The sequence below is a fragment of the Anser anser genome, assembly GCF_964211835.1.
Source record: "Anser anser genome assembly, chromosome: 12".
In the NCBI taxonomy this organism is placed as follows: Eukaryota; Metazoa; Chordata; class Aves; order Anseriformes; family Anatidae; genus Anser; species Anser anser.
The window spans coordinates 387,071-459,159 of record NC_139733.1 but is presented as its reverse complement, the minus strand read 5'-3'; the positions used below and the strand labels follow the sequence as shown (position 1 = coordinate 459,159).

The 72,089-nt window shown below is 54.1% G+C and overlaps 1 long non-coding RNA gene across 1 annotated transcript; it reads left to right on the top strand.

Annotated features, from left to right (window-relative positions):
• Nucleotides 1-31,841: 31,841 nt before the first annotated feature.
• Nucleotides 31,842-64,512, top strand: LOC310880201. Its single transcript, XR_014571527.1, has 2 exons — nt 31,842-31,969; nt 64,411-64,512. It is a non-coding gene; the product is annotated as an uncharacterized lncRNA (long non-coding RNA).
• Nucleotides 64,513-72,089: the final 7,577 nt, after the last annotated feature.

The following is a 72,089-nucleotide window of genomic DNA, read 5'->3' as shown; positions in this document are numbered from 1 at the left end:
AGTCCAGAGAGTGCACTGGCAGCACTGGGGATGCAGTGCAGTGAGTCCAGAGAGTGCACTGGCAATACTGGGGATGCAGTGCAGTGAGTCCAGAGAGTGCACTGGCACCACTGGGGCTGCAGTGCAGTGAGTCCAGAGAGTGCACTGGCACCACTGGGGATGCACTACAGTGAGTCCAGAGAGTGCTCTGGCACCACTGGGGATGCACTGCAGTGAGTCCAGAGAGTGCACTGGCACCACTGAGAATGCCCTTCAGTGAGTCCAGAGAGTGCACTGGCACCACTGGGGATGCAGTGCAGTGAGTCCAGAGAGTGCACTGGCACCACTGGGGATGCAGTGCAGTGAGTCCAGAGAGTGCACTGGCACCAGAGGGAATGCACTGCAGTGAGTCCAGTGAGTACACTGGCACCACTGGGTATGCAGTGCAGTGAGTGCAGAGAGTGCACTGGCACAACTGGGGATGCAGTGCAGTGAGTCCAGAGAGTGCAGTGACACCACTGGGGATGCAGTGCAGTGAGTCCAGAGAGTGCACAGGCAGCACTGGGGATGCAGTGCAGTGAGTCCAGAGAGTGCACTGGCACCACTGGGGATGCAGTGCAGTGAGTCCAGAGAGTGCACTGGCACCACTGGGGATGCAGTGCAGTGAGTCCAGTGAGTGTACTGGCACCACTGGGGATGCACTGCAGTGAGTCCAGAGAGTGCACTGGCACCACTGAGAATGCCCTTCAGTGAGTCCAGAGAGTGCACTGGCACCACTGGGGATGCAGTGCAGTGAGTCCAGAGAGTGCACTGGCACCACTGGGGATGCAGTGCAGTGAGTCCAGAGAGTGCACTGGTACCACTTGGGATGCAGTGCAGTGAGTCCAGTGAGTGCACTGGCACCACTGGGGATGCAGTGCAGTGAGTCCAGAGAGTGCATTGGCACCACTGGGGATGCAGTGCAGTGAGTCCAGAGAGTGCACTGGCACCACTGGGGATGCACTGCAGTGAGTCCAGAGAGTGCACTGGCACCAGAGGGAATGCACTGCAGTGAGTCCAGTGAGTGCACTGGCACCACTGGGTATGCAGTGCAGTGAGTGCAGAGAGTGCACTGGCACAACTGGGGATGCAGTGCAGTGAGTCCAGAGAGTGCAGTGACACCACTGGGGATGCAGTGCAGTGTGTCCAGAGAGTGCACAGGCAGCACTGGGGATGCAGTGCAGTGAGTCCAGAGAGAGCACTGGCACCACTGGGGATGCACTGCAGTGAGTCCAGAGAGTGCACTGGCACCACTGGGGATGCACTGCAGTGAGTCCAGAGAGTGCACTAGCACCACTGGGGATGCAGTGCAGTGAATCCAGAGAGTACACTGGCACCACTAGGGATGCAGTGCAGTGAGTCAAGAGAGTGCACTGGCACCACTGGGGATGCACTGCAGTGAGCCCAGAGAGTGCACTGGCACCACTGGGGATGCGGTGCCGGGAGTCCAGAGAGTGCACTGGCACCACTGGGGATGCACTTCAGTCAGTCCAGAGAGTGCACTGACACCACTGGGGATGCAGTGCAGTGAGTCCAGAGAGTGCACTGGCACCACTGGGGATGCACTGCAGTGAGTCCAGAGAGTGCTCTGGCACCACTGGGGATGCAGTGCAGTGAGTCCAGAGAGTGCACTGGCACCACTGGGGATGCAGTGCAGTGAGTCCAGAGAGTGCACTGGCACCACTGGTGATGCACTGCAGTTACTCCAGAGAGTGCACTGGCACCACTGGGGATGCGGTGCGGTGAGTCCAGAGAGTGCACTGGCACCACTGGGGATGCAGTGCAGTCAGTCCAGTGAGTGTACTGGCACCACTGGGGATGCACTGCAGTGAGTCCAGAGAGTACACTGGCACCACTGAGAATGCCCTTCAGTGAGTCCAGAGAGTGCACTGGCACCACTGGGGATGCCCTGCAGTGAGTCCACAGAGTGCACTAGCACCACTGGGGATGCAGTGCAGTGACTCCAGAGAGTGCACTGGCACCACTGGGGATGCACTTCAGTGAGTCCAGAGAGTGCACTGGCACCACTGGGGATGCAGTGCAGTGAGTCCAGAGAGTGCACTGGCAGCACTGGGGATGCAGTGCAGTGAGTCCAGAGAGTGCACTGGCACCACTGGGGATGCACTGCAGTGAGTCCACAGAGTGCACTGGTACCACTGGGGATGTAGTGCAGTGAGTCCAGAGAGTGCACTGGCACCACTGGGGATGCACTGCAGTGAGTCCAGAGAGTGCACTGGCACCACTGGGGATGCAGTGCAGTGAGTCCAGAGAGTGCACTGGCACCACTGGGGATGCACTGCAGTGAGTCCAGAGAGTGCACTGGCAGCACTGGGGATGCAGTGCAGTGAGTGCAGAGAGTGCACTGGCACCACTGGGGATGCACTGCAGTGAGTCCAGAGAGCGCACTGGCACCACTGGGGATGCACTGCAGTGAGTCCACAGAGTGCACTGGCACCACTGAGAATGCACTTCAGTGAGTCCAGAGAGTGCACTGGTACCACTTTGATGCACTGCAGTGAGTCCAGAGAGTGCACTAGCACCACTGGGGATGCAGTGCAGTGAATCCAGAGAGTGCACTGGCACCACTGGGGATGCAGTGCAGTGAGTCAAGAGAGTGCACTGGCACCACTGGGGATGCACTGCAGTGAGCCCAGAGAGTGCACTGGCACCACTGGGGATGCGGTGCCGGGAGTCCAGAGAGTGCACTGGCACCACTGGGGATGCAGTGCAGTGAGTCCAGAGAGTGCACTGGCACCACTGGACATGCAGTGCAGTGAGTCCAGAGAGTGCAGTGGCACCACTGGGGATGCACTGCAGTCACTCCAGAGAGTGCTCTGGCACCACTGGACATGCAGTGCAGTGAGTCCAGAGAGTGCACTGGCACCACTGGCGATGCAGTGCAGTGAGTCCAGAGAGTGCACTGGCACCACTGGTGATGCACTGCAGTTACTCCAGAGAGTGCACTGGCACCACTGGGGATGCGGTGCGGTGAGTCCAGAGAGTGCACTGGCACCACTGGGGATGCAGTGCAGTCAGTCCAGTGAGTGCACTGGCACCACTGGGGAAACACTGCAGTGAGTCCAGAGAGTGCACTGGCACCACTGAGAATGCCCTTCAGTGAGTCCAGAGAGATCACTGGCACCACGGGAGATGCACTTCAGTGAGTGCAGAGACTGCACTGGCACCACTGGGGATGCAGTGCAGTGAGTCCAGTGAGTGTACTGGCACCACTGCGGATGCACTGCAGTGAGTCCAGAGAGTGCATTGGCACCACTGGGGATGCACTGCAGTGAGTCCAGAGAGTGCACTTGCACCACTGGGGCTGCAGTGCAGTGAGTCCAGAGAGTGCACTGACACCACTGGGGATGCAGTGCAGTGAGTCCAGAGAGTGCACTGGCACCAATGGGGATGCACAGCAGTGAGTCCACAGAGTGCACTGGCACCACTGGGGATGCAGTGCAGTGAGTCCAGAGAGTGCACTGGCACCACTGGGGATGCAGTACAGTGAGTCCAGAGAGTGCACTGGCACCACTGGGGATGCAGTGCAGTGAGTCCAGAGAGTGCATTGGCACCACTGGGGATGCAGTGCAGTGAGTCCAGAGAGTGCACTGGCACCACTGGGGATGCAGTGCAGTGAGTCCAGAGAGTGCACTGGCACCACTGGGGATGCAGTGCAGTGAGTCCAGAGAGTGCACTGGCACCACTGGGGATGCAGTGCAGTGAGTCCAGAGAGTTCACTGGCACCACTGGGGATGCACTGCAGTTACTCCAGAGAGTGCACTGGCACCACTGGGGATGCAGTGCAGTGAGCCGAGAGAGTGCACTGGCACCACTGGAGATGCAGTACAGTGAGTCCAGTGAATGCACTGGCAACACTGGGGATGCAGTGCAGTGAGCCCAGAGAGTGCACTGGCACCACTGGTGATGCAGTATAGTGAGTCCAGTGAGTGCACTGGCACCACTGGGGATGCAGTGAAGTGAGTCCAGAGAGTGCACTGGCACCACTGGGGATGCACTGCAGTGAGTCCAGAGAGTGCACTGGCACCACAGATGATGCAGTGCAGTGAGTCCAGTGAGTGCACTGGCACCACTAGGGATGTAGTGCAGTGACTCGAGAGAGTGCACTGGCACCACTGGGGATGCAGTGCAGTGACTCCAGAGAGTGCACTGGCACCACTTGGGATGCAGTGCAGTGAGTCCAGAGAGTGCACTGGCACCACTGGGGATGCACTGCAGTTAGTCCAGAGAGTGCATTGGCACCACTGGGGATGCAGTGCAGTGAGTCCAGAGAGTGCACTGGCACCACTGGGGATGCACTGCAGTGAGTCCGCAGAGTGCACTGGTACCACTGGGGATGCAGTGCAGTGAGTCCACAGAGTGCACTGGCACCACTGAGAATGCACTTCAGTGAGTCCAGAGAGTGCACTGGTACCACTGGGGATGCACTGCAGTGAGTCCAGAGAGTGCACTAGCACCACTGGGGATGCAGTGCAGTGAGTCCAGAGATCGCACTGGCACCACTGGGGATGCACTGCAGTGAGTCCAGAGAGCGCACTGGCACCACTGGGGATGCACTGCAGTGAGTCCAGAGAGCGCACTGGCACCACTGGGGATGCACTGCAGTGAGTCCAGAGAGCGCACTGGCACCACTGGGGATGCACTGCAGTGAGTCCACAGAGTGCACTGGCACCACTGAGAATGCACTTCAGTGAGTCCAGAGAGTGCACTGGTACCACTGGGGATGCACTGCAGTGAGTCCAGAGAGTGCACTAGCACCACTGGGGATGCAGTGCAGTGAATCCAGTGAGTGCACTGGCACCACTGGGGATGCAGTGCAGTGAGTCCAGAGAGTGCACTAGCACCACTGGGGATGCACTGCAGTGAGTCCAGAGAGTGCTCTGGCACCACTGGGGATGCAGTGCAGTGAGTCCAGAGAGTGCACTGGAACCACTGGGGATGCAGTGCAGTGAGTCCAGAGAGTGCACTGGCACCACTGGTGATGCACTGCAGTTACTCCAGAGAGTGCACTGGCACCACTGGGGATGCGGTGCAGTGAGTCCAGAGAGTGCACTGGCACCACTGGGGATGCAGTACAGTGAGTCCAGAGAGTGCTCTGGCACCACTGGGGATGCACTGCAGTGAGTCCAGAGAGTGCACTGGCACCACTGAGAATGCCCTTCAGTGAGTCCAGAGAGTGCACTGGCACCACTGGGGATGCCCTGCAGTGAGTCCACAGAGTGCACTAGCACCACTGGGGATGCAGTGCAGTGAGTCCAGAGAGTGCACTGGCACCACTGGGGATGCAGTTCAGTGAGTCCAGAGAGTGCACTGGCACCACTGGGGATGCAGTGCAGTGAGTCCAGAGAGTGCACTGGCAGCACTGGGGATGCAGTGCAGTGAGTCCAGAGAGTGCACTGGCACCACTGGGGATGCACTGCAGTGAGTCCACAGAGTGCACTGGTACCACTGGGGATGTAGTGCAGTGAGTCCAGAGAGTGCACTGGCACCATTGGGGATGCACTGCAGTGAGTCCAGAGAGTGCACTGGCACCACTGGGGATGCAGTGCAGTGAGTCCAGAGAGTGCACTGGCACCACTGGGGATGCACTGCAGTGAGTCCAGAGAGTGCACTGGCAGCACTGGGGATGCACTGCAGTGAGTCCAGAGAGTGCACTGGCACCACTGGGGATGCACTGCAGTGAGTCCAGAGAGCGCACTGGCACCACTGGGGATGCACTGCAGTGAGTCCACAGAGTGCACTGGCACCACTGAGAATGCACTTCAGTGAGTCCAGAGAGTGCACTGGTACCACTGGGGATGCACTGCAGTGAGTCCAGAGAGTGCACTAGCACCACTGGGGATGCAGTGCAGTGAATCCAGTGAGTGCACTGGCACCACTGGACATGCAGTGCAGTGAGTCCAGAGAGTGCAGTGGCACCACTGGGGATGCACTGCAGTGAGCCCAGAGAGTGCACTGGCACCACTGGGGATGCGGTGCCGGGAGTCCAGAGAGTGCACTGGCACCACTGGGGATGCAGTGCAGTGAGTCCAGAGAGTGCACTGGCACCACTGGGGATGCAGTGCAGTGAGTCCAGAGAGTGCACTGGCACCACTGGGGATGCACTGCAGTGAGTCCAGAGAGTGCTCTGGCACCACTGGGGATGCAGTGCAGTGAGTCCAGAGAGTGCACTGGCACCACTGGGGATGCAGTGCAGTGAGTCCAGAGAGTGCACTGGCACCACTGGTGATGCACTGCAGTTACTCCAGAGAGTGCACTGGCACCACTGGGGATGCGGTGCGGTGAGTCCAGAGAGTGCACTGGCACCACTGGGGATGCAGTGCAGTCAGTCCAGTGAGTGCACTGGCACCACTGGGGATGCAGTGCAGTGAGTCCAGAGAGTGCACTGGCACCACTGAGAATGCCCTTCAGTGAGTCCAGAGAGTGCACTGGCACCACTGGGGATGCACTGCAGTGAGTCCACAGAGTGCACTAGCACCACTGGGGATGCAGTGCAGTGAGTCCAGAGAGTGCACTGGCACCAGTGGGGATGCATTTCAGTGAGTCCAGAGAGTGCACTGGCAGCACAGAGGATGCAGTGCAGTGAGTCCAGAGAGTGCACTGGCACCACTGGGGATGCACTGCAGTGAGTCCACAGAGTGCACTAGCACCACTGGAGATGCAGTACAGTGAGTCCAGAGAGTGCACTGGCACCACTGGGGATGCAGTGCAGTGAGTCCAGAGAGTGCACTGGCAGCACAGAGGATGCAGTGCAGTGAGTCCAGAGAGTGCACTGGCACCACTGGGGATGCAGTGCAGTGAGTCCAGAGAGTGCACTGGCACCACTGGGGATGCAGTGCAGTGAGTCCAGAGAGTGCACTGGCACCACTGGGGATGCACTTCAATGAGTCCAGGGAGTGCACTGGCACCACTGGTGATGCACTGCAGTGAGTCCAGAGAGTGCACTGGCACCACTGGGGATGCACTGCAGTGAGTCCAGAGAGTGCACTGGCACCACTGGGGATGCAGTGCAGTGAGTCCAGAGAGTGCACTGGCACCAGAGGGAATGCTTTTCAGTGAGTCCAGTGAGTGCACTGGCACCACTGGGGATGCAGTGCAGTGAGTGCAGAGAGTGCACTGGCACCACTGGACATGCAGTGCAGTGAGTCCAGAGAGTGCAGTGGCACCACTGGGGATGCAGTGCAGTGAGTCCAGAGAGTGCACTGGCAGCACTGGGGATGCAGTGCAGTGAGTCCAGAGAGTGCACTGGCAATACTGGGGATGCAGTGCAGTGAGTCCAGAGAGTGCCCTGGCACCACTGGGGCTGCAGTGCAGTGAGTCCAGAGAGTGCACTGGCACCACTGGGGATGCAGTGCAGTGAGTCCAGAGAGTGCTCTGGCACCACTGGGGATGCCCTTCAGTGAGTCCAGAGAGTGCACTGGCACCACTGGGGATGCAGTGCAGTGAGTCCAGAGAGTGCACTGGCACCACTGGGGATGCAGTGCAGTGAGTCCAGAGAGTGCACTGGCACCAGAGGGAATGCACTGCAGTGAGTCCAGTGAGTGCAGTGGCACCACTGGGTATGCAGTGCAGTGAGTGGAGAGAGTGCAGTGGCACAACTGGGGATGCAGTGCAGTGAGTCCAGAGAGTGCAGTGACACCACTGGGGATGCAGTGCAGTGAGTCCAGAGAGTGCAGTGGCACCACTGGGGATGCAGTGCAGTGAGTCCAGAGAGTGCACTGGCACCACTGGGGATGCACTGCAGTGAGTCCACAGAGTGCACTAGCACCACTGGGGATGCAGTGCAGTGACTCTAGAGAGTGCACTGGCACCACTGGGGATGCACTGCAGTGAGTCCAGAGAGTGCACTAGCACCACTGGGGATGCAGTGCAGTGAATCCAGAGAGTACACTGGCACCACTAGGGATGCAGTGCAGTGAGTCAAGAGAGTGCACTGGCACCACTGGGGATGCACTGCAGTGAGCCCAGAGAGTGCACTGGCACCACTGGGGATGCGGTGCCGGGAGTCCAGAGAGTGCACTGGCACCACTGGGGATGCAGTGCAGTGAGTCCAGAGAGTGCACTGGCACCACTGGGGATGCAGTGCAGTGAGTCCAGAGAGTGCACTGGCACCACTGGGGATGCACTGCAGTGAGTCCAGAGAGTGCTCTGGCACCACTGGGGATGCAGTGCAGTGAGTCCAGAGAGTGCACTGGCACCACTGGGGATGCAGTGCAGTGAGTCCAGAGAGTGCACTGGCACCACTGGTGATGCACTGCAGTTACTCCAGAGAGTGCACTGGCACCACTGGGGATGCGGTGCGGTGAGTCCAGAGAGTGCACTGGCACCACTGGGGATGCAGTGCAGTCAGTCCAGTGAGTGTACTGGCACCACTGGGGATGCACTGCAGTGAGTCCAGAGAGTGCACTGGCACCACTGAGAATGCCCTTCAGTGAGTCCAGAGAGTGCACTGGCACCACTGGGGATGCCCTGCAGTGAGTCCACAGAGTGCACTAGCACCACTGGGGATGCAGTGCAGTGACTCCAGAGAGTGCACTGGCACCACTGGGGATGCACTTCAGTGAGTCCAGAGAGTGCACTGGCACCACTGGGGATGCAGTGCAGTGAGTCCAGAGAGTGCACTGGTAGCACTGGGGATGCAGTGCAGTGAGTCCAGAGAGTGCACTGGCACCACTGGGGATGCACTGCAGTGAGTCCACAGAGTGCACTGGTACCACTGGGGATGTAGTGCAGTGAGTCCAGAGAGTGCACTGGCACCACTGGGGATGCATTGCAGTGAGTCCAGAGAGTGCACTGGCACCACTGGGGATGCAGTGCAGTGAGTCCAGAGAGTGCACTGGCACCACTGGGGATGCACTGCAGTGAGTCCAGAGAGTGCACTGGCAGCACTGGGGATGCAGTGCAGTGAGTCCAGAGACTTCACTGGCACCACTGGGGATGCACTGCAGTGAGTCCAGAGAGCGCACTGGCACCACTGGGGATGCACTGCAGTGAGTCCACAGAGTGCACTGGCACCACTGGCGATGCAGTGCAGTGAGTCCAGAGAGTGCACTGGTACCACTGGGGATGCACTGCAGTGAGTCCAGAGAGTGCACTAGCACCACTGGGGATGCAGTGCAGTGAATCCAGTGAGTGCACTGGCACCACTGGGGATGCAGTGCAGTGAGTCAAGAGAGTGCACTGGCACCACTGGGGATGCACTGCAGTGAGCCCAGAGAGTGCACTGGCACCACTGGGGATGCGGTGCTGGGAGTCCAGAGAGTGCACTGGCACCACTGGGGATGCAGTGCAGTGAGTCCAGAGAGTGCACTGGCACCACTGGGGATGCAGTGCAGTGAGTCCAGAGAGTGCACTGGCACCACTGGGGATGCACTGCAGTGAGTCCAGAGAGTGCTCTGGCACCACTGGGGATGCAGTGCAGTGAGTCCAGAGAGTGCACTGGCACCACTGGCGATGCAGTGCAGTGAGTCCAGAGAGTGCACTGGCACCACTGGTGATGCAGTGCAGTTACTCCAGAGAGTGCACTGGCACCACTGGGGATGCGGTGCGGTGAGTCCAGAGAGTGCACTGGCACCACTGGGGATGCAGTGCAGTCAGTCCAGTGAGTGCACTGGCACCACTGGGGAAACACTGCAGTGAGTCCAGAGAGTGCACTGGCACCACTGAGAATGCCCTTCAGTGAGTCCAGAGAGTGCACTGGCACCACTGGGGATGCGGTGCGGTGAGTCCACAGAGTGCACTAGCACCACTGGGGATGCAGTGCAGTGAGTCCAGGGAGTGCACTGGCACCACTGGGGATGCACTTCAGTGAGTCCAGAGAGTGCACGCGCTCCACTGGGGATGCAGTACAGTGAGTCCAGAGAGTGCACTGGCAGCACAGAGGATGCAGTGCAGTGAGTCCAGAGAGTGCTCTGGCACCACTGGGGATGCAGTGCAGTGAGTCCAGAGAGTGCACTGGCACCACTGGGGATGCACTGCAGTGAGTCCACAGAGTGCACTGGTACCACTGGGGATGTAGTGCAGTGAGTCCAGAGAGTGCACTGGCACCACTGGGGATGCATTGCAGTGAGTCCAGAGAGTGCACTGGCACCACTGGGGATGCAGTGCAGTGAGTCCAGAGAGTGCACTGGCACCACTGGGGATGCACTGCAGTGAGTCCAGAGAGTGCACTGGCAGCACTGGGGATGCAGTGCAGTGAGTCCAGAGACTTCACTGGCACCACTGGGGATGCACTGCAGTGAGTCCAGAGAGCGCACTGGCACCACTGGGGATGCACTGCAGTGAGTCCACAGAGTGCACTGGCACCACTGGCGATGCAGTGCAGTGAGTCCAGAGAGTGCACTGGTACCACTGGGGATGCACTGCAGTGAGTCCAGAGAGTGCACTAGCACCACTGGGGATGCAGTGCAGTGAATCCAGTGAGTGCACTGGCACCACTGGGGATGCAGTGCAGTGAGTCAAGAGAGTGCACTGGCACCACTGGGGATGCACTGCAGTGAGCCCAGAGAGTGCACTGGCACCACTGGGGATGCGGTGCTGGGAGTCCAGAGAGTGCACTGGCACCACTGGGGATGCAGTGCAGTGAGTCCAGAGAGTGCACTGGCACCACTGGGGATGCAGTGCAGTGAGTCCAGAGAGTGCACTGGCACCACTGGGGATGCACTGCAGTGAGTCCAGAGAGTGCTCTGGCACCACTGGGGATGCAGTGCAGTGAGTCCAGAGAGTGCACTGGCACCACTGGCGATGCAGTGCAGTGAGTCCAGAGAGTGCACTGGCACCACTGGTGATGCACTGCAGTTACTCCAGAGAGTGCACTGGCACCACTGGGGATGCGGTGCGGTGAGTCCAGAGAGTGCACTGGCACCACTGGGGATGCAGTGCAGTCCGTCCAGTGAGTGCACTGGCACCACTGGGGAAACACTGCAGTGAGTCCAGAGAGTGCACTGGCACCACTGAGAATGCCCTTCAGTGAGTGCAGAGAGTGCACTGGCACCACTGGGGATGCACTGCAGTGAGTCCACAGAGTGCACTAGCACCACTGGGGATGCAGTGCAGTGAGTCCAGGGAGTGCACTGGCACCACTGGGGATGCACTTCAGTGAGTCCAGAGAGTGCACGCGCTCCACTGGGGATGCAGTACAGTGAGTCCAGAGAGTGCACTGGCAGCACAGAGGATGCAGTGCAGTGAGTCCAGAGAGTGCTCTGGCACCACTGGGGATGCAGTGCAGTGAGTCCAGAGAGTGCACTGGCACCACTGGGGATGCAGTGCAGTGAGTCCAGAGAGTGCACTGGCACCACTGGGGATGCAGTGCAGTGAGTCCAGAGAGTGCACTGGCACCACTGGGGATGCAGTGCAGTGAGTCCAGAGAGTGCACTGGCACCACTGGACATGCAGTGCAGTGAGTCCAGAGAGTGCAGTGGCACCACTGGGGATGCAGTGCAGTGAGTCCAGAGAGTGCACTGGCAGCACTGGGGATGCAGTGCAGTGAGTCCAGAGAGTGCACTGGCACCACTGGGGATGCACTGCAGTGAGTCCACAGAGTGCACTAGCACCACTGGGGATGCAGTGCAGTGACTCCAGAGAGTGCACTGGCACCACTGGGGATGCACTGCAGTGAGTCCAGAGAGTGCACTAGCACCACTGGGGATGCAGTTCAGTGAATCCAGAGAGTACACTGGCACCACTAGGGATGCAGTGCAGTGAGTCAAGAGAGTGCACTGGCACCACTGGGGATGCACTGCAGTGAGCCCAGAGAGTGCACTGGCACCACTGGGGATGCGGTGCCGGGAGTCCAGAGAGTGCACTGGCACCACTGGGGATGCAGTGCAGTGAGTCCAGAGAGTGCACTGGCACCACTGGGGATGCAGTGCAGTGAGTCCAGAGAGTGCACTGGCACCACTGGGGATGCACTGCAGTGAGTCCAGAGAGTGCTCTGGCACCACTGGGGATGCAGTGCAGTGAGTCCAGAGAGTGCACTGGCACCACTGGGGATGCAGTGCAGTGAGTCCACAGAGTGCACTGGCACCACTGGTGATGCACTGCAGTTACTCCAGAGAGTGCACTGGCACCACTGGGGATGCGGTGCGGTGAGTCCAGAGAGTGCACTGGCACCACTGGGGATGCAGTGCAGTCAGTCCAGTGAGTGTACTGGCACCACTGGGGATGCACTGCAGTGAGTCCAGAGAGTGCACTGGCACCACTGAGAATGCCCTTCAGTGAGTCCAGAGAGTGCACTGGCACCACTGGGGATGCCCTGCAGTGAGTCCACAGAGTGCACTAGCACCACTGGGGATGCAGTGCAGTGACTCCAGAGAGTGCACTGGCACCACTGGGGATGCACTTCAGTGAGTCCAGAGAGTGCACTGGCACCACTGGGGATGCACTGCAGTGAGTCCAGAGAGCGCACTGGCACCACTGGGGATGCACTGCAGTGAGTCCAGAGAGTGCACTTGCACCACTGGGGATGCAGTGCAGTGAGTCCAGAGAGTGCACTGGCACCACAGGGGATGCACTGCAGTGAGTCCAGAGAGTGCACTGGCACCACTGGGGATGCAGTGCAGTGAGTCCAGAGAGTGCACTGGCAGCACTGGGGATGCAGTGCAGTGAGTCCAGAGAGTGCACTGGCACCACTGGGGATGCACTGCAGTGAGTCCAGAGAGCGCACTGGCACCACTGGGGATGCACTGCAGTGAGTCCACAGAGTGCGCTGGAACCACTGAGAATGCAGTTCAGTGAGTCCAGAGAGTGCACTGGCACCACTGGGGATGCACTGCAGTGAGTCCAGAGAGTGCACTAGCACCACTGGGGAATGCAGTGCAGTGAGTCCAGTGAGTACACTGGCACCACTGGGGATGCAGTGCAGTGAGTCAAGAGAGTGCACTGGCACCACTGGGGATGCACTGCACTGAGCCCAGAGAGTGCACTGGCACCACTGGGGATGCGGTGCCGGGAGTCCAGAGAGTGTTTTGGCACCACTGGGGATGCACTGCAGTTACTCCAGAGAGTGCACTGGCAACACAGGGGATGCAGTACAGTGAGTCCAGAGAGTGCACTGGCACCACTGGGGATGCACTGCAGTGAGTCCAGAGAGTGCACTGGCACCACTCAGGGTGCAGTGCGGTGAGTCCAGAGAATACACTGGCACCAATGGGGATGCAGTGCAGTGAGTCCAGAGAGCGCACTGGCTCCACTGGGGATGCAGTGCAGTCAGTCCTGTGAGTGTACTGGCACCACTGGGGATGCAGTGCAGTGAGTCCAGAGAGTGCACTGGCACCACTGAGAATGCACTTCAGTGAGTCCAGAGAGTGCACTGGCACCACTGGGGATGCAGTGCAGTGAGTCCAGAGAGTGCACTGGCACCAACGGGGATGCATTGCAGTGATTCCAGAGAGTGCACTGGCTCCACTGGGGATGCAGTGCAGTCAGTCCTGTGAGTGTACTGACACCACTGGGGATGCAGTGCAGTGAGTCCACAGAGTGCACTGGCACCACTGGGGATGCAGTGCAGTGAGTCCAGAGAGTGCACTGGCACCACTGGGGATGCAGTGTAGTGAGTGCAGAGAGTGCACTGTGAACACTGGGGATGCAGTGCAGTGAGTCCAGAGAGTGCACTGGCACCACTGGGGATGCAGTGCAGTGAGTCCAGAGTGTGCACTGGCACCACTGGGGATGCACCTCAGTGAGTCCAGAGAGTGCACTGGCACCACTGGGGATGCACTGCAGTGAGTCCAGAGAATGCACTGGCACCACTGGGGATGCACTGCAGTGAGTCCAGAGAGTGCACTGGCACCACTGGGGATGCAGTGCAGTGAGTCCAGAGAGTGCACTGGCACCAGAGGGAATGCACTGCAGTGAGTCCAGTGAGTGCACTGGCACCACTGTGGATGCACTTCAGTGAGTCCAGAGAGTGCACTGGCACCACTGGGGATGCAGTGCAGTGAGTCCAGAGAGTGCACTGGCACCACTGGGGATGCACTGCAGTGAGTCCAGAGAGTGCACTGGCACCACTGGGGATGCAGTGCAGTGAGTCCAGAGAGTGCACTGTCACCACTGGGGATGCAGTACAGTGAGTCCACAGAGTGCACTGGTACCTGTGGGGATGCAGTACAGTGAGTCCAGAGAGTGCAGTGGCACCACTGGGCATGCAGTGCAGTGAGTCCAGAGAGTGCACTGGCACCACTGGGGATGCACTTCAGTGACTCCAGAGAGTGCACTGGCACCACTGGGGATGCAGTGCAGTGAGTCCAAAGACTTCACTGGCAAAACTGGAGATGCAGTGCAGTGAGTCCAGAGAGTGCACTGGCACCACTGGGGATGCACTGCAGTGAGTCCAGAGAGTGCACTGACACCACTGGGGATGCAGTGCAGTGAGTCCACAGAGTGCACTGGCACCACTGGGGATGCAGTGCAGTGAGTCCAGAGAGTGCACTGGCACCACTGGGGATGCAGTGTAGTGAGTGCAGAGAGTGCACTGTGAACACTGGGGATGCACTGCAGTGAGTCCAGAGAGTGCACTGGCACCACTGGGGATGCAGTGCAGTGAGTCCAGAGTGTGCACTGGCACCACTGGGGATGCACTGCAGTGAGTCCAGAGATTGCACTGGCACCACTGGGGATGCACCTCAGTGAGTCCAGAGAGTGCACTGGCACCACTGGTGATGCACTGCAGTGAGTCCAGAGAATGCACTGGCACCACTGGGGATGCAGTGCAGTGAGTCCAGAGAGTGCACTGGCACCACTGGGGATGCAGTGCAGTGAGTCCAGAGAGTGCACTGGCACCAGAGGGAATGCACTGCAGTGAGTCCAGTGAGTGCACTGGCACCACTGTGGATGCACTGCAGTGAGTCCAGAGAGTGCACTGGCACCACAGGGGATGCAGTGCAGTGAGTCCAGAGAGTGCACTGGCAGCACTGGGGATGCAGTGCAGTGAGTCCAGAGAGTGCACTGGCACCACTGGGGATGCAGTGCAGTGAGTCCAGAGAGTGCACTGTCACCACTGGGAATGCAGTACAGTGAGTCCACAGAGTGCACTGGTACCAGTGGAGATGCAGTACAGTGAGTCCAGAGAGTGCAGTGGCACCACTGGGCATGCAGCGCAGTGAGTCCAGAGAGTGCACTGGCACCACTGGGGATGCACTTCAGTGACTCCAGAGAGTGCACTGGAACCACTGGGGATGCAGTGCAGTGAGTCCAAAGACTTCACTGGCAAAACTGGAGATGCAGTGCAGTGAGTCCAGAGAGTGCACTGGCACCACTGGGGATGCAGTGCAGTGAGTCCAGAGATTGCACTGGCACCACTGGGGATGCAGTGCAGTGAGTCCAGAGATTGCACTGGCACCACTGGGGATGCACTGCAGGGAGTCCAGAGAGTGCACTGGCACCACTGGTGATGCAGTACAGTGAGTCCAGAGAGTGCACTGGCACCACTGGGGATGCACTGCAGTGAGTCCAGAGAGTGCACTGGCACCACTGGGGATGCACTACAGTGAGTCCAGAGATTGCACTGGCACCACTGGGGATGCAGTCCAGTGAGTCCAGTGAGTGCACTGGCACCACTGGGGATGCAGTGCAGTGACTGCAGAGAGTACACTGGCACCACCGGGGATTCACTGCAGTGAGTCCAGAGAGTGCACTGGCACCACTGGGGATGCAGTGCAGTGAGTCCAGTGAGTGCACTGGCACCACTGGGGATGCAGTGCTGTGACTCCAGAGAGCGCACTGGCACCACTGGGGATGCAGTGCAGTCAGTCCAGTGAGTGCACTGGCACCACTGGGGGTGCAGTACAGTGAGTCCAGAGAGTGCACTGACACCACTGGGGATGCAGTGCAGTGAGTCCAGAGACTGCACTGGCACCACTGGGAATGCAGTGCAGTGAGACCAGAGAGTGCACTGGCACCACTGGGGATGCACTGCAGTGAGTCCAGAGAGGGCACTGGCACCACTGGGGATGCACTTGAGTGACTCCACAGAGTGCACTGGCAACACTGGGGATGCAGTGCAGTGAGTCCAAAGACTTCACTGGCACCACTGGGGATGCAGTGCAGTGAGTCCAGAGAGTGCACTGGCACCACTGGGGATGCAGTGAAGTGAGTGCATAGAGTGCACTGGCACCACTGGGGATGCACTGCAGTGAGTCCAGAGAGTGCACTGGCACCACTGGGGATGCACTACAGTGAGTCCAGAGAGTGCACTGGCACCACTGGGGATGCAGTGCAGTGAGTCCAGAGAGTGCACTGGCACCACTGGGGATGCAGTGCAGTGAGTCCAGTGAGTGTACTGGCACCACTGGGGATGCACTTCAGTGAGCCCAGAGAGTGCACTGGCACCACTGAGAATGCACTTCAGTGAGTCCAGAGAGTGCACTGGCACCACTGGGGATGCAGTGCAGTGAGTCCAGAGAGTGCACTGGCACCACTGGTGATGCAGTACAGTGAGTCCAGTGAGTGCACTGGTACCACTGGGCCTGCAGTGCAGTGAGTCCAGAGAGTGCACTGGCACCACTGGGGATGCAGTGAAGTGAGTCCAGAGAGTGCACTGGCACCACCAATGATGCAGTACAGTGAGTCCAGTGAGTGCACTGGCACTACTGGGGATGTAGTGCAGTGACTCGAGAGAGTGCACTAGCACCACTGGGGATGCAATGCAGTGAGTCCAGAGAGTGCACTGGCACCACTGGGGATGCAGTGCAGTGAGTCCAGAGAGTGCACTGGCAGCAGTGGGGATGCAGTGCAGTGAGTCCAGAGAGTGCACTGGCACCACTGGGGATGCAGTGCAGTGAGTCCAGAGACTTCACTGGCACCACTGGGAATGCAGTGCAGTGAGTGCAGAGAGTGCACTGGCACCACTGGGGATGCAGTGCAGTGAGTCCAGAGAGTGCACTGGCACCACTGGGGATGCAGTGCAGTGAGTCCAGAGAGTGCACTGGCACCACTGGGGATGCAGTGCAGTGAGTCCAGAGAGTGCACTGGCACCAGAGGGAATGCACTGCAGTGAGTCCAGAGAGTGCACTGGCACCACTGGGTATGCAGTGCAGTGAGTGCAGAGAGTGCACTGGCACAACTGGGGATGCAGTGCAGTGAGTCACAGAGAGTGCAGTGACACCACTGGGGATGCAGTGCAGTGAGTCCAGAGAGTGCACTGGCACCACTGGGGATGCAGTGCAGTGAGTCCAGAGAGTGCACTGGCACCACTGGGGATGCACTGCAGTGAGTCCACAGAGTGCACTAGCACCACTGGGGATGCAGTGCAGTGAGTCCAGAGAGTGCACTGGCACCACTGGGGATGCACTGCAGTCAGTCCAGAGAGTGCACTAGCACCACTGGGGATGCAGTGCAGTGAATCCAGAGAGTACACTGGCACCACTAGGGATGCAGTGCAGTGAGTCAAGAGAGTGCACTGGCACCACTGGGGATGCACTGCAGTGAGTCCAGAGAGTGCACTGGCACCACTGGCGATGCGGTGCCGGGAGTCCAGAGAGTGCACTGGCACCACTGGGGATGCAGTTCAGTGAGTCCAGAGAGTGCACTGGCACCACTGGGGATGCAGTGCAGTGAGTCCAGAGAGTGCACTGGCACCACTGGGGATGCACTGCAGTGAGTCCAGAGAGTGCTCTGGCACCACTGGGGATGCAGTGCAGTGAGTCCAGAGAGTGCACTGGCACCACTGGTGATGCACTGCAGTTACTCCAGAGAGTGCACTGGCACCACTGGGGATGCGGTGCGGTGAGTCCAGAGAGTGCACTGGCACCACTGAGAATGCCCTTCAGTGAGTCCAGAGAGTGCACTGGCACCACTGGGGATGCCCTGCAGTGAGTCCACAGAGTGCACTAGCACCACTGGGGATGCAGTGCAGTGACTCCAGAGAGTGCACTGGCACCACTGGGGATGCACTTCAGTGAGTCCAGAGAGTGCACTGGCACCACTGGGGATGCAGTGCAGTGAGTCCAGAGAGTGCACTGGCACAACTGGGGATGCAGTGCAGTGACTCCAGAGAGTGCACTGGCACCACTGGGGATGCACTGCAGTGAGTCCACAGAGTGCACTGGTACCACTGGGGATGTAGTGCAGTGAGTCCAGAGAGTGCACTGGCAGCACTGGGGATGCACTGCAGTGAGTCCAGAGAGCGCACTGGCACCACTGGGGATGCACTGCAGTGAGTCCACAGAGTGCACTGGCACCACTGAGAATGCACTTCAGTGAGTCCAGAGAGTGCACTGGTACCACTGGGGATGCACTGCAGTGAGTTCAGAGAGTGCACTAGCACCACTGGGGATGCAGTGCAGTGAATCCAGTGAGTGCACTGGCACCACTGGGGATGCAGTGCAGTGAGTCAAGAGAGTGCACTGGCACCACTGGGGATGCACTGCAGTGAGCCCAGAGAGTGCACTGGCACCACTGGGGATGCGGTGCCGGGAGTCCAGAGAGTGCACTGGCACCACTGGGGATGCAGTGCAGTGAGTCCAGAGAGTGCACTGGCACCACTGGGGATGCAGTGCAGTGAGTCCAGAGAGTGCACTGGCACCACTGGGGATGCACTGCAGTGAGTCCAGAGAGTGCTCTGGCACCACTGGGGATGCAGTGCAGTGAGTCCAGAGAGTGCACTGGCACCACTGGCGATGCAGTGCAGTGAGTGCAGAGAGTGCACTGGCACCACTGGTGATGCACTGCAGTTACTCCAGAGAGTGCACTGGCACCACTGGGGATGCGGTGCGGTGAGTCCAGAGAGTGCACTGGCACCACTGGGGATGCAGTGCAGTGAGTCCAGAGAGTGTACTGGCACCACTGGGGAAACACTGCAGTGAGTTTAGAGAGTGCACTGGCACCACTGAGAATGCCCTTCAGTGAGTCCAGAGAGTGCACTGGCACCACTGGGGATGCACTGCAGTGAGTCCACAGAGTGCACTAGCACCACTGGGGATGCAGTGCAGTGAGTCCAGAGAGTGCACTGGCACCACTGGGGATGCACTTCAGTGAGTCCAGAGAGTGCACGCGCTCCACTGGGGATGCAGTACAGTGAGTCCAGAGAGTGCACTGGCACCACTGGGGATGCAGTGCAGTGAGTCCAGAGAGTGCACTGGCAGCACAGAGGATGCAGTGCAGTGAGTCCAGAGAGTGCACTGGCACCACTGGGGATGCAGTGCAGTGAGTCCAGAGAGTGCACTGGCACCACTGGGGATGCAGTGCAGTGAGTCCAGAGAGTGCACTGGCACCACTGGGGATGCACTTCAGTGAGTCCAGAGAGTGCACTGGCACCACTGGTGATGCACTGCAGTGAGTCCAGAGAGTGCACTGGCACCACTGGGGATGCACTGCAGTGAGTCCAGAGAGTGCACTGGCACCACTGGGGATGCAGTGCAGTGAGTCCAGAGAGTGCACTGGCACCAGAGGGAATGCTTTTCAGTGAGTCCAGTGAGTGCACTGGCACCACTGGGGATGCAGTGTAGTGAGTGCAGAGAGTGCACTGGCACCACTGGACATGCAGTGCAGTGAGTCCAGAGAGTGCAGTGGCACCACTGGGGATGCAGTGCAGTGAGTCCAGTGAGTGCACTGGCACCACTGGGGATGCAGTGCTGTGACTCCAGAGAGCGCACTGGCACCACTGGGGATGCAGTGCAGTCAGTCCAGTGAGTGCACTGGCACCACTGGGGGTGCAGTACAGTGAGTCCAGAGAGTGCACTGACACCACTGGGGATGCACTGCAGTGAGTCCAGACAGTGCACTGGCACCACTGGGGATGCAGTGCAGTGAGTCCAGAGACTGCACAGGCACCACTGGGAATGCAGTGCAGTGAGACCAGAGAGTGCCCTGGCACCACTGGGGATGCACTGCAGTGAGTCCAGAGAGTGCACTGGCACCACTGGGGATGCACTTGTGTGACTCCACAGAGTGCACTGGCAACACTGGGGATGCAGTGCAGTGAGTCCAAAGACTTCACTGGCACCACTGGGGATGCAGTGGAGTGAGTCCAGAGAGTGCACTGGCACCACTGGGGATGCAGTGAAGTGAGTGCAGAGAGTGCACTGGCACCACTGGGGATGCACTGCAGTGAGTCCAGAGAGTGCACTGGCACCACTGGGGATGCACTACAGTGAGTCCAGAGAGTGCACTGGCACCACTGGGGATGCAGTGCAGTGAGTCCAGAGAGTGCACTGGCACCACTGGGGATGCAGTGCAGTGAGTCCAGTGAGTGTACTGGCACCACTGGGGATGCACTTCAGTGAGCCCAGAGAGTGCACTGGCACCACTGAGAATGCACTTCAGTGAGTCCAGAGAGTGCACTGGCACCACTGGGGATGCAGTGCAGTGAGTCCAGAGAGTGCACTGGCACCACTGGTGATGCAGTACAGTGAGTCCAGTGAGTGCACTGGTACCACTGGGCCTGCAGTGCAGTGAGTCCAGAGAGTGCACTGGCACCACTGGGGATGCAGTGAAGTGAGTCCAGAGAGTGCACTGGCACCACCAATGATGCAGTACAGTGAGTCCAGTGAGTGCACTGGCACTACTGGGGATGTAGTGCAGTGACTCGAGAGAGTGCACTGGCACCACTGGGGATGCAATGCAGTGAGTCCAGAGAGTGCACTGGCACCACTGGGGATGCAGTGCAGTGAGTCCAGAGAGTGCACTGGCAGCAGTGGGGATGCAGTGCAGTGAGTCCAGAGAGTGCACTGGCACCACTGGGGATGCAGTGCAGTGAGTCCAGAGACTTCACTGGCACCACTGGGAATGCAGTGCAGTGAGTGCAGAGAGTGCACTGGCACCACTGGGGATGCAGTGCAGTGAGTCCAGAGAGTGCTCTGGCACCACTGGGGATGCAGTGCAGTGAGTCCAGAGAGTGCACTGGCACCACTGGGGATGCAGTGCAGTGAGTCCAGAGAGTGCACTGGCACCACTGGTGATGCACTGCAGTTACTCCAGAGAGTGCACTGGCACCACTGGGGATGCGGTGCGGTGAGTCCAGAGAGTGCACTGGCACCACTGGGGATGCAGTGCAGTCAGTCCAGTGAGTGTACTGGCACCACTGGGGATGCACTGCAGTGAGTCCAGAGAGTGCACTGGCACCACTGAGAATGCCCTTCAGTGAGTCCAGAGAGTGCACTGGCACCACTGGGGATGCCCTGCAGTGAGTCCACAGAGTGCACTAGCACCACTGGGGATGCAGTGCAGTGACTCCAGAGAGTGCACTGGCACCACTGGGGATGCACTTCAGTGAGTCCAGAGAGTGCACTGGCACCACTGGGGATGCAGTGCAGTGAGTCTAGAGAGTGCACTGGCAGCACTGGGGATGCAGTGCAGTGAGTCCAGAGAGTGCACTGGCACCACTGGGGATGCACTGCAGTGAGTCCACAGAGTGCACTGGTACCACTGGGGATGTAGTGCAGTGAGTCCAGAGAGTGCACTGGCACCACTGGGGATGCACTGCAGTGAGTCCAGAGAGTGCACTGGCACCACTGGGGATGCAGTGCAGTGAGTCCAGAGAGTGCACTGGCACCACTGGGGATGCACTGCAGTGAGTCCAGAGAGTGCACTGGCAGCACTGGGGATGCAGTGCAGTGAGTCCAGAGAGTGCACTGGCACCACTGGGGATGCACTGCAGTGAGTCCAGAGAGCGCACTGGCACCACTGGGGATGCACTGCAGTGAGTCCACAGAGTGCACTGGCACCACTGAGAATGCACTTCAGTGAGTCCAGAGAGTGCACTGGTACCACTGGGGATGCACTGCAGTGAGTCCAGAGAGTGCACTAGCACCACTGGGGATGCAGTGCAGTGAATCCAGTGAGTGCACTGGCACCACTGGGGATGCAGTGCAGTGAGTCAAGAGAGTGCACTGGCACCACTGGGGATGCACTGCAGTGAGCCCAGAGAGTGCACTGGCACCACTGGGGATGCGGTGCCGAGAGTCCAGAGAGTGCACTGGCACCACTGGGGATGCAGTGCAGTGAGTCCAGAGAGTGCACTGGCACCACTGGGGATGCAGTGCAGTGAGTCCAGAGAGTGCACTGGCACCACTGGGGATGCACTGCAGTGAGTCCAGAGAGTGCTCTGGCACCACTGGGGATGCAGTGCAGTGAGTCCAGAGAGTGCACTGGCACCACTGGCGATGCAGTGCAGTGAGTCCAGAGAGTGCACTGGCACCACTGGTGATGCACTGCAGTTACTCCAGAGAGTGCACTGGCACCACTGGGGATGCAGTGCAGTCAGTCCAGTGAGTGCACTGGCACCACTGGGGAAACACTGCAGTGAGTCCAGAGAGTGCACTGGCACCACTGAGAATGCCCTTCAGTGAGTCCAGAGAGTGCACTGGCACCACTGGGGATGCACTGCAGTGAGTCCACAGAGTGCACTAGCACCACTGGGGATGCAGTGCAGTGAGTCCAGAGAGTGCACTGGCACCACTGGGGATGCACTTCAGTGAGTCCAGAGAGTGCACGCGCTCCACTGGGGATGCAGTACAGTGAGTCCAGAGAGTGCACTGGCACCACTGGGGATGCAGTGCAGTGAGTCCAGAGAGTGCACTGGCAGCACAGAGGATGCAGTGCAGTGAGTCCAGAGAGTGCTCTGGCACCACTGGGGATGCAGTGCAGTGAGTCCAGAGAGTGCACTGGCACCACTGGGGATGCAGTGCAGTGAGTCCAGAGAGTGCACTGGCACCACTGGGGATGCACTTCAGTGAGTCCAGAGAGTGCACTGGCACCACTGGTGATGCACTGCAGTGAGTCCAGAGAGTGCACTGGCACCACTGGACATGCAGTGCAGTGAGTCCAGAGATTGCACTGGCACCACTGGGGATGCAGTGCAGTGAGTCCAGAGAGTGCACTGGCACCAGAGGGAATGCTTTTCAGTGAGTCCAGTGAGTGCACTGGCACCACTGGGGATGCAGTGCAGTGAGTGCAGAGAGTGCACTGGCACCACTGGACATGCAGTGCAGTGAGTCCAGAGAGTGCAGTGGCACCACTGGGGATGCAGTGCAGTGAGTCCAGTGAGTGCACTGGCACAACTGGGGATGCAGTGCTGTGACTCCAGAGAGCGCACTGGCACCACTGGGGATGCAGTGCAGTCAGTCCAGTGAGTGCACTGGCACCACTGGGGGTGCAGTACAGTGAGTCCAGAGAGTGCACTGACACCACTGGGGATGCACTGCAGTGAGTCCAGACAGTGCACTGGCACCACTGGGGATGCAGTGCAGTGAGTCCAGAGACTGCACTGGCACCACTGGGAATGCAGTGCAGTGAGACCAGAGAGTGCACTGGCACCACTGGGGATGCAGTGCAGTGAGTGCAGAGAGTGCACTGGCACCACTGGGGATGCACTTGAGTGACTCCACAGAGTGCACTGGCAACACTGGGGATGCAGTGCAGTGAGTCCAAAGACTTCACTTGCACCACTGGGGATGCAGTGCAGTGAGTCCAGAGAGTGCACTGGCACCACTGGGGATGCAGTGAAGTGAGTGCAGAGAGTGCACTGGCACCACTGGGGATGCACTACAGTGAGTCCAGAGAGTGCACTGGCACCACTGGGGATGCACTGCAGTGAGTCCAGAGAGTGCACTGGCACCACTGGGGATGCAGTGCAGTGAGTCCAGTGAGTGTACTGGCACCACTGGGGATGCACTTCAGTGAGCCCAGAGAGTGCACTGGCACCACTGAGAATGCACTTCAGTGAGTCCAGAGAGTGCACTGGCACCACTGGGGATGCAGTGCAGTGAGTCCAGAGAGTGCACTGGCACCACTGGTGATGCAGTACAGTGAGTCCAGTGAGTGCACTGGTACCACTGGGCCTGCAGTGCAGTGAGTCCAGAGAGTGCACTGGCACCACTGGGGATGCAGTGAAGTGAGTCCAGAGAGTGCACTGGCACCACCAATGATGCAGTACAGTGAGTCCAGTGAGTGCACTGGCACTACTGGGGATGTAGTGCAGTGACTCGAGAGAGTGCACTGGCACCACTGGGGATGCAATGCAGTGAGTCCAGAGAGTGCACTGGCACCACTGGGGATGCAGTGCAGTGAGTCCAGAGAGTGCACTGGCAGCAGTGGGGATGCAGTGCAGTGAGTCCAGAGAGTGCACTGGCACCACTGGGGATGCAGTGCAGTGAGTCCAGAGACTTCACTGGCACCACTGGGAATGCAGTGCAGTGAGTGCAGAGAGTGCACTGGCACCACTGGGGATGCAGTGCAGTGAGTCCAGAGAGTGCACTGGCACCACTGGGGATGCAGTGCAGTGAGTCCAGAGAGTGCACTGGCACCAGAGGGAATGCACTGCAGTGAGTCCAGTGAGTGCACTGGCACCACTGGGTATGCAGTTCAGTGAGTGCAGAGAGTGCACTGGCACAACTGGGGATGCAGTGCAGTGAGTCCAGAGAGTGCAGTGACACCACTTGGGATGCAGTGCAGTGAGTCCAGAGAGTGCACTGGCACCACTGGGAATGCAGTGCAGTGAGTCCAGAGAGTGCACTGGCACCACTGGGGATGCACTGCAGTGAGTCCACAGAGTGCACTAGCACCACTGGGGATGCAGTGCAGTGACTCCAGAGAGTGCACTGGCACCACTGGGGATGCACTGCAGTGAGTCCAGAGAGTGCACTAGCACCACTGGGGATGCAGTGCAGTGAATCCAGAGAGTACACTGGCACCACTAGGGATGCAGTGCAGTGAGTCAAGAGAGTGCACTGGCACCACTGGGGATGCACTGCAGTGAGCCCAGAGAGTGCACTGGCACCACTGGTGATGCGGTGCCGGGAGTCCAGAGAGTGCACTGGCACCACTGGGGATGCAGTGCAGTGAGTCCAGAGAGTGCACTGGCACCACTGGGGATGCAGTGCAGTGAGTCCAGAGAGTGCACTGGCACCACTGGGGATGCACTGCAGTGAGTCCAGAGAGTGCTCTGGCACCACTGGGGATGCAGTGCAGTGAGTCCAGAGAGTGCACTGGCACCACTGGGGATGCAGTGCAGTGAGTCCAGAGAGTGCACTGGCACCACTGGTGATGCACTGCAGTTACTCCAGAGAGTGCACTGGCACCACTGGGGATGCGGTGCTGTGAGTCCAGAGAGTGCACTGGCACCACTGGGGATGCAGTGCAGTCAGTCCAGTGAGTGTACTGGCACCACTGGGGATGCACTGCAGTGAGTCCAGAGAGTGCACTGGCACCACTGAGAATGCACTTCAGTGAGTCCAGAGAGTGCACTGGCACCACTGGGGATGCCCTGCAGTGAGTCCACAGAGTGCACTAGCACCACTGGGGATGCAGTGCAGTGACTCCAGAGAGTGCACTGGCACCACTGGGGATGCACTTCAGTGAGTCCAGAGAGTGCACTGGCACCACTGGGGATGCAGTGCAGTGAGTCCAGAGAGTGCACTGGCAGCACTGGGGATGCAGTGCAGTGAGTCCAGAGAGTGCACTGGCACCACTGGGGATGCACTGCAGTGAGTCCACAGAGTGCACTGGTACCACTGGGGATGTAGTGCAGTGAGTCCAGAGAGTGCACTGGCACCACTGGGGATGCACTGCAGTGAGTCCAGAGAGTGCACTGGCACCACTGGGGATGCAGTGCAGTGAGTCCAGAGAGTGCACTGGCACCACTGGGGATGCACTGCAGTGAGTCCAGAGAGTGCACTGGCAGCACTGGGGATGCAGTGCAGTGAGTCCAGAGAGTGCACTGGCACCACTGGGGATGCAGTGCAGTGAGTCCAGAGAGCGCACTGGCACCACTGGGGATGCACTGCAGTGAGTCCACAGAGTGCACTGGCACCACTGAGAATGCACTTCAGTGAGTCCAGAGAGTGCACTGGTACCACTGGGGATGCACTGCAGTGAGTCCAGAGAGTGCACTAGCACCACTGGGGATGCAGTGCAGTGAATCCAGTGAGTGCACTGGCACCACTGGGGATGCAGTGCAGTGAGTCAAGAGAGTGCACTGGCACCACTGGGGATGCACTGCAGTGAGCCCAGAGAGTGCACTGGCTCCACTGGGGATGCAGTGCAGTCAGTCCTGTGAGTGTACTGGCACCACTGGGGATGCAGTGCAGTGAGTCCAGAGAGTGCACTGGCACCACTGAGAATGCACTTCAGTGAGTCCAGAGAGTGCACTGGCACCACTGGGGATGCACTGCAGTGAGTCCAGAGAGTGCACTGGCACCAACGGGGATGCACTGCAGTGAGTCCAGAGAGTGCACTGGCACCACTGGGGATGCACTTCAGTGAGTCCAGAGAGTGCACGGGCTCCACTGGGGATGCAGTGCAGTGAGTCCAGAGAGTGCACTGGCACCACTGGGGATGCAGTGCAGTGAGTCCAGAGAGTGCACTGACACCACTGGGGATGCAGTGCAGTGAGTCCACAGAGTGCACTGGCACCACTGGGGATGCAGTGCAGTGAGTCCAGAGAGTGCACTGGCACCACTGGGGATGCAGTGTAGTGAGTGCAGAGAGTGCACTGTGAACACTGGGGATGCAGTGCAGTGAGTCCAGAGAGTGCACTGGCACCACTGGGGATGCAGTGCAGTGAGTCCAGAGAGTGCACTGGCACCAGAGGGAATGCACTGCAGTGAGTCCAGTGAGTGCACTGGCACCACTGTGGATGCACTGCAGTGAGTCCAGAGAGTGCACTGGCACCACTGGGGATGCAGTGCAGTGAGTCCAGAGAGTGCACTGGCACCACTGGGGATGCACTGCAGTGAGTCCAGAGAGTGCACTGGCACCACTGGGGATGCAGTGCAGTGAGTCCAGAGAGTGCACTGTCACCACTGGGGATGCAGTACAGTGAGTCCACAGAGTGCACTGGTACCAGTGGGGATGCAGTACAGTGAGTCCAGAGAGTGCAGTGGCACCACTGGGCATGCAGTGCAGTGAGTCCAGAGAGTGCACTGGCACCACTGGTGATGCACTTCAGTGACTCCAGAGAGTGCACTGGCACCACTGGGGATGCAGTGCAGTGAGTCCAAAGACTTCACTGGCAAAACTGGAGATGCAGTGCAGTGAGTCCAGAGAGTGCACTGGCACCACTGGGGATGCACTGCAGTGAGTCCAGAGAGCGCACTGGCACCACTGGGGATGCACTGCAGTGAGTCCACAGAGTGCGCTGGAACCACTGAGAATGCACTTCAGTGAGTGCAGAGAGTGCACTGGCACCAACGGGGATGCACTGCAGTGAGTCCAGAGAGTGCACTGGCACCACTGGGGATGCACTTCAGTGAGTCCAGAGAGTGCACGGGCTCCACTGGGGTTGCAGTGCAGTGAGTCCAGAGAGTGCACTGGCACCACTGGGGATGCAGTGCAGTGAGTCCAGAGAGTGCACTGACACCACTGGGGATGCAGTGCAGTGAGTCCACAGAGTGCACTGGCACCACTGGGGATGCAGTGCAGTGAGTCCAGAGAGTGCACTGGCACCACTGGGGATGCAGTGTAGTGAGTGCAGAGAGTGCACTGTGAACACTGGGGATGCAGTGCAGTGAGTCCAGAGAGTGCACTGGCACCACTGGGGATGCAGTGCAGTGAGTCCAGAGTGTGCACTGGCACCACTGGGGATGCACTGCAGTGAGTCCAGAGATTGCACTGGCACCACTGGGGATGCACCTCAGTGAGTCCAGAGAGTGCACTGGCACCACTGGTGATGCACTGCAGTGAGTCCAGAGAATGCACTGGCACCACTTGGGATGCAGTGCAGTGAGTCCAGAGAGTGCACTGGCACCACTGGGGATGCAGTGCAGTGAGTCCAGAGAGTATACTGGCACCAGAGGGAATGCACTGCAGTGAGTCCAGTGAGTGCACTGGCACCACTGTGGATGCACTGCAGTGAGTCCAGAGAGTGCACTGGCACCCCTGGGGATGCAGTGCAGTGAGTCCAGAGAGTGCACTGGCAGCACTGGGGATGCAGTGCAGTGAGTCCAGAGAGTGCACTGGCACCACTGGGGATGCAGTGCAGTGAGTCCAGAGAGTGCACTGTCACCACTGGGGATGCAGTACAGTGAGTCCACAGAGTGCACTGGTACCAGTGGGGATGCAGTACAGTGAGTCCAGAGAGTGCAGTGGCACCACTGGGCATGCAGCGCAGTGAGTCCAGAGAGTGCACTGGCACCACTGGGGATGCACTTCAGTGACTCCAGAGACTGCACTGGCACCACTGGGGATGCAGTGCAGTGAGTCCAAAGACTTCACTGGCAAAACTGGAGATGCACTGCAGTTAGTCCAGAGAGTGCACTGGCACCACTGGGGATGCAGTGCAGTGGGTCCAGAGATTGCACTGGCACCACTGGGGATGCAGTGCAGTGAGTCCAGAGATTGCACTGGCACCACTGGGGATGCACTGCAGGGAGTCCAGAGAGTGCACTGGCACCACTGGTGATGCAGTACAGTGAGTCCAGAGAGTGCACTGGCACCACTGGGGATGCACTGCAGTGAGTCCAGAGAGTGCACTGGCACCACTGGGGATGCACTACAGTGAGTCCAGAGATTGCACTGGCACCACTGGGGATGCAGTGCACTGAGTCCAGAGAGTGCACTGGCACCACTGGGTATGCAGTGCAGTGAGTCCAGAGAGTGCTCTGGCACCACTGGGGATGCACTGCAGTGAGTCCAGAGAGTACACTGGCACCACTGGGGATGCAGTGCAGTGAGTCCAGAGAGTTCACTGGCACCACTGGGGATGCAGTCCAGTGAGTCCAGTGAGTGCACTGGCACGACTGGGGATGCAGTGCAGTGACTGCAGAGAGTACACTGGCACCACCGGGGATTCACTGCAGTGAGTCCAGAGAGTGCACTGGCACCACTGGGGATGCAGTGCAGTGAGTCCAGTGAGTGCACTGGCACCACTGGGGATGCAGTGCTGTGACTCCAGAGAGCGCACTGGCACCACTGGGGATGCAGTGCAGTCAGTCCAGTGAGTGCACTGGCACCACTGGGGGTGCAGTACAGTGAGTCCAGAGAGTGCACTGACACCACTGGGGATGCACTGCAGTGAGTCCAGACAGTGCACTGGCACCACTGGGGATGCAGTGCAGTGAGTCCAGAGACTGCACTGGCACCACTGGGAATGCAGTGCAGTGAGACCAGAGAGTGCACTGGCACCACTGGGGATGCACTGCAGTGAGTCCAGAGAGTGCACTGGCACCACTGGGGATGCACTTGAGTGACTCCACAGAGTGCACTGGCAACACTGGGGATGCAGTGCAGTGAGTCCAAAGACTTCACTGGCACCACTGGGGATGCAGTGCAGTGAGTCCAGAGAGTGCACTGGCACCACTGGGGATGCAGTGCAGTGAGTCCAGTGAGTGTACTGGCACCACTGGGGATGCACTTCAGTGAGCCCAGAGAGTGCACTGGCACCACTGAGAATGCACTTCAGTGAGTCCAGAGAGTGCACTGGCACCACTGGGGATGCAGTGCAGTGAGTCCAGAGAGTGCACTGGCACCACTGGTGATGCAGTACAGTGAGTCCAGTGAGTGCACTGGTACCACTGGGCCTGCAGTGCAGTGAGTCCAGAGAGTGCACTGGCACCACTGGGGATGCAGTGAAGTGAGTCCAGAGAGTGCACTGGAACCACTGGGGATGCAGTACAGTGAGTCCAGTGAGTGCACTGGCACTACTGGGGATGTAGTGCAGTGACTCGAGAGAGTGCACTGGCACCACTGGGGATGCAATGCAGTGAGTCCAGAGAGTGCACTGGCACCACTGGGGATGCAGTGCAGTGAGTCCAGAGAGTGCACTGGCAGCAGTGGGGATGCAGTGCAGTGAGTCCAGAGAGTGCACTGGCACCACTGGGGATGCAGTGCAGTGAGTCCAGAGACTTCACTGGCACCACTGGGAATGCAGTGCAGTGAGTGCAGAGAGTGCACTGGCACCACTGGGGATGCAGTGCAGTGAGTCCAGAGAGTGCACTGGCACCACTGGGGATGCACTGCAGTGAGTCCAGAGAGTGCACTGGCACCACTGGGGATGCACTGCAGTGAGTCCAGAGAGTGCACTGGCACCACTGGGGATGCACTACAGTGAGTCCAGAGATTGCACTGGCACCACTGGGGATGCAGTGCAGTGAGTCCAGAGAGTGCACTGGCACCACTGGTGATGCAGTTTAGTGAGTCCAGAGAGTGCACTGGCACCACTCGGGATGCAGTGCAGTGAGTCCAGAGAGTGTACTGACACCACTGGGGATGCAGTGCAGTGAGTCCAGAGAGTGCACTGGCACCACTGGGGATGCAGTGCAGTGAGTCCAGAGAGTGCTCTGGCACCACTGGGGATGCAGTGCAGTGAGTCCAGAGAGTGCTCTGGCACCACTGGGGATGCACTGCAGTGAGTCCAGAGACTGCACTGGCACCACTGGGGATGCACTGCAGTCACTCCAGAGAGTGCACTGGCACCACTGGGGATGCAGTGCAGTGTGTCCAGTGAGTGCACTGGCACCACTGGGGATGCAGTGCTGTGACTCCGGAGAGCGCACTGGCACCACTGGGGATGCAGTGCAGTCAGTCCAGTGAGTGCACTGGCACCACTGGGGATGCAGTGCAGTGAGTGCAGAGAGTGCAATGGCACCAATGGGGATGCACTTCAGTGAGTCCAGAGAGTGCACTGGGGATGCACTTCAGTGAGTCCAGAGAGTGCACTGGCACCACTGGGGATGCAGTGCAGTGAGTCCAGAGATTGCACTGGCACCACTGGGGATGCAGTGCTGTGACTCCAGAGAGCGCACTGGCACCACTGGGGATGCAGTGCAGTGAGTCCAGAGAGTGCACTGGCACCACTGGGGATGCACTGCAGTGAGTCCAGAGAGTGCACTGGCACCACTGGGGATGCAGTGCAGTGAGTCCAGAGAGTGCACTGGCACCACTGGGGATGCAGTGCAGTGAGTCCAGAGAGTGCACTGGCACCACTGGGGATGCACTGCAGTGAGTCCAGAGATTGCACTGGCACCACTTGGGATGGGTTTCAAGCCAACTGCATTAACCGCTCATGCTTCTTTCTTATGAGACGTTAGTAAACCAATTACATAGCCTTGTCAAGACTAAATCACAGGTAAAAATCCTGTACATCTCATGTGGCCAACCACTCCCAACTAGGATTCCAAGAACCAGGAGGTTCGGTGAAAATAGGGCTAGTGCTATTAGAGGGGTGATTATTAGGGTAAGCCCTAAGCTGTCTTTAATGGAGAAGTATGGGTGGAATGGGATTTTGTCGCAGTCTGATACGATTCCTAGTGGGTTATTTGAGCCTGATTCGTGTAGGAAGGTTAGGTGGACTAGGGTGATTCCTGCAATTAGGAAGGGCAGTAGGAAGTGGATGGCGAAGAATCGGGTTAAGGTTGGATTGTCTACTGAGAATCCTCCTCAGGCTCATTCTACTAGAGTTTGCCCAATGTACGGGATGGCTGAGAATAGGTTGGTGATTACGGTGGCCCCTCAGAATGACATTTGTCCTCATGGTAGGACATACCCTACGAAGGCAGTTGCTATTAGGGTGAGTAGGAGGATTACTCCTGTGTTTCAGGTTTCTTTGTATAGGTAGGAGCCGTAGTAGAGGCCTCGTCCGATGTGTAAGTAGATGCAGATAAAGAAGAGCGAAGCACCGTTGGCGTGGAGGTTGCGGATGAGCCATCCGTACTGGACGTCTCGGCATGTGTGAGCTACTGAGGAGAAGGCGAGTGAAGTGTCTGCCTTGTAGTGTATGGCTAGTAGCAGGCCTGTTAGGATTTGTGTGGCTAAGCAGATGGCTAGAAGGGAGCCGAAGTTTCATCAGGCAGAGATGTTGGAGGGGGCGGGTAGGTCGATTAGGGAGTTGTTGATTATTTTTAGTAGGGGATGGGATTTGCGGATGTTAGGGGCCATTAGTGAGTCTGTGTGTTATTAGGATTATTACCAGGATGGAGAGGGCGAAGGATCCTAGGTAGGCCTTAATTAGCCCTGTGTGTATTGAGGTTGCGGCTTTGCTTGCGGCTACTTGTAGTTCAGCAAGGCCCTCTGGCCCTATTTTTTTGAGTCAGGAGAGGTCGATCAAGTGTAGGGCAATGTTTTGTCCCTTTTCTAGTAGGTTTTTGGAGAAGAATCGGTGTACTAGGGGGTTGAAGTACCCTAATGCAGAGGAGAAGTTTATGAGGGGGTTTGGTTTGGGGTGAGTGAGGGTGTGTGTTATGTTCGATAGTTCTAGGGCTAGGATGATTCCTAGGATTGTTATGAGGATGGCAGCGGTTTTGGTGATAAGGGGTATGGTTATTGGGGGGGTTTTGGTTGGTGTGATGAAAGAGGTAATGATTATTCCTGCTGTAATGCTGCCTAGGGCGAGTCGGGTTAGGGGGGCGGTGATTAGTGGGTTGTTTTCGTTTATTGATACTATTGGGGGGATTCGGGTTTGTCCAGCTTGGACTAGGATGGTTATGCGGATGCTGTAGGTTGCGGTGAATGCTGTGGCTATAAGGGTTAGGAGTAGGGCTCAAGTATTTAGGTATGATGTGTTTAAGCTTTCGATGATGAGGTCTTTTGAGTAGAATCCGGCTAGGAATGGGGTTCCTATCAGCGCCAGGTTTCCGATGGTTAGGCAGGAAGTAGTGACTGGGAGTATTTTCTGTAGGCCTCCTATCTTTCGGATATCTTGTTCTCCGTTTAGGTTGTGGATGATAGACCCTGAGCATAGGAATAGTATGGCTTTAAAGAAGGCATGGGTTGAGATGTGTAGGAAGGCTAGTTGTGGGAGGTTTAGTCCGATAGTGACTATTATTAGTCCTAGTTGGCTGGATGTTGAGAAAGCAATGATTTTTTTGATGTCATTTTGGGTTAGGGCGCATGTGGCAGCGAATAGGGTTGATAGAGCACCTAGGCATAGGCAGGCAGTTAGGGCTGTCTGGTTGGTGGCTAGCAGGGGGTGCATGCGGATGAGCAGGAAGATTCCGGCTACTACTATGGTACTGGAGTGCAGTAGGGCTGATACTGGGGTGGGGCCTTCTATTGCTGCGGGCAGTCATGGGTGGAGTCCAAATTGGGCGGATTTTCCTGCGGCTGCGAGGATTAATCCTATGAGGGGGAGGATTGGGGTTTGGTGGGGGTGTACGGCTTGTTGGATCTCTCAGGTGTTGAATGTTGAAGCTAGTCATGCTATGCTCAGGATCAGTCCGATGTCTCCGATTCGGTTGTAGATTACGGCTTGTAGGGCGGCGGTGTTGGCATCTGCTCGGCCTTGTCATCAGCCGATGAGAAGGAAGGACATGATTCGTACTCCTTCCCAGCCTACGAATAGGAGGAATATGTTGTTTGCGGTTGTTAGGAGGAGTATGGCGACTAGGAATGTCAGTAGGTAGGTGAAAAATTTTGTTACGTATGGCTCTGAGGCCATGTATCATATGGCGAATTGTAGGATTGATCATGTTACAAATAGGGCGATTGGAAGAAATGTTATTGAGTATTGGTCTATTTTTAGGCTCAGGGGGATTTTAAAGTTTATAATGAATTTTCACTCCCAGTGGCAGGTGACAGATTCTACTCCCGAGTAGATGAATGCGGTTGTAGGGGCTAGGCTAATTAGGAATGCGGTTTTAACAGCGCGGGTGGTGGCTTGTGGGGTGTTTTTAAAGTTTTTAAATAGAAATGGCAGGATGATTGGGGTTAGGAGGATTGTCAGCGTGAGTAGTGTGAGGGAGTTGATTAGTAGTGTGGGGTTCACTCCTTTTACTTGGATTTGCACCAAGATGGGTGGTTCCTAAGACCAGTGGATTGCTGTTATCCTTTAAAAGTAAGGGGGCTGAGGTTTTAGGCTCAGATGTAAGAGTTAGCAGCTCTTGTTGGTTAAACCTTCCCCTCGGCAGGTAAGAAGGTTTGAACTTCTATTCTTAGAATCACAGTCTAATGTTTGGTTTAAACTATACTTGCATGAGGGGATTCCGGAGATCAGTTCGGGTTTGAGGATTAGGAGGAATATTGGGATAATGTGGAGTGTTATGAGCAGGTGTTCTCGCGTGGTTGAGTTTTGCATAGATGTGATGTGGGAGGGGATTGAGCCTCGTTGGGTCATTAGTAGTATGAATAAGGTGTAGGAGGCGGTTAGTAGGGTTGCGATTCCTGTTAGGATGATCGTGAAGGCAGATCAGTTGAATAAGGTGATTATAATGGTTAGCTCTGCTATGAGGTTTGTTGTTGGGGGTAAGGCTATGTTTGTTAGATTGGCCAGCAATCATCAGGTAGCTATGAGTGGTAGGAGAGGTTGTAGGCCTCGTGTGAGTAGTAGAATTCGGCTGTGCGTACGTTCATAGTTTGTGTTGGCTAGGCAGAATAGTATGGAGGAAGTTAGTCCATGGGAAATTATTAGGATCATTGCCCCTGAGAATGATCAGTGGGTTTGGATTATTCCTGCGGCGATAACTAGGCCTATGTGGCTAACGGATGAATAAGCGATTAGTGATTTTAGGTCTGTCTGTCGTAGGCAGATTGAGCTAGTCATTAGGGCGCCTCATAGGGCCAGGGTTAGGAAGGGGTAGTGCAGGAGGTTGGACAGTGGGCCCATAAATAGAGTGACTCGTATAATTCCGTATCCTCCTAGCTTTAGTAGTAGGGCGGCGAGGAGTATTGAGCCTGCGATGGGTGCTTCTACGTGGGCTTTTGGCAGTCAGAGGTGTAGGCCGTATAGTGGGGCTTTTACTATGAATGCTATGAGCAGTGCTAGACCTGATAGTATTCCTGTCCATGAGGTGGATAGGGTTGGGTGGGTTAGTTGTAGGGTTGGCAGGTGCAGGGTGCCAATTTTCACGTATAGGTGTATGATTGTGATTAGCAGGGGTAGAGAGCTTACTGGCGTGTAGAATAGCAGGTAGATGCCAGCGCTTAGGCGTTCTGGTTGGTTCCCCCATCGGGTGATTAAGATTAGGGTGGGAATGAGGGTTGCTTCAAATGAGATGTAAAATAGTGCTAGTTCTGTGGTGGAAAAGGCTAGTAGGATGAATGGCTGGACTGCGACTAAGGTTGAGATAAAGATTCGTTTGCGTTGTAGGGGTTCTTGTTGCAGGTGGTTTTGGCTTGCTATGATTATGAGTGGGAGTAGTCAGCAGGATAGTACTAGGAGGGGGGATGAGATTTGGTCAATTCCTGTTCAGTTGGATAAAAATTTGTAGGGGTAGTAGGTTGGGATTAATCACTGTAGGCTTAGGGCAGCGATTAGGAGGCTGTATAAGGTGGTGTTAGTCCATAGAAATTTTGGTGGAGACAGCAGGGCTGTTGGAAGAAGTATGATTGTGGGTAGGATGATTTTTAGCATTGCAGGAGGTTTAGGTTGTGTAGATGGTCGGAGCCATGTGTGCGGGTGGAGGCTACTAGGATGGCCAGGCCTGTGCCCGCCTCACACGCTGAGAAGGTTAGCATGAGAATTGGTACCATGGTGAATGAGGAGACTTGGTTTTCGATGGATCATATTGATAGGCCTACGAATATCGATAATATTATGCTTTCAAGGCATAGTAGGGCGGATACTAGGTGGGTTCGGTGGAAGGCTAGTCCTAGTCCGCTGAAAATGAAGGCTGAGTAGAAGCTTAAATGTAGGGGCGACATAAGAAAGTTACAGGGTTGGCTGTAATCTGCTGGGTCGAAACCAGCTATCTTTTTGGTTAGACTAACTTTCTGTTATTCTGCTCATTCTAGGCCCCCTTGAATTCACTCGTAGGCCAGTCCGAGTGTTAGGAGAAGGAGGATCACTACAGTTCAGGTGAGGGTCATTAGGGGGGATTGGAGTTGGACGGCTCATGGCAGGGGGAGTAGGAGGGCGATTTCTAGGTCGAATAGGACGAACAGGATGGCTACTGAGGAAGAATCGGACTGAGAATGGTAATCGAGCAGATCCAAGTGGGTCGAATCCACATTCGTACGGTGAGAGTTTCTCTGAGTCGGGGTTTATTTGGGCGAGTCAGAAGTTTAATGCGGTTAGGGCGGCGCTTAGGATTGATGATAGGGCGAATATGAACATGAGTGCGTTCATTGCTCTCCTCTGGGTTTATACCAGATTCTAGAGATTGGAAGTCAATTGTAATTAATATACTAGAAGAGCAAGATCCTCATCAGTAGATGGTTATGTAGAGGAATAGTCAGATGACGTCTACGAAGTGTCAGTATCAGGCTGCTGCCTCGAATCCGAAGTGGTGGTCTGATGTAAAGTGGAACTTGATCAGTCGGAAGAGGCAGACGGTCAGGAAGGAGGATCCGATGATTACGTGGAGTCCGTGGAATCCAGTGGCAACGAAGAAGGTAGATCCGTAGACGCTATCGGCGATTGAGAATGGGGCTTCGTGGTATTCTATTGCTTGTAGGGCTGTGAAGTAGAATCCCAGGAGGATCGTTAGGGTTAGGGCGTGGATGGCGTGTTTTCGGTTTCCTTCTGTGATGCTGTGATGGGCTCACGTTACGGTAACGCCTGAGGCTAGTAGGATGGCTGTGTTTAGTAGGGGGACTTCTATCGGGTTGAGTGGTTTAATTCCTGTTGGGGGTCATTGGCCTCCTAGTTCTGGGGTTGGGGCCAGGCTCGAGTGGAAGAACGCTCAGAAGAACCCTAAGAAGAAGAATGCTTCGGATGTGATGAAAAGGATTATGCCGTATCGTAGGCCTTTTTGGACTGTGGGAGTGTGATGGCCTTGGAAGGTGCTTTCTCGTACAATGTCTCGTCATCATTGGAGTATTACTAGGAGTATTGAGATGAGGCCTAGGGTTAGTAGTATGGATGAGTTGTAGTGGAATCACATGATTAATCCTGAGGTTGTGAGTAGGGCGGCGGCTGCCCCGAAGATTGGTCAAGGGCTTGGGTCAACTATGTGGTATGAGTGTGCTTGGTGTGCCATTAGATGTTTTCTTGTAAGTATAGGCTTAGAAGGAGCACGAAGACGTAGGCCTGGATTATGGCTACTGCTACTTCTAGGATGGTTAGGAGTAGTAGGATGATTATTGTTAGGATGGATACTGCAGGAAGGGTGGGTATTAATGCAATGGAGGCTGTAGAGATGAGTTGGATGAGTAAGTGTCCTGCTGTAAGGTTGGCTGTAAGGCGGACTCCGAGGGCTAGGGGGCGGATTAGTAGGCTGGTTGTTTCGATCAGGATTAGTGCGGGGATTAGGGGTGTAGGGGTACCTTCGGGTAATAGGTGGGCTAAAGAGGCTGATGGTTGGTTTCGTAGGCCTGTTAGTAGTGTGGCGAGCCATAGTGGGAAGGCTAGGGCTATGTTCATAGATAGTTGGGTGGTTGGGGTGAATGTATATGGAAGGAGGCCTAGAAGGTTGATTGTAAGAAGTATGATTATTAGGGATGTAAATATTATGGCTCATTTGTGGCCATTTTTGTTGAGTGGGACTATTAGTTGTTTTGTGATTAGGTGAAGGAGTCATGTTTGGATAGTAGAAAGGCGGTTGTTGATTCATGGGTTGTTTGGGGACGGGAATAGTAGGGCTGGGAAGAGTAGGGATAGTAGGATTAAGGGGATGCCGAATAGATTGGGGCTGGAAAATTGGTCAAAGAAGCTTAGGTTCATGGTCAGGATCATGGTGTGGGTTTGGTAGTGAGGGAGGTCTTATTTGATGGGGGGTTGGTTGTGGTGAAGGCTAGTAGTTTTGGTTGGATGAGGAGTGCTAGGGTTAATCAGGTTATAATTATGATTGAAAATCATGGTGCGGGGTTAAGCTGTGGCATATCATTAAGGAGGGGGAAGTCCCTCTTTGGCTAGCTTAAAAGGCTAGTGCTGTTGCATAGCTTCTTAATGATTAGGATGATGATAGAAGGGACGATCAGGCCTCGAAATGTGGGAGTGGGGTTGATTCTACTACAATGGGTATGTAGCTGTGATTAGCCCCGCAAATTTCTGAGCATTGTCCGTAAAAAATCCCAGGCCGGGTGGTAATGAATGAAGTTTGGTTTAGTCGGCCTGGGATTGCGTCTGTTTTAACTCCGAGCGTTGGGACTGCTCAGGAGTGGAGTACGTCTCCTGCAGTAATGATCACGCGGATGGGGGATTCTATTGGGATAACTACGCGGTGGTCAACTTCTAGCAGTCGGAAGTGGCCGTTGGGTAAGTCTGGGGTGGGCACTATGTAGGAGTCGAATGATAGGTCTTTGAAGTCTGTGTATTCGTAGCTTCAGTATCATTGGTGGTCGATGGCTTTTAGGGTGAGGTCTGGTTCATCGATTTTGTCCATTATGTAGAGGATTTGTAGGGATGGGAGGGCGAGGAGTACCAGGACGATAGCAGGTAGGATTGTCCAGATCAGCTCTACTTCTTGGGCGTCTACAGCATTGGACGAGAGTTTTTCTGTTAGTATGTGGGCTAAAAGGTAGAGAACTAGGCTGCAGATAGCTAGGGCAACGATTAGGGCGTGGTCGTGGAATTCAACGAGTTCTTCTATGATGGGTGATGAGGCGTCTTGGAATCCTAGTTGGGAGTGGTTGGCCACATGAGATGTACAGGATTTTTACCTGTGATTTAGTCTTGACAAGGCTATGTAATTGGTTTACTAACGTCTCATAAGAAAGAAGCATGAGCGGTTAATGCAGTTGGCTTGAAACCAGCATGTGAGGGTTTGATTCCTTCCTTTCTTGTACTTGGACGAAGGCCGGTTCCTCGAAAGTATGGTATGGGGGAGGGCAGCCGTGGATTCATTCAACGTTTGTGGTAGTTAGTTCTGGTTGTAGGACTTTTCGTTTGGCCGGAAAGGCTTCTCAGATGATGAATATTAGTATGATTACGGCTACTATTGAGATTAGGGAGCCGATGGAGGAAATGGTGTTTCATAGTGTGTAGGCGTCGGGATAGTCCGAGTATCGTCGGGGTATTCCTGCTAGGCCTAGGAAGTGCTGGGGGAAGAACGTTAGGTTTACTCCTGTAAATATTACCCCGAAGTGGGCTTTTGCTCATGTTTGGTGTAGGGTAAACCCAGTGAGTAGTGGGAATCAGTGAGTAAATCCTGCTAGAATGGCAAAGACGGCGCCTATGGATAGGACGTAGTGGAAGTGGGCAACTACGTAGTACGTGTCGTGCAGGGCGATGTCTAGGGAAGAGTTTGCAAGAACGATTCCTGTTAATCCTCCGATGGTAAATAGGAAGATAAATCCTAGAGCTCATAGTATTGGGGGGGTCTCATTTGATTGTTCCTCCGTGCAGGGTGGCTAGTCAGCTAAATACTTTGATTCCGGTAGGGATGGCAATGATTATAGTGGCTGATGTAAAGTAGGCTCGGGTATCAACGTCTATTCCTACTGTAAACATGTGGTGAGCTCAGACGATGAATCCTAGGAAGCCGATGGATAGTATGGCTCAGACTATTCCCATGTAGCCGAAGGGCTCCTTTTTGCCTGAGTAGTACGTGACTACGTGTGAGATGATTCCGAACCCCGGTAGGATCAGAATATAGACTTCTGGGTGTCCGAAGAATCAGAATAGGTGTTGGTACAGGATTGGGTCTCCTCCTCCAGCGGGGTCGAAGAATGTGGTGTTTAGGTTTCGATCAGTTAGTAATATTGTAATACCGGCGGCGAGTACGGGGAGTGATAGAAGGAGTAGGATGGCGGTAATTAGTACGGATCAGACAAATAGTGGGGTTTGGTATTGTGAGAGTGCGGGGGGTTTTATGTTGATGGCTGTGGTGATAAAGTTGATGGCCCCAAGGATGGAGGAGATACCGGCTAAGTGGAGTGAGAAGATAGCCAGGTCTACTGAAGCTCCGGCGTGGGCAAGGTTACCTGCTAGGGGAGGGTAGACAGTTCAGCCTGTGCCGGCGCCAGCTTCTACAGTGGATGAGACTAGTAGTAGGAGGAATGATGGGGGGAGGAGTCAAAAGCTTATGTTGTTTATTCGCGGGAATGCTATGTCGGGGGCACCGATTATGAGGGGGACAACTCAGTTGCCGAATCCTCTGATCATGAGCGGATGCAGTGCAGTGAGTCCAGAGAGTGCACTGGCACCACTGGGCATGCAGTGCAGTGACTCCAGAGAGTGCACTGGCACCACTGGGGATGCAGTGCAGTGAGTCCAAAGACTTCACTGGCAAAACTGGGGATGCAGTGCAGTGAGTCCAGAGAGTGCACTGGCACCACTGGGGATGCAGTGCAGTGAGTCCAGAGATTGCACTGGCACCACCGGGGCTGCAGTGCAGTGAGTCCAGAGAGTGCACTGGCACCACTGGGGATGCACTGCAGTGAGTCCAGAGAGTGCACTGGCACCACTGGTGATGCAGTACAGTGAGTCCAGAGAGTGCACTGGCACCACTGGGGATGCACTGCAGTGAGTCCAGAGAGTGCACTGGCACCACTGGGGATGCACTACAGTGAGTCCAGAGATTGCACTGGCACCACTGGGGATGCAGTGCACTGAGTCCAGAGAGTGCACTGGCACCACTGGGGATGCAGTGCATTGAGTCCAGAGAGTGCACTGGCACAACTGGGGATGCACTTCAGTGAGTCCAGAGAGTGCACTGACACGACTGGGGATGCAGTGCAGTGAGTCCAGAGAGTGCACTGGCACCACTGGGGATGCAGTGCAGTGAGTCCAGAGAGTGCTCTGGCACCACTGGGGATCCAGTGCAGTGAGTCCAGAGAGTGCACTGGCACCACTGGGGATGCAGTGCAGTGAGTCCAGAGAGTGCACTGGCACCACTGGGGATGCAGTCCAGTGAGTCCAGTGAGTGCACTGGCACCACTGGGGATGCAGCGCAGTGACTGCAGAGAGTACACTGGCACCACCGGGGATTCACTGCAGTGAGTCCAGAGAGTGCACTGGCACCACCTGTGATGCAGTGCAGTGAGTCCAGTGAGTGCACTGGCACCACTGGGGATGCAGTGCTGTGACTCCAGAGAGCGCACTGGCACCACTGGGGATGCAGTGCAGTCAGTCCAGTGAGTGCACTGGCACCACTGGGGGTGCAGTACAGTGAGTCCAGAGAGTGCACTGACACCACTGGGGATGCAGTGCAGTGAGTCCAGACAGTGCACTGGCACCACTGGGGATGCAGTGCAGTGAGTCCAGAGAGTGCACTGGCACCACTGGGGCTTCAGTGCAGTGAGACCAGAGAGTGCACTGGCACCACTGGGGATGCACTGCAGTGAGTCCAGAGAGTGCACTGGCACCACTGGGGATGCACTGCAGTTAGTCCAGAGAGTGCACTGGCACCACTGGGGATGCAGTACAGTGAGTCCAGAGAGTGCACTGGCACCACTGGGGATGCAGTACAGTGAGTCCACAGAGTGCACTGGCACCACTGGACATGCAGTGCAGTGAGTCCAGAGAGTGCACTGGCACCACTGGGGATGCACTTCAGTGACTCCAGAGAGTGCACTGGCACCACTGGGGATGCAGTGCAGTGAGTCCAAAGACTTCACTGGCACCACTGGGGATGCAGTGCAGTGAGTCCAGAGAGTGCACTGGCACCACTGGGGATGCAGTGAAGTGAGTGCAGAGAGTGCACTGGCACCACTGGGGATGCACTGCAGTGAGTCCAGAGAGTGCACTGGCACCACTGGGGATGCACTACAGTGAGTCCAGAGAGTGCACTGGCACCACTGGGGATGCAGTGCAGTGAGTCCAGAGAGTGCACTGGCACCACTGGGGATGCAGTGCAGTGAGTCCAGTGAGTGTACTGGCACCACTGGGGATGCACTTCAGTGAGCCCAGAGAGTGCACTGGCACCACTGAGAATGCACTTCAGTGAGTCCAGAGAGTGCACTGGCACCACTGGGGATGCACTGCAGTGAGTCCAGAGAGTGCACTAGCACCACTGGGGATGCAGTGCAGTGAATCCTGTGAGTACACTGGCACCACTGGGGATGCAGTGCAGTGAGTCCAGAGAGCTCACTGGCACCACTGGGGATGCAGTGCAGTGAGTCCAGAGAGTGCACTGGCACCACTGGTGATGCAGTACAGTGAGTCCAGTGAATGCACTGGAACCACTGGGGATGCAGTGCAGTGAGTCCAGAGAGTGCACTGGCACCACTGGTGATGCAGTACAGTGAGTCCAGTGAGTGCACTGGTACCACTGGGCCTGCAGTGCAGTGAATGCAGAGAGTGCACTGGCACCACTGGGGATGCAGTGCAGTGAGTCCAGAGAGTGCACTGGCACCACCGATGATGCAGTACAGTGAGTCCAGTGAGTGCACTGGCACCACTGGGGATGCAGTGCAGTGACTCGAGAGAGTGCACTGGCACCACTGGGGATGCAGTGCAGTGAGTCCAGAGAGTGCACTGGCACCACTGGGGATGCAGTGCAGTGAGTCCAGAGAGTGCACTGGCAGCAGTGGGGATGCAGTGCAGTGAGTCCAGAGACTTCACTGGCACCACTGGGGATGCAGTGCAGTGAGTCCAGAGAGTGCACTGGCACCACTGGTGATGCAGTGCAGTGAGTCCAGAGACTTCACTGGCACCACTGGGGATGCAGTGCAGTGAGTCCAGAGAGTGCATTGGCACCACTGGGGATGCAGTGCAGTGAGTCCAGAGAGTGCACTGGCACCACTGGGGATGCACTGCTGTGAGTCCAGAGAGTGCACTGGCACCACTGGTGATGCAGTACAGTGAGTCCAGAGAGTGCACTGGCACCACTGGGGATGCACTGCAGTGAGTCCAGAGAGTGCACTGGCAGCACTGGGGATGCACTACAGTGAGTCCAGAGATTGCACTGGCACCACTGGGGATGCAGTGCAGTGAGTCCAGAGAGTGCACTGGCACCACTGGGGATGCAGTGCACTGAGTCCAGAGAGTGCACTGGCACCACTGGGGATGCACTTCAGTGAGTACAGAGAGTGCACTGACACCACTGCGGATACAGTGCAGTGAGTCCAGAGAGTGCACTGGCACCACTGGGGATGCAGTGCAGTGAGTCCAGAGAGTGCTCTGGCACCACTGGGGATGCACTGCAGTGAGTCCAGAGAGTACACTGGCACCACTGGGGATGCAGTGCAGTGAGTCCAGAGAGTGCACTGGCACCACAGGGGATGTAGTGCATTGAGTCCAGAGAGTGCACTGGCACCACTGGTGATGCAGTCCAGTGAGTCCAGTGAATGCACTGGCACCACTGGGGATGCTGTGCAGTGAGTGCAGAGAGTGCACTGGTACCACCTGTGTTGCAGTACAGTGTGTCCAGTGAGTGCACTGGCACCACTGGGGATGCAGTGCTGTGACTCCGGAGAGCGCACTGGCACCACTGGGGATGCAGTGCAGTCAGTCCAGTGAGTGCACTGGCACCACTGGGGATGCAGTGCAGTGAGTGCAGAGAGTGCAATGGCACCACTGGTGATGCACTTCAGTGAGTTCAGAGAGTGCACTGGCACCACTGGGGATGCAGTGCAGTGAGTCCAGAGATTGCACTGGCACCACTGGGGATGCAGTGCTGTGACTCCAGAGAGCGCACTGGCACCACTGTGGATGCAGTGCAGTGAGTGCAGAGAGTGCACTGGCACCACTGGGGATGCACTTCAGTGAGTCCAGAGAGTGCACTGGCACCACTGGGGATGGACTGCAGTGAGTCCAGAGAGTGCACTGGCACCACTGGGGATGCACTGCAGTGAGTCCAGAGAGTGCACTGGCACCACTGGTGATGCAGTGCAGTGAGTCCAGAGAGTGCACTGGCACCACTGGGGATGCAGTGCAGTGAGTCCAGAGAGTGCACTGGCACCACTGGGGATGCAGTGCAGTGAGTCCAGAGAGTGCACTGGCACCACTGGGGATGCAGTGCTGTGACTCCAGAGAGCGCACTGGCACCACTGGGGATGCAGTGCAGTGAGTGCAGAGAGTGCACTGGCACCACTGGGGATGCACTTCAGTGAGTTCAGAGAGTGCACTGGCAGCACTGGGGATGGGTTTCAAGCCAACTGCATTAACCGCTCATGCTTCTTTCTTATGAGACGTTAGTAAACCAATTACATAGCCTTGTCAAGACTAAATCACAGGTAAAAATCCTGTACATCTCATGTGGCCAACCACTCCCAACTAGGATTCCAAGAACCAGGAGGTTCGGTGAAAATAGGGCTAGTGCTATTAGAGGGGTGATTATTAGGGTAAGCCCTAAGCTGTCTTTAATGGAGAAGTATGGGTGGAATGGGATTTTGTCGCAGTCTGATACGATTCCTAGTGGGTTATTTGAGCCTGATTCGTGTAGGAAGGTTAGGTGGACTAGGGTGATTCCTGCAATTAGGAAGGGCAGTAGGAAGTGGATGGCGAAGAATCGGGTTAAGGTTGGATTGTCTACTGAGAATCCTCCTCAGGCTCATTCTACTAGAGTTTGCCCAATGTACGGGATGGCTGAGAATAGGTTGGTGATTACGGTGGCCCCTCAGAATGACATTTGTCCTCATGGTAGGACATACCCTACGAAGGCAGTTGCTATTAGGGTGAGTAGGAGGATTACTCCTGTGTTTCAGGTTTCTTTGTATAGGTAGGAGCCGTAGTAGAGGCCTCGTCCGATGTGTAAGTAGATGCAGATAAAGAAGAGCGAAGCACCGTTGGCGTGGAGGTTGCGGATGAGCCATCCGTACTGGACGTCTCGGCATGTGTGAGCTACTGAGGAGAAGGCGAGTGAAGTGTCTGCGGTGTAGTGTATGGCTAGTAGCAGGCCTGTTAGGATTTGTGTGGCTAAGCAGATGGCTAGAAGGGAGCCGAAGTTTCATCAGGCAGAGATGTTGGAGGGGGCGGGTAGGTCGATTAGGGAGTTGTTGATTATTTTTAGTAGGGGATGGGATTTGCGGATGTTAGGGGCCATTAGTGAGTCTGTGTGTTATTAGGATTATTACCAGGATGGAGAGGGCGAAGGATCCTAGGTAGGCCTTAATTAGCCCTGTGTGTATTGAGGTTGCGGCTTTGCTTGCGGCTACTTGTAGTTCAGCAAGGCCCTCTGGCCCTATTTTTTTGAGTCAGGAGAGGTCGATCAAGTGTAGGGCAATGTTTTGTCCCTTTTCTAGTAGGTTTTTGGAGAAGAATCGGTGTACTAGGGGGGTTGAAGTACCCTAATGCAGAGGAGAAGTTTATGAGGGGGTTTGGTTTGGGGTGAGTGAGGGTGTGTGTTATGTTCGATAGTTCTAGGGCTAGGATGATTCCTAGGATTGTTATGAGGATGGCAGCAGTTTTGGTGATAAGGGGTATGGTTATTGGGGGGGTTTTGGTTGGTGTGATGAAAGAGGTAATGATTATTCCTGCTGTAATGCTGCCTAGGGCGAGTCGGGTTAGGGGGGCGGTGATTAGTGGGTTGTTTTCGTTTATTGATACTATTGGGGGGATTCGGGTTTGTCCAGCTTGGACTAGGATGGTTATGCGGATGCTGTAGGTTGCGGTGAATGCTGTGGCTATAAGGGTTAGGAGTAGGGCTCAAGTATTTAGGTATGATGTGTTTAAGCTTTCGATGATGAGGTCTTTTGAGTAGAATCCGGCTAGGAATGGGGTTCCTATCAGCGCCAGGTTTCCGATGGTTAGGCAGGAAGTAGTGACTGGGAGTATTTTCTGTAGGCCTCCTATCTTTCGGATATCTTGTTCTCCGTTTAGGTTGTGGATGATAGACCCTGAGCATAGGAATAGTATGGCTTTAAAGAAGGCATGGGTTGAGATGTGTAGGAAGGCTAGTTGTGGGAGGTTTAGTCCGATAGTGACTATTATTAGTCCTAGTTGGCTGGATGTTGAGAAAGCAATGATTTTTTTGATGTCATTTTGGGTTAGGGCGCATGTGGCAGCGAATAGGGTTGATAGAGCACCTAGGCATAGGCAGGCAGTTAGGGCTGTCTGGTTGGTGGCTAGCAGGGGGTGCATGCGGATGAGCAGGAAGATTCCGGCTACTACTATGGTACTGGAGTGCAGTAGGGCTGATACTGGGGTGGGGCCTTCTATTGCTGCGGGCAGTCATGGGTGGAGTCCAAATTGGGCGGATTTTCCTGCGGCTGCGAGGATTAATCCTATGAGGGGGAGGATTGGGGTTTGGTGGGGGTGTACGGCTTGTTGGATCTCTCAGGTGTTGAATGTTGAAGCTAGTCATGCTATGCTCAGGATCAGTCCGATGTCTCCGATTCGGTTGTAGATTACGGCTTGTAGGGCGGCGGTGTTGGCATCTGCTCGGCCTTGTCATCAGCCGATGAGAAGGAAGGACATGATTCGTACTCCTTCCCAGCCTACGAATAGGAGGAATATGTTGTTTGCGGTTGTTAGGAGGAGTATGGCGACTAGGAATGTCAGTAGGTAGGTGAAAAATTTTGTTACGTATGGCTCTGAGGCCATGTATCATATGGCGAATTGTAGGATTGATCATGTTACAAATAGGGCGATTGGAAGAAATGTTATTGAGTATTGGTCTATTTTTAGGCTCAGGGGGATTTTAAAGTTTATAATGAATTTTCACTCCCAGTGGCAGGTGACAGATTCTACTCCCGAGTAGATGAATGCGGTTGTAGGGGCTAGGCTAATTAGGAATGCGGTTTTAACAGCGCGGGTGGTGGCTTGTGGGGTGTTTTTAAAGTTTTTAAATAGAAATGGCAGGATGATTGGGGTTAGGAGGATTGTCAGCGTGAGTAGTGTGAGGGAGTTGATTAGTAGTGTGGGGTTCACTCCTTTTACTTGGATTTGCACCAAGATGGGTGGTTCCTAAGACCAGTGGGTTGCTGTTATCCTTTAAAAGTAAGGGGGCTGAGGTTTTAGGCTCAGATGTAAGAGTTAGCAGCTCTTGTTGGTTAAACCCTCCCCTCGGCAGGTAAGAAGGTTTGAACTTCTATTCTTAGAATCACAGTCTAATGTTTGGTTTAAACTATACTTGCATGAGGGGATTCCGGAGATCAGTTCGGGTTTGAGGATTAGGAGGAATATTGGGATAATGTGGAGTGTTATGAGCAGGTGTTCTCGCGTGGTTGAGTTTTGCATAGATGTGATGTGGGAGGGGATTGAGCCTCGTTGGGTCATTAGTAGTATGAATAAGGTGTAGGAGGCGGTTAGTAGGGTTGCGATTCCTGTTAGGATGATCGTGAAGGCAGATCAGTTGAATAAGGTGATTATAATGGTTAGCTCTGCTATGAGGTTTGTTGTTGGGGGTAAGGCTATGTTTGTTAGATTGGCCAGCAATCATCAGGTAGCTATGAGTGGTAGGAGAGGTTGTAGGCCTCGTGTGAGTAGTAGAATTCGGCTGTGCGTACGTTCATAGTTTGTGTTGGCTAGGCAGAATAGTATGGAGGAAGTTAGTCCATGGGAAATTATTAGGATCATTGCCCCTGAGAATGATCAGTGGGTTTGGATTATTCCTGCGGCGATAACTAGGCCTATGTGGCTAACGGATGAATAAGCGATTAGTGATTTTAGGTCTGTCTGTCGTAGGCAGATTGAGCTAGTCATTAGGGCGCCTCATAGGGCCAGGGTTAGGAAGGGGTAGTGCAGGAGGTTGGACAGTGGGCCCATAAATAGAGTGACTCGTATAATTCCGTATCCTCCTAGCTTTAGTAGTAGGGCGGCGAGGAGTATTGAGCCTGCGATGGGTGCTTCTACGTGGGCTTTTGGCAGTCAGAGGTGTAGGCCGTATAGTGGGGCTTTTACTATGAATGCTATGAGCAGTGCTAGACCTGATAGTATTCCTGTCCATGAGGTGGATAGGGTTGGGTGGGTTAGTTGTAGGGTTGGCAGGTGCAGGGTGCCAATTTTCACGTATAGGTGTATGATTGTGATTAGCAGGGGTAGAGAGCTTACTGGCGTGTAGAATAGCAGGTAGATGCCAGCGCTTAGGCGTTCTGGTTGGTTCCCCCATCGGGTGATTAAGATTAGGGTGGGAATGAGGGTTGCTTCAAATGAGATGTAAAATAGTGCTAGTTCTGTGGTGGAAAAGGCTAGTAGGATGAGTGGCTGGACTGCGACTAAGGTTGAGATAAAGATTCGTTTGCGTTGTAGGGGTTCTTGTTGCAGGTGGTTTTGGCTTGCTATGATTATGAGTGGGAGTAGTCAGCAGGATAGTACTAGGAGGGGGGATGAGATTTGGTCAATTCCTGTTCAGTTGGATAAAAATTTGTAGGGGTAGTAGGTTGGGATTAATCACTGTAGGCTTAGGGCAGCGATTAGGAGGCTGTATAAGGTGGTGTTAGTCCATAGAAATTTTGGTGGAGACAGCAGGGCTGTTGGAAGAAGTATGATTGTGGGTAGGATGATTTTTAGCATTGCAGGAGGTTTAGGTTGTGTAGATGGTCGGAGCCATGTGTGTGGGTGGAGGCTACTAGGATGGCCAGGCCTGTGCCCGCCTCACACGCTGAGAAGGTTAGCATGAGAATTGGTACCATGGTGAATGAGGAGACTTGGTTTTCGATGGATCATATTGATAGGCCTACGAATATCGATAATATTATGCTTTCAAGGCATAGTAGGGCGGATACTAGGTGGGTTCGGTGGAAGGCTAGTCCTAGTCCGCTGAAAATGAAGGCTGAGTAGAAGCTTAAATGTAGGGGCGACATAAAAAAGTTACAGGGTTGGCTGTAATCTGCTGGGTCGAAACCAGCTATCTTTTTGGTTAGACTAACTTTCTGTTATTCTGCTCATTCTAGGCCCCCTTGAATTCACTCGTAGGCCAGTCCGAGTGTTAGGAGAAGGAGGATCACTACAGTTCAGGTGAGGGTCATTAGGGGGGATTGGAGTTGGACGGCTCATGGCAGGGGGAGTAGGAGGGCGATTTCTAGGTCGAATAGGACGAACAGGATGGCTACTGAGGAAGAATCGGACTGAGAATGGTAATCGAGCAGATCCAAGTGGGTCGAATCCACATTCGTACGGTGAGAGTTTCTCTGAGTCGGGGTTTATTTGGGCGAGTCAGAAGTTTAATGCGGTTAGGGCGGCGCTTAGGATTGATGATAGGGCGAATATGAACATGAGTGCGTTCATTGCTCTCCTCTGGGTTTATACCAGATTCTAGAGATTGGAAGTCAATTGTAATTAATATACTAGAAGAGCAAGATCCTCATCAGTAGATGGTTATGTAGAGGAATAGTCAGATGACGTCTACGAAGTGTCAGTATCAGGCTGCTGCCTCGAATCCGAAGTGGTGGTCTGATGTAAAGTGGAACTTGATCAGTCGGAAGAGGCAGACGGTCAGGAAGGAGGATCCGATGATTACGTGGAGTCCGTGGAATCCAGTGGCAACGAAGAAGGTAGATCCGTAGACGCTATCGGCGATTGAGAATGGGGCTTCGTGGTATTCTATTGCTTGTAGGGCTGTGAAGTAGAATCCCAGGAGGATCGTTAGGGTTAGGGCGTGGATGGCGTGTTTTCGGTTTCCTTCTGTGATGCTGTGATGGGCTCACGTTACGGTAACGCCTGAGGCTAGTAGGATGGCTGTGTTTAGTAGGGGGACTTCTATCGGGTTGAGTGGTTTAATTCCTGTTGGGGGTCATTGGCCTCCTAGTTCTGGGGTTGGGGCCAGGCTCGAGTGGAAGAACGCTCAGAAGAACCCTAAGAAGAAGAATGCTTCGGATGTGATGAAAAGGATTATGCCGTATCGTAGGCCTTTTTGGACTGTGGGAGTGTGATGGCCTTGGAAGGTGCTTTCTCGTACAATGTCTCGTCATCATTGGAGTATTACTAGGAGTATTGAGATGAGGCCTAGGGTTAGTAGTATGGATGAGTTGTAGTGGAATCACATGATTAATCCTGAGGTTGTGAGTAGGGCGGCGGCTGCCCCGAAGATTGGTCAAGGGCTTGGGTCAACTATGTGGTATGAGTGTGCTTGGTGTGCCATTAGATGTTTTCTTGTAAGTATAGGCTTAGAAGGAGCACGAAGACGTAGGCCTGGATTATGGCTACTGCTACTTCTAGGATGGTTAGGAGTAGTAGGATGATTATTGTTAGGATGGATACTGCAGGAAGGGTGGGTATTAATGCAATGGAGGCTGTAGAGATGAGTTGGATGAGTAAGTGTCCTGCTGTAAGGTTGGCTGTAAGGCGGACTCCGAGGGCTAGGGGGCGGATTAGTAGGCTGGTTGTTTCGATCAGGATTAGTGCGGGGATTAGGGGTGTAGGGGTACCTTCGGGTAATAGGTGGGCTAAAGAGGCTGATGGTTGGTTTCGTAGGCCTGTTAGTAGTGTGGCGAGCCATAGTGGGAAGGCTAGGGCTATGTTCATAGATAGTTGGGTGGTTGGGGTGAATGTATATGGAAGGAGGCCTAGAAGGTTGATTGTAAGAAGTATGATTATTAGGGATGTAAATATTATGGCTCATTTGTGGCCATTTTTGTTGAGTGGGACTATTAGTTGTTTTGTGATTAGGTGAAGGAGTCATGTTTGGATAGTAGAAAGGCGGTTGTTGATTCATGGGTTGTTTGGGGACGGGAATAGTAGGGCTGGGAAGAGTAGGGATAGTAGGATTAAGGGGATGCCGAATAGATTGGGGCTGGAAAATTGGTCAAAGAAGCTTAGGTTCATGGTCAGGATCATGGTGTGGGTTTGGTAGTGAGGGAGGTCTTATTTGATGGGGGGTTGGTTGTGGTGAAGGCTAGTAGTTTTGGTTGGATGAGGAGTGCTAGGGTTAATCAGGTTATAATTATGATTGAAAATCATGGTGCGGGGTTAAGCTGTGGCATATCATTAAGGAGGGGGAAGTCCCTCTTTGGCTAGCTTAAAAGGCTAGTGCTGTTGCATAGCTTCTTAATGATTAGGATGATGATAGAAGGGACGATCAGGCCTCGAAATGTGGGAGTGGGGTTGATTCTACTACAATGGGTATGTAGCTGTGATTAGCCCCGCAAATTTCTGAGCATTGTCCGTAAAAAATCCCAGGCCGGGTGGTAATGAATGAAGTTTGGTTTAGTCGGCCTGGGATTGCGTCTGTTTTAACTCCGAGCGTTGGGACTGCTCAGGAGTGGAGTACGTCTCCTGCAGTAATGATCACGCGGATGGGGGATTCTATTGGGATAACTACGCGGTGGTCAACTTCTAGCAGTCGGAAGTGGCTGTTGGGTAAGTCTGGGGTGGGCACTATGTAGGAGTCGAATGATAGGTCTTTGAAGTCTGTGTATTCGTAGCTTCAGTATCATTGGTGGCCGATGGCTTTTAGGGTGAGGTCTGGTTCATCGATTTTGTCCATTATGTAGAGGATTTGTAGGGATGGGAGGGCGAGGAGTACCAGGACGATAGCAGGTAGGATTGTCCAGATCAGCTCTACTTCTTGGGCGTCTACAGCATTGGACGAGAGTTTTTCTGTTAGTATGTGGGCTAAAAGGTAGAGAACTAGGCTGCAGATAGCTAGGGCAACGATTAGGGCGTGGTCGTGGAATTCAACGAGTTCTTCTATGATGGGTGATGAGGCGTCTTGGAATCCTAGTTGGGAGTGGTTGGCCACATGAGATGTACAGGATTTTTACCTGTGATTTAGTCTTGACAAGGCTATGTAATTGGTTTACTAACGTCTCATAAGAAAGAAGCATGAGCGGTTAATGCAGTTGGCTTGAAACCAGCATGTGAGGGTTCGATTCCTTCCTTTCTTGTACTTGGACGAAGGCCGGTTCCTCGAAAGTATGGTATGGGGGAGGGCAGCCGTGGATTCATTCAACGTTTGTGGTAGTTAGTTCTGGTTGTAGGACTTTTCGTTTGGCCGAAAAGGCTTCTCAGATGATGAATATTAGTATGATTACGGCTACTATTGAGATTAGGGAGCCGATGGAGGAAATGGTGTTTCATAGTGTGTAGGCGTCGGGATAGTCCGAGTATCGTCGGGGTATTCCTGCTAGGCCTAGGAAGTGCTGGGGGAAGAACGTTAGGTTTACTCCTGTAAATATTACCCCGAAGTGGGCTTTTGCTCATGTTTGGTGTAGGGTAAACCCAGTGAGTAGTGGGAATCAGTGAGTAAATCCTGCTAGAGGCCATCCTAGTATAGGTAGAAGGTAAGTAAGGCCAATTTGGGGCTGTAAACTAGGATGATCGCGATTCAGCCTAAGTGGGAGATGGACGAGAAGGCTAGGATTTTGCGTGTTTGTGTTTGGTTCAGTCCTATTCAGCCTCCTAGTGCTGTTGAGGCTAGGGCCATGGCGGTGAGTAGAGCTGGGTCGAGGGATTTGGATGTTAGTAGGAGCAGGGTTAGTGGGGGGAATTTTATGAGGGTCGAGAGTAGCAGGGCTGTTATTAGTGGCGATCCTTGTAGTACTTCTGGGAATCAGAAGTGAAATGGCACTAGGCCCAGTTTAATAGCGATTGCTGCTGTCAGTAGTAGACAGGAGGTTGGGTGGTTTATTTGTGTGATGTCTCATTGGCCGGTGACTCAGGCATTGGTTATGCTAGAGAATAGGACCAGGGCGGAAGCAGCTGCTTGGGTTAGGAAGTATTTCGTTGCGGCTTCTACTGCTCGTGGGTGGTGGGATTTGGCAATTAGGGGAATGATGGCTAGTGCGTTGATCTCCAGTCCTGTCCAGGCCAGAACTCAGTGGTTGCTGGAAATTGTGATTGTGGTGCCCAAGATGAGGCTGAAGGTTATGATTGGGGTCGCGTAAGGGTTCATTAGTAGAGGAGGGGGTTAAACCATCATTTTCGGGGTATGGGCCCGATAGCTTGATTAGCTGACTCTACTAGAAAATAATATAAGGGAAGTATGGAGAATTTTGATTTCTCTTGTGTGGGTTCAATTCCTACTTTTCTAAGGTCAACAGGAAATGAGAGGGCTGTTATACCTCTATGTTCACTTTATCATAGTGACCCTTTGTAGTTCAGGCACATTTCCTTATGTAAGGAGGTAGGCCTGCATAGCAGATAGGTATGCTGATGTGTCAGAGGCACAGAGCTAGTGTGAGGGGTAGGAAGTTTTTTCATAGTAGGTGCATTAGTTGGTCATATCGGAATCGTGGGTATGAAGCTCGGACCCATAAGAAACCAGAAGATAGTAGGAGGACTTTTGTGGCTAGGATGACGGGGAATAGTTCTGTGGGTGGCCCTAGGGCGCTTGGGTTTAGGAATATGATGGCTGTAAGTGTATTTATTAGCATAATGTTCGCATATTCAGCTAGGAAGAATAAGGCGAAGGGTCCTGCGGCGTATTCAACGTTAAACCCTGAGACTAGCTCAGATTCACCCTCTGTGAGGTCAAAAGGAGCTCGGTTTGTCTCTGCTAGGGTGGATACGTATCATATTATTGCTAGGGGTCATGAGGAGAAAATGAAGTATAGAGGCTCCTGTGCGATGGCAAAGGAGCTGAGTGTGTAGCTTCCGCTTAGTATGATTATTGATAGCAGGATTATGGCCAGTGTCACTTCGTATGAAATGGTCTGTGCTACTGCCCGTAGGGCTCCGATTAGTGCGTATTTTGAGTTCGAGGCTCAGCCTGATCATAGGACTGAGTAGACGGCTAGGCTTGACATGGCTATTAGGAAGAGAACTCCGAGGTTTAGATCTGCTAGGGGAAATGGGAGTGGTAGTGGTGCTCAAGTGGTGAGGGCTAGGACAAGGGCTAGTATTGGTATCAGAATGAATAGAAGTGGGGAAGAGGTAGAGGGTCGGATGGGCTCTTTGGTAAATAGTTTCAGTCCGTCCGCAAATGGTTGAAGTAGGCCAAAAGGCCCGACAACGTTAGGGCCTTTGCGGGATTGTATGTAGCTTAGGATTTTCCGTTCTACTAGGGTTAGGAAGGCTACGGCAATCAGGATTGGGATGATGTATAGGAGGGATATAATGAGGCAGCTTAGTGTTGTTATTTGAATCATGGGTGAAGCTAGGGAGAGGATTTGAACCTCTGGGGAAAGGGCTTAAGCCTTCTGCACTTGCCGGGCTCTGCCACTCTAGCTGGTCCTTTTCTAGGATTGAAAGTGGTGGGGGAAGGCCCTGTTCACGGTTTAGTTGGTTTCACTGCTTAGAGGGGGGGGGCGTGCTTGTGGTATTGGCCCCACTTTCCCGGTCCTTTCGTACTGGGGAGAGTGTGTCATAGATAGAAACCGACCTGGATTGCTCCGGTCTGAACTCAGATCACGTAGGACTGTTAATCGTTGAACAAACGAACCCTTAATAGCGGCTGCACCATTAGGATGTCCTGATCCAACATCGAGGTCGTAAACCCCCCTGTCGATATGGGCTCTTGAGGGGGATTGCGCTGTTATCCCTGGGGTAGCTTGGTCCATTAATCAATTATATTGGGTCTGGTCACTGTTAGCACTTTGAGGGGTAGCTCTAGGTAAAGAGGTATGGTCTTGTTTTTGGAGGATTTGTTCTCCTCCAAGGTCGCCCCAACCGAAAAATATCGACCAGGCTCTGCGATGGTAGTGGCCCCAGTGGGGTTGATTGAGGATTCGCGGTGGTCGTTGATTTTTAAGTTCCACAGGGTCTTCTCGTCTTATGTTCACATCCCCGCTTTTGCACGGGGAGATCAATTTCACTGATTATCTGTGAGAGACAGTTAAGACCTCGTTTAGCCATTCATACAAGTCTCGATTTATGGGACAATTGATTGCGCTACCTTTGCACGGTTAGGATACCGCGGCCGTTAAACCTAAGTCACCGGGCAGGCATCACCTTCAATACTTGTTTAATTTGCTGAAGGCTATGTTTTTGGTAAACAGTCGGGCCTTATTAATTTGCCGAGTTCCTTTCACAGATTTTAATCGCTCTTATAGGCGCTCCTGAGTCGGGTTAACAGGGTTAGTTAATACGTGGTCTTGTAGGGGTTTTTGTATCTGTCTAGGTCTGTTAATAATGTTTCTATGTAAGCTTGCGCCGTTAGAGGGGTGTGGCCCTGAGTTACTTATTTTAGCATTAATTCTCCTATATTCATAGGTTGACCTGTTTGTGATAAGGGAATCATCTTATTTTGGTATTTTTAGGTGGTGGAGCTTTGACGCACTCTTTTTTGATGGCTGCTTTAGGGCCCACGGTAGGATCAGTAGTAAGAATTATCCGCTAGTCGAGGTTGTGTCCTTTTTTAATGGAGCTGTCCCTCCATTAAATAGCTCTTAATCATCTCATTAGGGTTCAGGATGTCCGGTAGGGAGGATTAAGGGGGAACTTAGATTCGTTTCACAGGTAACCAGCTATCACCCAGCTCGGTTGGCTTTTCACCTCTACTGACAAGTCATCCCACTCTTTTGCAACAGAGACGGGTTCGCTCTCTTTAACTGCTTGAAAGTAGCTCGCTTGGGTTTCGGGGGGGCAAACTTTAGTTCACTTTGCTTGGTTGTTCTCGCTAAACCATGATGCAAAAGGTACAAGGGTTGATCTTTGCTGTCTGTCGCTTTGATTGTTTCACTGCTATTTCATCTTTCCCTTACGGTACTGGGGTCTCTATCGCGTCTAAGTGTCTTTTCTATCGCCTATACTAAGACTGTAAAATGCTTTAGTTTAATTAGTTTAGTAAATTCTTTAGTTTTGGTGTACTATTTGTGTGGTTGAGCTAGAGGGGGGGCTTCAAGACGATCCGGTCTAGTAGATATCTTTCAGGTGTAAGCTGAGTGCTTTGGTGTTATAGCTACGTCTTGATATTCTAAGTACACCTTCCGGTACACTTACCTTGTTACGACTTACCTCATCTTCAGCGTATTTATGGTATTAGTTATGTGGGATGTGGCTTTTGAGGAGGGTGACGGGCGGTATGTACGTGCCCCAGGGCCGGCTTAAAGTAGGCTCTATTGTCCCACTTTACTGCTAAATCCGCCTTCCAGAAGTGGTTTCACGCTTCTTTCCGTGTGCCCTATGAATAGGGAATGTAGCCCATTTCTTCCACTCCATAGGCTATACCTTGACCTGTCTTATTAGCGGGGTGCTATTGTGTCCACTGTTGTGCTCTCATTCGAGGTGGGCTGGCGACGGCGGTATGTAGGCTGTGTTGGCAAGGGGTGGTTGGGTTAATCGGGGATTATCGATTGTAGAACAGGCTCCTCTAGGTGGGTTTGGGGCACCGCCAAGTCCTTAGAGTTTTAAGCGTTTGTGCTCGTAGTTCTCTGGCGGATACTTCGGTAAAGTAAGTATCAAGATTTAGGGCCAGGCATAGTGGGGTATCTAATCCCAGTTTGGGCCCTGGCTTTCGTGGGTTTAAATCAGTCGTTAGTTCCTAAGATCATCTTAATGGTGTGTTTAGGTGCATCTTGGGCTTATGACAGCTCAGTTGCATTTTGATCTTAGTTAGCTAGGATAGGCATTTTACCACTCTTTACGCCGTGTCAATAGGACGGTTGATTTGGGTTTCTTGTATGACCGCGGTGGCTGGCACAAGATTTACCAACCCTTGAAGTTAGGCTGTTGCTATAACTAAGTCAAGTTTGCACTCATTGCTTAATGTTAATTACTGCTGAATACCCGTGGGGGCGTGGCTTAGCGAGGCGTCTTGGGCTACTACTTGGGTGTGCCTGATACCCGCTCCTCAAGGCCTGTATGGGGGTAGGTGGTCGAGGGCGTTTACACTGGGGCGCGGATACTTGCATGTATATATTTAGCAAAAACCAACCGTAAGGTTAGGACTAAGTCTTTTGTCCGCAGGCATGTTTTATGCCATCTTGGCAACTTCAGTGCCATGCTTTGTGTTAAGCTATGTGGACGGGGGTGTGGTTAGCTGATAGTTGAGTGGTGAGTGAGAGTGAAGTATATGAAATTATTGCTTGTGTTTACTATTTTTAGTACTGGAGTTTCTCTAAGTCCTAGGACTAGGAGGAAATGGTGTTTCGTAGTGTGTAGGCGTCGGGATAGTCCGAGTATCGTCGGGGTATTCCTGCTAGGCCTAGGAAGTGCTGGGGGAAGAACGTTAGGTTTACTCCTGTAAATATTACCCCGAAGTGGGCTTTTGCTCATGTTTGGTGTAGGGTAAACCCAGTGAGTAGTGGGAATCAGTGAGTAAATCCTGCTAGAATGGCAAAGACGGCGCCTATGGATAGGACGTAGTGGAAGTGGACACTATTTGTCTGATCCGTACTAATTACCGCCATCCTACTCCTTCTATCACTCCCCGTACTCGCCGCCGGTATTACAATATTACTAACTGATCGAAACCTAAACACCACATTCTTCGACCCCGCTGGAGGAGGAGACCCAATCCTGTACCAACACCTATTCTGATTCTTCGGACACCCAGAAGTCTATATTCTGATCCTACCGGGGTTCGGAATCATCTCACACGTAGTCACGTACTACTCAGGCAAAAAGGAGCCCTTCGGCTACATGGGAATAGTCTGAGCCATACTATCCATCGGCTTCCTAGGATTCATCGTCTGAGCTCACCACATGTTTACAGTAGGAATAGACGTTGATACCCGAGCCTACTTTACATCAGCCACTATAATCATTGCCATCCCTACCGGAATCAAAGTATTTAGCTGACTAGCCACCCTGCACGGAGGAACAATCAAATGAGACCCCCCCAATACTATGAGCTCTAGGATTTATCTTCCTATTTACCATCGGAGGATTAACAGGAATCGTTCTTGCAAACTCTTCCCTAGACATCGCCCTGCACGACACGTACTACGTAGTTGCCCACTTCCACTACGTCCTATCCATAGGCGCCGTCTTTGCCATTCTAGCAGGATTTACTCACTGATTCCCACTACTCACTGGGTTTACCCTACACCAAACATGAGCAAAAGCCCACTTCGGGGTAATATTTACAGGAGTAAACCTAACGTTCTTCCCCCAGCACTTCCTAGGCCTAGCAGGAATACCCCGACGATACTCGGACTATCCCGACGCCTACACACTATGAAACACCATTTCCTCCATCGGCTCCCTAATCTCAATAGTAGCTGTAATCATACTAATATTCATCATCTGAGAAGCCTTTTCGGCCAAACGAAAAGTCCTACAACCAGAACTAACTACCACAAACGTTGAATGAATCCACGGCTGCCCTCCCCCATACCATACTTTCGAGGAACCGGCCTTCGTCCAAGTACAAGAAAGGAAGGAATCGAACCCTCACATGCTGGTTTCAAGCCAACTGCATTAACCGCTCATGCTTCTTTCTTATGAGACGTTAGTAAACCAATTACATAGCCTTGTCAAGACTAAATCACAGGTAAAAATCCTGTACATCTCATGTGGCCAACCACTCCCAACTAGGATTCCAAGACGCCTCATCACCCATCATAGAAGAACTCGTTGAATTCCACGACCACGCCCTAATCGTTGCCCTAGCTATCTGCAGCCTAGTTCTCTACCTTTTAGCCCACATACTAACAGAAAAACTCTCGTCCAATGCTGTAGACGCCCAAGAAGTAGAGCTGATCTGGACAATCCTACCTGCTATCGTCCTGGTACTCCTCGCCCTCCCATCCCTACAAATCCTCTACATAATGGACAAAATCGATGAACCAGACCTCACCCTAAAAGCCATCGACCACCAATGATACTGAAGCTACGAATACACAGACTTCAAAGACCTATCATTCGACTCCTACATAGTGCCCACCCCAGACTTACCCAACGGCCACTTCCGACTGCTAGAAGTTGACCACCGCGTAGTTATCCCAATAGAATCCCCCATCCGCGTGATCATTACTGCAGGAGACGTACTCCACTCCTGAGCAGTCCCAACGCTCGGAGTTAAAACAGACGCAATCCCAGGCCGACTAAACCAAACTTCATTCATTACCACCCGGCCTGGGATTTTTTACGGACAATGCTCAGAAATTTGCGGGGCTAATCACAGCTACATACCCATTGTAGTAGAATCAACCCCACTCCCACATTTCGAGGCCTGATCGTCCCTTCTATCATCATCCTAATCATTAAGAAGCTATGCAACAGCACTAGCCTTTTAAGCTAGCCAAAGAGGGACTTCCCCCTCCTTAATGATATGCCACAGCTTAACCCCGCACCATGATTTTCAATCATAATTATAACCTGATTAACCCTAGCACTCCTCATCCAACCAAAACTACTAGCCTTCACCACAACCAACCCCCCATCAAATAAGACCTCCCTCACTACCAAACCCACACCATGATCCTGACCATGAACCTAAGCTTCTTTGACCAATTTTCCAGCCCCAATCTATTCGGCATCCCCTTAATCCTACTATCCCTACTCTTCCCAGCCCTACTATTCCCGTCCCCAAACAACCCATGAATCAACAACCGCCTTTCTACTATCCAAACATGACTCCTTCACCTAATCACAAAACAACTAATAGTCCCACTCAACAAAAATGGCCACAAATGAGCCATAATATTTACATCCCTAATAATCATACTTCTTACAATCAACCTTCTAGGCCTCCTTCCATATACATTCACCCCAACCACCCAACTATCTATGAACATAGCCCTAGCCTTCCCACTATGGCTCGCCACACTACTAACAGGCCTACGAAACCAACCATCAGCCTCTTTAGCCCACCTATTACCCGAAGGTACCCCTACACCCCTAATCCCCGCACTAATCCTGATCGAAACAACCAGCCTACTAATCCGCCCCCTAGCCCTCGGAGTCCGCCTTACAGCCAACCTTACAGCAGGACACTTACTCATCCAACTCATCTCTACAGCCTCCATTGCATTAATACCCACCCTTCCTGCAGTATCCATCCTAACAATAATCATCCTACTACTCCTAACCATCCTAGAAGTAGCAGTAGCCATAATCCAGGCCTACGTCTTCGTGCTCCTTCTAAGCCTATACTTACAAGAAAACATCTAATGGCACACCAAGCACACTCATACCACATAGTTGACCCAAGCCCTTGACCAATCTTCGGGGCAGCCGCCGCCCTACTCACAACCTCAGGATTAATCATGTGATTCCACTACAACTCATCCATACTACTAACCCTAGGCCTCATCTCAATACTCCTAGTAATACTCCAATGATGACGAGACATTGTACGAGAAAGCACCTTCCAAGGCCATCACACTCCCACAGTCCAAAAAGGCCTACGATACGGCATAATCCTTTTCATCACATCCGAAGCATTCTTCTTCTTAGGGTTCTTCTGAGCGTTCTTCCACTCGAGCCTGGCCCCAACCCCAGAACTAGGAGGCCAATGACCCCCAACAGGAATTAAACCACTCAACCCGATAGAAGTCCCCCTACTAAACACAGCCATCCTACTAGCCTCAGGCGTTACCGTAACGTGAGCCCATCACAGCATCACAGAAGGAAACCGAAAACACGCCATCCACGCCCTAACCCTAACGATCCTCCTGGGATTCTACTTCACAGCCCTACAAGCAATAGAATACCACGAAGCCCCATTCTCAATCGCCGATAGCGTCTACGGATCTACCTTCTTCGTTGCCACTGGATTCCACGGACTCCACGTAATCATCGGATCCTCCTTCCTGACCGTCTGCCTCTTCCGACTGATCAAGTTCCACTTTACATCAGACCACCACTTCGGATTCGAGGCAGCAGCCTGATACTGACACTTCGTAGACGTCATCTGACTATTCCTCTACATAACCATCTACTGATGAGGATCTTGCTCTTCTAGTATATTAATTACAATTGACTTCCAATCTCTAGAATCTGGTATAAACCCAGAGGAGAGCAATGAACGCACTCATGTTCATATTCGCCCTATCATCAATCCTAAGCGCCGCCCTAACCGCATTAAACTTCTGACTCGCCCAAATAAACCCCGACTCAGAGAAACTCTCACCGTACGAATGTGGATTCGACCCACTTGGATCTGCTCGATTACCATTCTCAGTCCGATTCTTCCTCAGTAGCCATCCTGTTCGTCCTATTCGACCTAGAAATCGCCCTCCTACTCCCCCTGCCATGAGCCGTCCAACTCCAATCCCCCCTAATGACCCTCACCTGAACTGTAGCGATCCTCCTTCTCCTAACACTCGGACTGGCCTACGAGTGAATTCAAGGGGGCCTAGAATGAGCAGAATAACAGAAAGTTAGTCTAACCAAAAAGATAGCTGGTTTCGACCCAGCAGATTACAGCCAACCCTGTAACTTTCTTATGTCGCCCCTACATTTAAGCTTCTACTCAGCCTTCATTTTCAGCGGACTAGGGCTAGCCTTCCACCGAACCCACCTAGTATCCGCCCTACTATGCCTTGAAAGCATAATATTATCGATATTCGTAGGCCTATCAATATGATCCATCGAAAACCAAGTCTCCTCATTCACCATGGTACCAATTCTCATGCTAACCTTCTCAGCGTGTGAGGCGGGCACAGGCCTGGCCATCCTAGTAGCCTCCACCCGCACACATGGCTCTGACCATCTACACAACCTAAACCTCCTGCAATGCTAAAAATCATCCTACCCACAATCATACTTCTTCCAACAGCCCTGCTGTCTCCACCAAAATTTCTATGGACTAACACCACCTTATACAGCCTCCTAATCGCTGCCCTAAGCCTACAGTGATTAATCCCAACCTACTACCCCTACAAATTTTTATCCAACTGAACAGGAATTGACCAAATCTCATCCCCCCTCCTAGTACTATCCTGCTGACTACTCCCACTCATAATCATAGCAAGCCAAAACCACCTGCAACAAGAACCCCTACAACGCAAACGAATCTTTATCTCAACCTTAGTCGCAGTCCAGCCATTCATCCTACTAGCCTTTTCCACCACAGAACTAGCACTATTTTACATCTCATTTGAAGCAACCCTCATTCCCACCCTAATCTTAATCACCCGATGGGGGAACCAACCAGAACGCCTAAGCGCTGGCATCTACCTGCTATTCTACACGCCAGTAAGCTCTCTACCCCTGCTAATCACAATCATACACCTATACGTGAAAATTGGCACCCTGCACCTGCCAACCCTACAACTAACCCACCCAACCCTATCCACCTCATGGACAGGAATACTATCAGGTCTAGCACTGCTCATAGCATTCATAGTAAAAGCCCCACTATACGGCCTACACCTCTGACTGCCAAAAGCCCACGTAGAAGCACCCATCGCAGGCTCAATACTCCTCGCCGCCCTACTACTAAAGCTAGGAGGATACGGAATTATACGAGTCACTCTATTTATGGGCCCACTGTCCAACCTCCTGCACTACCCCTTCCTAACCCTGGCCCTATGAGGCGCCCTAATGACTAGCTCAATCTGCCTACGACAGACAGACCTAAAATCACTAATCGCTTATTCATCCGTTAGCCACATAGGCCTAGTTATCGCCGCAGGAATAATCCAAACCCACTGATCATTCTCAGGGGCAATGATCCTAATAATTTCCCATGGACTAACTTCCTCCATACTATTCTGCCTAGCCAACACAAACTATGAACGTACGCACAGCCGAATTCTACTACTCACACGAGGCCTACAACCTCTCCTACCACTCATAGCTACCTGATGATTGCTGGCCAATCTAACAAACATAGCCTTACCCCCAACAACAAACCTCATAGCAGAGCTAACCATTATAATCACCTTATTCAACTGATCTGCCTTCACGATCATCCTAACAGGAATCGCAACCCTACTAACCGCCTCCTACACCTTATTCATACTACTAATGACCCAACGAGGCTCAATCCCCTCCCACATCACATCTATGCAAAACTCAACCACGCGAGAACACCTGCTCATAACACTCCACATTATCCCAATATTCCTCCTAATCCTCAAACCCGAACTGATCTCCGGAATCCCCTCATGCAAGTATAGTTTAAACCAAACATTAGACTGTGATTCTAAGAATAGAAGTTCAAACCTTCTTACCTGCCGAGGGGAGGGTTTAACCAACAAGAGCTGCTAACTCTTACATCTGAGCCTAAAACCTCAGCCCCCTTACTTTTAAAGGATAACAGCAATCCACTGGTCTTAGGAACCACCCATCTTGGTGCAAATCCAAGTAAAAGGAGTGAACCCCACACTACTAATCAACTCCCTCACACTACTCACGCTGACAATCCTCCTAACCCCAATCATCCTGCCATTTCTATTTAAAAACTTTAAAAACACCCCACAAGCCACCACCCGCGCTGTTAAAACCGCATTCCTAATTAGCCTAGCCCCTACAACCGCATTCATCTACTCGGGAGTAGAATCTGTCACCTGCCACTGGGAGTGAAAATTCATTATAAACTTTAAAATCCCCCTGAGCCTAAAAATAGACCAATACTCAATAACATTTCTTCCAATCGCCCTATTTGTAACATGATCAATCCTACAATTCGCCATATGATACATGGCCTCAGAGCCATACGTAACAAAATTTTTCACCTACCTACTGACATTCCTAGTCGCCATACTCCTCCTAACAACCGCAAACAACATATTCCTCCTATTCGTAGGCTGGGAAGGAGTACGAATCATGTCCTTCCTTCTCATCGGCTGATGACAAGGCCGAGCAGATGCCAACACCGCCGCCCTACAAGCCGTAATCTACAACCGAATCGGAGACATCGGACTGATCCTGAGCATAGCATGACTAGCTTCAACATTCAACACCTGAGAGATCCAACAAGCCGTACACCCCCACCAAACCCCAATCCTCCCCCTCATAGGATTAATCCTCGCAGCCGCAGGAAAATCCGCCCAATTTGGACTCCACCCATGACTGCCCGCAGCAATAGAAGGCCCCACCCCAGTATCAGCCCTACTGCACTCCAGTACCATAGTAGTAGCCGGAATCTTCCTGCTCATCCGCATGCACCCCCTGCTAGCCACCAACCAGACAGCCCTAACTGCCTGCCTATGCCTAGGTGCTCTATCAACCCTATTCGCTGCCACATGCGCCCTAACCCAAAATGACATCAAAAAAATCATTGCTTTCTCAACATCCAGCCAACTAGGACTAATAATAGTCACTATCGGACTAAACCTCCCACAACTAGCCTTCCTACACATCTCAACCCATGCCTTCTTTAAAGCCATACTATTCCTATGCTCAGGGTCTATCATCCACAACCTAAACGGAGAACAAGATATCCGAAAGATAGGAGGCCTACAGAAAATACTCCCAGTCACTACTTCCTGCCTAACCATCGGAAACCTGGCGCTGATAGGAACCCCATTCCTAGCCGGATTCTACTCAAAAGACCTCATCATCGAAAGCTTAAACACATCATACCTAAATACTTGAGCCCTACTCCTAACCCTTATAGCCACAGCATTCACCGCAACCTACAGCATCCGCATAACCATCCTAGTCCAAGCTGGACAAACCCGAATCCCCCCAATAGTATCAATAAACGAAAACAACCCACTAATCACCGCCCCCCTAACCCGACTCGCCCTAGGCAGCATTACAGCAGGAATAATCATTACCTCTTTCATCACACCAACCAAAACCCCCCCAATAACCATACCCCTTATCACCAAAACTGCTGCCATCCTCATAACAATCCTAGGAATCATCCTAGCCCTAGAACTATCGAACATAACACACACCCTCACTCACCCCAAACCAAACCCCCTCATAAACTTCTCCTCTGCATTAGGGTACTTCAACCCCCTAGTACACCGATTCTTCTCCAAAAACCTACTAGAAAAGGGACAAAACATTGCCCTACACTTGATCGACCTCTCCTGACTCAAAAAAATAGGGCCAGAGGGCCTTGCTGAACTACAAGTAGCCGCAAGCAAAGCCGCAACCTCAATACACACAGGGCTAATTAAGGCCTACCTAGGATCCTTCGCCCTCTCCATCCTGGTAATAATCCTAATAACACACAGACTCACTAATGGCCCCTAACATCCGCAAATCCCATCCCCTACTAAAAATAATCAACAACTCCCTAATCGACCTACCCGCCCCCTCCAACATCTCTGCCTGATGAAACTTCGGCTCCCTTCTAGCCATCTGCTTAGCCACACAAATCCTAACAGGCCTGCTACTAGCCATACACTACACCGCAGACACTTCACTCGCCTTCTCCTCAGTAGCTCACACATGCCGAGACGTCCAGTACGGATGGCTCATCCGCAACCTCCACGCCAACGGAGCTTCGCTCTTCTTTATCTGCATCTACTTACACATCGGACGAGGCCTCTACTACGGCTCCTACCTATACAAAGAAACCTGAAACACAGGAGTAATCCTCCTACTCACCCTAATAGCAACTGCCTTCGTAGGGTATGTCCTACCATGAGGACAAATGTCATTCTGAGGGGCCACCGTAATCACCAACCTATTCTCAGCCATCCCGTACATTGGGCAAACTCTAGTAGAATGAGCCTGAGGAGGATTCTCAGTAGACAATCCAACCTTAACCCGATTCTTCGCCATCCACTTCCTACTGCCCTTCCTAATTGCAGGAATCACCCTAGTCCACCTAACCTTCCTACACGAATCAGGCTCAAATAACCCACTAGGAATCGTATCAGACTGCGACAAAATCCCATTCCACCCATACTTCTCCATTAAAGACAGCTTAGGGCTTACTCTAATAATCACCCCTCTAATAGCACTAGCCCTATTTTCACCGAACCTCCTGGTTCTTGGAATCCCAGTTGGGAGTGGTTGGCCACATGAGATGTACAGGATTTTTACCTGTGATTTAGTCTTGACAAGGCTATGTAATTGGTTTACTAACGTCTCATAAGAAAGAAGCATGAGCGGTTAATGCAGTTGGCTTGAAACCCATCCCCAGTGGTGCAAGTGCACTCTCTGAACTCACTGAAGTGCATTCCCAGTGGTGCCAGTGCACTCTCTGCACTCACTGCACTGCATCCCCAGTGGTGCCAGTGCAATCTCTGGACTCACTGCAGAGCATCCCCAGTGGTGCCAGTGCACTCTGTGGACTCACTGTAGTGCATCCCCAGTGGTGCCAGTGCACTCTCTGGACTCACTGCACTGCATCCCCAGTGGTGTCAGTGCAATCTCTGGACTCACTGCAGTGCATCCCCAGTGGTGCCAGTGCACTCTCTGGACTCACTGCAGTGCAGCCCCAGTGGTGCCAGTGCACTCTCTGGACTCACTGCAGTGCATCCCCAGTGGTGCCAGTGCACTCTCTGGACTCACTGCAGTGCATCCCCAGTGGTGCCAGTGCACTCTCTGGACTCACTGCACTGCATCCCCAGTGGTGCCAGTGCACTCTCTGCACTCACTGCACTGCATGTCCAGTGGTGCCAGTGCGCTCTCTGGAGTCACAGCACTGCATCCCCAGTGGTGCCAGTGCAATCTCTGGACTCACTGCACTGCATCCCCAGTGGTGCCAGTGCACTCTCTGGACTCACTGAAGTGCATCCCCATTGGTGCCATTGCACTCTCTGCACTCACTGCACTGCATCCCCAGTGGTGCCAGTGCACTCACTGGACTGACTACACTGCATCCCCAGTGGTGCCAGTGCGCTCTCCGGAGTCACAGCACTGCATCCCCAGTGGTGCCAGTGCACTCACTGGACACACTGTACTGCATCACAGGTGGTGCCAGTGCACTCTCTGCACTCACTGCACAGCATCCCCAGTGGTGCCAGTGCATTCACTGGACTCACTGGACTGCATCACCAGTGGTGCCAGTGCACTCTCTGGACTCACTGCAGTGCATCCCCAGTGGTGCCAGTGCACTCTCTGGACTCACTGCAGTGCATCCCCAGTGGTGCCAGTGCAGTCTCTGGACTCACTGCACTGCATCCCCAGTGGTGCCAGAGCACTCTCTGGACTCACTGCACTGCATCCCCAGTGGTGCCAGTGCACTCTCTGGACTCACTGCAGTGCATCCCCACTGGTGCCAAAGCACTCTCTGGACTCCCGGCACCGCATCCCCAGTGGTGCCAGTGCACTCTCTGGACTCACTGCACTGCATCCCCAGTGGTGCCAGTGCACTCTCTGGAGTCACAGCACTGCATCCCCAGTGGTGCCAGTGCACTCTCTGGACTCACTGCAGTGCATCCCCAGTGGTGCCAGTGCACTCTCTGGACTCACTGAAGTGCATCCCCAGTGGTGCCAGTGCACTCTCTGGACTCACTGAAGGGCATTCTCAGTGGTGCCAGTGCACTCTCTGGACTCACTGCAGTGCATCCCCAGTGGTGCCAGTGCACTCTCTGGACTCACTGCACTGCATCCCCAGTGGTGCCAGTGCACTCTCTGGACTCACTACACTGCATCACCAGTGGTGCCTCTGCACTCTCTGGACTCACTGCACTGCTTCCCCAGTGGTGCCAGTGCACTCACTGGACTCACTGCAGTGCATCCCCACTGGTGCCAGTGCACTCTTTGGGCTCACTGCAGTGCATCCCCAGTGGTGCCAGTGCACTCTCTGGACTCACTGCACTGCATCCCCAGTGGTGCCTGTGCGCTCTCTGGAGTCACAGCACTGCATCCCCAGTGGTGCCAGTGCAATCTCTGGACTCACTGCACTGCATCCCCAGTGGTGCCAGTGCACTCTCTGGACTCACTGCAGTGCATCCCCAGTGGTGCCAGTGCAGTCTCTGGACTCACTGCACTGCATCCCCAGTGGTGCCAGAGCACTCTCTGGACTCACTGCACTGCATCCCCAGTGGTGCCAGTGCACTCTGTGGACTCACTGCAGTGCATCCCCAGTGGTGCCAGTGCGCTCTCTGGACTCACTGCAGTGCATCCCCAGTGGTGCCAGTGCAGTCTCTGGACTCACTGCACTGCATCCCCAGTGGTGCCAGAGCACTCTCTGGACTCACTGCACTGCATCCCCAGTGGTGCCAGTGCACTCTCTGGACTCACTGCAGTGCATCCCCACTGGTGCCAAAGCACTCTCTGGACTCCCGGCACCGCATCCCCAGTGGTGCCAGTGCACTCTCTGGACTCACTGCACTGCATCCCCAGTGGTGCCAGTGCACTCTCTGGAGTCACAGCACTGCATCCCCAGTGGTGCCAGTGCACTCTCTGGACTCACTGCAGTGCATCCCCAGTGGTGCCAGTGCACTCTCTGGACTCACTGAAGTGCATCCCCAGTGGTGCCAGTGCACTCTCTGGACTCACTGAAGGGCATTCTCAGTGGTGCCAGTGCACTCTCTGGACTCACTGCAGTGCATCCCCAGTGGTGCCAGTGCACTCTCTGGACTCACTGCACTGCATCCCCAGTGGTGCCAGTGCACTCTCTGGACTCACTGCACTGCATCACCAGTGGTGCCTCTGCACTCTCTGGACTCACTGCACTGCTTCCCCAGTGGTGCCAGTGCACTCACTGGACTCACTGCAGTGCATCCCCACTGGTGCCAGTGCACTCTTTGGGCTCACTGCAGTGCATCCCCAGTGGTGCCAGTGCACTCTCTGGACTCACTGCACTGCATCCCCAGTGGTGCCTGTGCGCTCTCTGGAGTCACAGCACTGCATCCCCAGTGGTGCCAGTGCAATCTCTGGACTCACTGCACTGCATCCCCAGTGGTGCCAGTGCACTCTCTGGACTCACTGAAGTGCATTCTCAGTGGTGCCAGTGCACTCTCTGGACTCACTGCACTGCATCCCCAGTGGTGCCAGTGCACTCTCTGGACTCACTGAACTGCATCCCCAGTGCTGCCAGTGCACTCTATGGACTCACTGCACTGCATCCCTAGTGGTGCCACTGCACTCTCTGGACTCACTGCACTGCTTCCCCAGTGGTGCCAGTGCACTCTCTGGACTCACTGCACTGCATCCCCAGTGGTGCCAGTGCACTCACTGGACTAACTGCAGTGCATCCCCACTGGTGCCAGTGCACTCTCTGGACTCACTGCACTGCATCCCCAGTGGTGCCAGTGCACTCTCTGGACTCACTGCACTGCATCCCCAGTGGTTCCAGCGCACTCTCTGGACTCACTGCACTGCATCCCCAGTGGTGCTAGTGCACTCTGTGGACTCACTGCAGTGCATCCCCAGTGGTGCCAGTGCACTCTCTGGACTCACTGTACTGCACCCCCAGTGGTGCCAGTGCACTCACTGGACTGACTGCACTGCATCCCCAGTGGTGCCAGTGCACTCTCTGGACTCACTGCACTGCATCCCCACTGGTGCCAGTGTACTCTCTGGACTCACTGCACTGCATCCCCAGTGGTGCCAGTGCACTCACTGGACTCACTGGACACATCCCCAGTGGTGCCAGTGCACTCTCTGGACTCACTGAAGTGCATCCCCAGTGGTGCCAGTGTACTCTCTGGACTCTTTGCACTGCATCCCCACTGGTGCCAGTGTACTCTCTGGACTCACTGCAGTGCATCCCCAGTGGTGCCAGTGCACTCTCTGGACTCACTGCACTGCATCCCCAGTGGTGTCAGTGCACTCTCTGGACTCACTGAAGTGCATCCCCAGTTGTGCCAGTGCACTCTCTGGACTCAATGCACTGCATCCCCAGTGGTGCCAGTGCACTCTCTCGACTCACTGCACTGCATCCCCAGTGGTGCCAGTGCAATCTCTAGACTCACTGAAGTGCATCCCCAGTGGTGCCAGTGCACTCTCTGGACTCACTGCAGTGCATCCCCAGTGGTGCCAGTGCACTCTCTGGACTCACTGTACTGCATCACCAGTGGTGCCAGTGCACTCTCTGGACTCACTGCAGTGCATCCCCAGTGGTGCCAGTGCACTCTCTGGACTCACTGCACTGCATCACCAGTGGTGCCAGTGCACTCACTGGACTCACTGCAGTGCATCCCCAGTGGTGCCAGTGCACTCTCTGGACTCACTGCACTGCATCCCCAGTGGTGCCAGTGCACTCTCTGGACTCACTGCACTGCATCCCCAGTGGTTCCAGCGCACTCTCTGGACTCACTGCACTGCATCCCCAGTGGTGCTAGTGCACTCTGTGGACTCACTGCAGTGCATCCCCAGTGGTGCCAGTGCACTCTCTGGTCTCACTGTACTGCACCCCCAGTGGTGCCAGTGCACTCACTGGACTGACTGCACTGCATCCCCAGTGGTGCCAGTGCACTCTCTGGACTCACTGCACTGCATCCCCACTGGTGCCAGTGTACTCTCTGGACTCACTGCACTGCATCCCCAGTGGTGCCAGTGCACTCACTGGACTCACTGGACACATCCCCAGTGGTGCCAGTGCACTCTCTGGACTCACTGCAGTGCATCCCCAGTGGTGCCAGTGCACTCTCTGGACTCACTGTACTGCATCCCCACTGGTGCCAGTGTACTCTCTGGACTCACTACAGTGCATCCCCAGTGGTGCCAGTGCACTCTCTGGACTCACTGCACTGCATCCCCAGTGGTGTCAGTGCACTCTCTGGACTCACTGAAGTGCATCCCCAGTTGTGCCAGTGCACTCTCTGGACTCAATGCACTGCATCCCCAGTGGTGCCAGTGCACTCTCTGGACTCACTGCACTGCATCCCCAGTGGTGCCAGTGCAATCCCTGGACTCACTGAAGTGCATCCCCAGTGGTGCCAGTGCACTCTCTGGACTCACTGCAGTGCATCCCCAGTGGTGCCAGTGCACTCTCTGGACTCACTGTACTGCATCACCAGTGGTGCCAGTGCACTCTCTGGACTCACTGCAGTGCATTCCAAGTGGTGCCAGTGCACTCTTTGGACTCACTGCACTGCAGCCCCATTGGTGCCAGTGCACTCTCTGGACTCACTGCACTGCATCACAGGTGGTGCCAGTGCACTCTCTCGAGTCACTGCACTGCATCCCCAGTGGTGCCAGTGCACTCTCTGGACTCACTGCACTTCATCCCCAGTGGTGCCAGTGCACTCTCTGCACTCACTTCTCTGCATTCCCAGTGGTGCCAGTGCACTCTCTGCACTCACTTCTCTGCATTCCCAGTGGTGCCAGTGAAGTCTCTGGACTCACTGAACTGCATCCACAGTGGTGCCAGTGCAATCTCTGGACTCACTGCAGTGCATCACCAGTGGTGCCAGTGCACTCTGTGGACTCACTGCACTGCATCCCCAGTGGTACCAGTGCACTCTCTGGACTCACTGCAGTGCATCCCCAGTGGTGCCAGTGCACTCTCTGGACTCACTGCACTGCATCCCCAGTGGTGCAAGTGCACTCTCTCGAATCACGGCACTACATCCCCAGTGGTGCCAGTGCACTCACTGGACTCACTGTACTGCATCATCTGTGGTGCCAGTGCACTCTCTGGACTCACTGCAATGCATCCCCAGTGGTGCCAGTGCACTCTCTGGACTCACTGCAGTGCATCCCCAGTGGTGCCAGTGCACTCTCTGGACTCACTGCACTGTATCCCCAGTGGTGCCAGTGCACTCACTGGATTCACTGCAGTGCATCCCCAGTGGTGCCAGTGCACTCACTGGACTCCCGGCACCGCATCCCCAGTGGTGCCAGTGCACTCTGTGGACTCACTGCACTGCATCCCCAGTGGTGACAGTGCACTCTCTGGACTCACTGCAGTGCATCCCCAGTGGTGACAGTGCACTCTCTGGACTCACTGCAGTGCATCCCCAGTGGTGCCAGTGCACTCTCTGGACTCACTGCACTGCATCCCCAGTGGTGCCAGTGCAGTCTCTGGAGTAACTGCATTGCATCCCCACTGGTGCCAAAGCACTCTCTGGACTCCCGGCACCGCATCCCCAGTGGTGCCAGTGCACTCTCTGGAGTCACAGCACTGCATCCAAAGTGTTGCCAGTGCACTCTCTGGACTCACTGCACTGCATCCCCAGTGGTGCCAGTGCACTCTCTGGACTCACTGAAGTGCATTCTCAGTGGTGCCAGTGCACTCTCTGGACTCACTGCAGTGCATCCCCAGTGGTGCCAGTACACTCACTGGACTCACTGCACTGCATCCCCAGTGGTGCCAGTGCACTCTCTGGACTCACTGCACTGCATCACCAGTGGTGCCTCTGCACTCTCTGGACTCACTGCACTGCTTCCCCAGTGGTGCCAGTGCACTCACTGGACTCACTGCAGTGCATCCCCACTGGTGCCAGTGCACTCTCTGGGCTCACTGCAGTGCATCCCCAGTGGTGCCAGTGCACTCTCTGGACTCACTGCACTGCATCCCCAGTGGTGCCTGTGCGCTCTCTGGAGTCACAGCACTGCATCCCCAGTGGTGCCAGTGCAATCTCTGGACTCACTGCACTGCATCCCCAGTGGTGCCAGTGCACTCTCTGGACTCACTGAAGTGCATTCTCAGTGGTGCCAGTGCACTCTCTGGACTCACTGCACTGCATCCCCAGTGGTGCCAGTGCACTCTCTGGACTCACTGAACTGCATCCCCAGTGGTGCCAGTGCACTCTCTGGACTCACTGCACTGCATCCCCAGTGCTGACAGTGCACTCTCTGGACTCACTGCACTGCATCCCTAGTGGTGCCACTGCACTCTCTGGACTCACTGCACTGCTTCCCCAGTGGTGCCAGTGCACTCTCTGGACTCACTGCACTGCATCCCCAGTGGTGC